This window comes from Sarcophilus harrisii, chromosome 6 (assembly GCF_902635505.1).
Source record: "Sarcophilus harrisii chromosome 6, mSarHar1.11, whole genome shotgun sequence".
Lineage (NCBI taxonomy): Eukaryota > Metazoa > Chordata > Mammalia > Dasyuromorphia > Dasyuridae > Sarcophilus > Sarcophilus harrisii.
Genome location: NC_045431.1, coordinates 195,588,113 through 195,660,201, shown reverse-complemented (window position 1 = coordinate 195,660,201; position 72,089 = coordinate 195,588,113). Strand labels below are relative to the sequence as shown.

Below are 72,089 nucleotides of genomic sequence, written 5' to 3'. Positions count from 1 at the left end.
AGAAGACAGAGGACTGGAGGCTGGAGGACAGATTCTAAGATAAAAGACCCTTGTGGTGGTTGGCCTGTCCTCCTTCACTTCTCCACTGAGACCAAGGCCCATCTGAAGGTCCTCCAAAAAGCTAGCCTGGACCCAGGTGAAGGAGACAGACTGTGAAGGAGATAATAAAGACTTTGGACTTTATCCCTGACTATTCTTGCGGTGTTTATTCTACTGAAACCAAGGCCCATTCAGAGGACCTTCAGAGAGCTAACCGGAACATTATACTTTCCTATATCAGAATTTACTTAGCTATTCTGTAATTGAAGGATTCAATAGTCAAACAGGAAGAGGTCACAGCAGGTTGAGCAAAAATCTTCCATTGCTTTACCTTGAAACAGCAGCATTTCCATGGGAAATTTTTCATAGTCCTTCAGGCTATCAATGTCTGGTTTAATAATAGCTCTTGGCAGAAATTCTAAGTTTTAGGATCAAAATATAATGAGAAGATTCACAATTGAAATTCTCTATTTCTCCTCTCTGGTGATTTTAGAACACAAAAATCTTCTTGGAAACCAGGACTTTCTTTTTACTAAATTAGTATCAGGTGAATAACATCTTCAGCTGTGGGAAGTGGTTTTGTGTGAGGGGAGGGAACATATAGCAAACTCTTTCTTCCAAAGGGATTAACAATGGTGGTGAACTTCTCAGATTGGCTAAGATGACAGGAAAAGATAATGATAAATGTTGGAGGGGCTATGGGAAACCTGGAATGCTAATGCATTGTTAGTGAAGTTATGAATTGAACCATTCTGGAGAGCAATTTGAAACTATGCCCAAAAGGCCATCAAACTGTGCATAGTCTTTGATCTAGCAGTATCTCAAAGAGATTATTTTAAAAGAAGTAAAAAGACCCACATGTGCAAAAAGTTTGTAACAGCCCTTTTTGTGGTGGCAAAGAACTGGAAACTGAGTGGGTGGTCATCAGCTGTGGAATAGCTGAATAAATTATGGGATATAAATATAATGGAATATTATTGGAATATGAGAAATAATGAGCAGGGCTGATTTCAGAAAAGTCTGGAAAGACATATAAACTGATGCTAAGTGGAGTAGAACCAAGAGAACATTGTATACAGCAACAAGACTATGACGTTAACTGTGATGGACTTGGCTCTTTTCAATAATGTGACTATTCAAGGCAATTTCAATTAACTTATGATGGGAAGAATCATTTGTATCCAGAAAGAGAACTATGGAGACTGAATGTGGGTCAAGGCATAAGTATTTTCATCTTTTGTTGGTGGTTGGTGGTTTGCTTGTTTTTTTTTTTTTAATCCTGTTTTTTCTTTCACCTTTTGATCTGATTTTTCTTGTTCAGCATAATGAATATGGAAATATGTTTAGAAGAACTGCACATGTTTAGCCTATATTTGGTTTGCTTGCTATCTTAGAGAGGGAGGGAGGAGGAAAGTTGGGGAAAAAATTTGGAACACAAGGTTTTACAAAAGTGGATGTTGCAAACTATCTGTGCATGTATTTGGAACAATAAAAAGCTATTAAATAATTTTAAAATAGTGATGAAAATTCTGGAGAGCAATTTGGAACTATGCTCAAAATGCTATAAAACTGTGCATATGCTTTGATACAGCAATACCATTTCTAGTTCTGTATTCCAAAGAGCATAAAAAGGCAAAAAGACACACATGTACAAAAATATTTGTAGCAGCTCTTTTTGTGATGACAAAGAATTGGAGATTGAGGGGATGCCCATCCACTGGGAAATGGATGAACAAATTGTGGTATATAATTGTAATGGAATATTATTGGGCTATAAAAAATAAGGAACAGGAGGAGTCCAGCATGGCATCGATAACATTTTGCAATGATCAACTTTTGTAAAGGTTTTCTGGAGGCAAGCTTAGTTTCAGTTAAAATAAATAATTACTCCAAAATCGCAGCCAGCTGGTAAAAATGCAAACGTTTATTTTTCCTTCCAAAATAGCCCGGTTAGTTGAGGCCTAACTCTCTGCTTGAGCTCTTGCAGCTTTGTCCTTGGCTTTTGCCTCTGCTTTCTTCAGTCTCCAGCCAGCACAAAGGTAGAAGATACGATGAATCTCTCTTGCCTCGAAGATAGGGCTTGTAGGCTTTCTTCCAGAGTCTCCTCTGGCCCTGAGAGCTTCTTGCTTATATGTTGTGCACTGAGTACACACCCATCCTTATATCACTGGGAAACCATTATTTGTTGTAGGATTAAATCAATGCTAAACTAAATTTAACCATTGTTTCTATCAGTTCCACTTAGTACCTTGTTTCAAGTTCTGGCCCAAAATATCTCTTTCTAAGATCAAATCAACTCCAATGGCTTAACACTTTGTAAAGATTCCAACAAACTTTGATAGACTTAGTTCTCCTTAGCAACACTCTGGTCTAAGATATTTACGCAAGACTCATGATGGAAAATGCTATCTAAATCCAGAGAAAGAACAATGGGGCCTGAACATAGATTGAGGCATACTGTTTTCACTTTTTTATGGTTTCCCCTTTTTGTTCTGATTCTTTTTTCACAATATGATTAATGTGAATGTAATCTGAATGTACATGTATAACCTATATCAGATTGTTTGAGATCTTAGAAAGGAGCCAGAGAAAGGAGAAAAAAATTGGAACTCAAAGTCATATAAAAGTAAAGGTTGAAACTGTATCTTCAAATTTCATTGAAAAAAATAAAGTACCATCAAGTAGGAAAAAAATGGTGGTTCCTTGGCAGAACAGCTTTGGCAGTTCTGCCAAGGAACAGCATTTTCACATTTTGGATATAATCTCTGCATATATTTAAGAAAGGTTCCCATGATGTGATTAAAGAATCCTCTTCATTACTACACACTTTTCCATATTTTCAGTGCAAATCATACAGTATGGGCTTTTGATATAATGGCTAAAAAATTTGGAGGTAACAAATATATTCACATCTGCTTTCTTCATAGGCACCCTGCCATAATGCATAGGAGTAACGGATGAAAATAAGATAGTAATATAACAGGTGGCCAGTGAATGTGTCCTGAATACATTAATAAACATATCTAAGGCTTAACTCTGTATTTTTATTTTAATCTCCTTCTCTTCTTTCTAATAGGCATACTTTCCAAGACAGATGTCTGGCAATAACTGCACTACTGTAACTGAATTCATTATTTTGGGATTAACAGATGATCCAACCCTTCGTGTAGTCCTCTTTGTGATATTTCTGGGTGTCTATGCTGTCACCTTAATCAGTAACCTTAGCATAATCATATTGATCAGAAATAGCTCCCAACTTCACACTCCAATGTACCTTTTCCTCAGCCACTTGGCATTTGTGGATATAGGATATTCCTCATCTGTCACACCTATTATGCTCAAGAGCTTTGTTGAAGACAGAACCATAATTCCTCTTGGAGGCTGTGTGGCCCAATTGTGCTTTGGAGTCATTTATGGGACAGCTGAGTGCTTCCTGCTGGCTGTGATGGCCTATGATCGGTATGTGGCCATCTGTAACCCCCTACTCTACTCCACCAACATGTCCCCTAAGGTTTGCACTCTGTTACTCATAGCATCCTATATGGGTGGTTCTGTGAATTCTTGGATTTTCATTGGTTGCTTATTGAATCGGTCCTTCTGTCAATCCAATAAGATCAATCACTTTTTTTGTGATTATGCACCACTTTTGAAACTTTCTAACTACCAAGATGATCTTGCTGAAATTCTTCCTGCTGCCTCTGCTGGGTCAATAATTTTGATCACAGTGCTAATTATCACAGTCTCTTATGTATACATCCTTTTCTCTGTCCTGAAGATAAAATCCACTGAGGGAAGATCCAAAACTTTCTCAACTTGTACTTCCCACCTCACAGCAGTTATTCTCTTCTATGGCACCATTACATTCATTTATGTGATGCCTAAGTCCAGCTACTCAACAGATCAGAATAAAGTGGTGTCTGTTTTCTACATTGTATTGATCCCCATGTTGAACCCTTTGATCTACAGTCTAAGGAATAATGAAGTGAAAGGGGCTCTGAAAAAAGTGATGAATAGGAACCATTGCTTTTCATGAACTCAATACAACTGTTTATCAAATACATACTATGTCCTAGGCAATATAATATGTTTTGGGTATGCAAGGGGAAAATGAAACATTCCCTTATTTTAAGGGTCTAATATTCTTTGGATGTAATAGTTAGGATTAAGTGATTACAATAATCAAGCTTTAGAAAAGATATATTTTCATTTTGATGAGTTAAATTTGTAAATTTAAATGTTGGTTGCAAAGACCTGAAAATACATGTAATCTTCTATAAACATGGATTTGCCACCTCCAAAAAGAGTGTGTAAAGAGGGATCTTATTGTTCTTCTTTGGGTCCATGATTATTTTTTTGGAATCTTGCAACACTTATTTTCTATTGAATGGAGGGTTATTGTTTCACTTTACATTGCTATGTCATTGTGTGAGGTGTATTCTTGGCTCTACTATCATTATTTTGTAAGATCAAATCATTTTTTTGCTTTGTTCTTATATTAATTATATTTATCATTTCTTATAGCACAATCATATTCTATCGTGTTCATGTGCCATAATTTGTTTAGCCATTCCCAGTCACTTGCTGTCTGCTTTGTTTCTAGTTCCTTCTTACCACAAAAATGGTGCTATTAATATTTAGGTGTATGTGGGGACTTTCCTTTTATCAATGACCCACTTTATGGCATAGTACACCTGAAAAATATATTCTTTTTCCTATGGGCTAGCTCTTCATAAGGGATGAAGAGGGAGAAATGCTAGAAGAAAGCATGAAAAAAAATTTTAAAGAGTCATTTAAAAAAAATCACTGAGACACTTCTTAACTAGGAGAAATAATATTATTGAATAGAATTTATTGGAATCATTTGAATGTTAAGTTCAGACTTTTCTTTGTAAGCACATATGTTGCATGCTAAAAGTACAACAATTTTTTTCTCTTTATAACTTGTGGGAAAAGCTTGAATGGGCTATGTTCTTACCACCAACTGAAATCATAACAAGTAAAAGCTTCTTCCCAGATCATACTTAAAAGAGAGAACTTAGTCAAATTCATAAGATTGGAGAGTCATTTCCCAATTGACAAATGGTCCAAGGATGTGAGCAGACAGTTTTCAGAAGAAGAAATCAAAACTATTTATGATAAATATAATATGAAAAAACCCCTCTAAATCCCTATTGATTGAGAAATGCAAATTATGCCCCTTTGAGTTACCACTTCACAGTTATCAGATAGAATATTCTGAAAGAAAAGAAAAATGACAAATGTTGGAGTGAATGCAGGAAATTTGAAACACTAATGTATTATTGGGAGACTTAATCCAAAGAGCAATTTGGAACTAGGCCCTTTAAGGACATATAAAATTGTCTATACTCAGCATTATCATTACTAGGTCTGTACCCTCAAACCCCAAAGCCATAAAGGAAAAGGAAAAGGACATATAAGTACAAAAATATTTATATCAGGTTTTTTGTGCTGTCAAAGAATTGGAAATTGAGGGAATGCCTATTAATTAGGGAATGACTAAATAAGATGTGGTATTGAATTGTGATGGAATACTAGTGTGTTCTAAGAAATGAAGAACAGGGTGATTACAGAAAATACTTGGAAGGCTTACATGAACTGATTTAAAGTAAGTGAGCAGAACCAGGAGAACATACAGAGTAATGTAATATGTAATGTAATAATGAACAACAGTGAATGACTTTGCTATCCTAAACTATACAATGAGGTAGCTAGGTCAAGCAGTGGATAGAGCATTGGGTCTGAAGTCAGGAGGACCTGAGTTCAAATTCAGTCTCAGATACTTATGCTGTCTTTTTCCTAGCTATGTGACTCTGTAAAAGTCACTTAACCCCAAGTGCCTTGGTAAAACAAAACAAAACAAAACAAAAATACAATGATCCAAGACAATTCTGAAGAACTTATGATGAAAACTGCTGTCCACCTCCAGAAAAAGAACTGTTGGAGTCTGAATGCAAATCAAAGCCCACTTTTTTACTTTCTTTATCATCCTTTTTTTTTTTTTTTTTTTTGGTCTTCACTTTCTTCTGAAACATGGCTAATATGAAAATGTTTTGCATAACTGCAAATGCATTATTTATATCAAATTGCTTGCCTTCTCAATCAGGGAAGAGGAAAAGAAGGAAGAGAAAAAGGGGAATTCAAATTTTAAAAAGTTAAAGATTTTACATGAAATTGAGGAAAATTTCTTACCAAAAAATGATAAAATAGTATAATATTCAAAATAACTCAATAAGACCATCTAAATTAAAATTAAGTTGTTTCAGTATAAAGGTAAGCCTAGGTGAGAAGAATGAAAAATGTATTAGGAAATATGACTCAAGAGTAAGAAATGAAAGATTCCCAAATTTTGAAATATTATTGAAATATTTTCTATAATGAAAGGATGCTACATCTGGCATAACACCTTTGAATCTAATCAACTTCCTGAATGACTTTTTAAGCTTCACATGTTGTTGGTCCTTGCTTCTCTAAGAATGCCATGACATCAGGGAGGTGATACAATGACGTGCAAGTGAATTGGATTTAAGTGAGGGAGGGCTGGGCAAGGGCACCTGTTACATTTTCTCCTCCAGCACCATCTGGGTTCAGTGGCAAGATACAAATCAAGATGACTGAACATGACCCTGGATGAAATGGCAGATCTTGACCTTTCTAAGCTTCAAGTCTTTAGCAGATCTCAGTTTGACTGAGGCCACACCCATTCAGTGATTAAGGCTAAGTAGCAATGGAGGCAAAGAATCTCCTCTTTTACCTAGTCAAAAAAAATTTTTTTTAATTAACCAATAAATAAATCTGGGAGGGGAAGACCCTTAGGGTTTCTGGCCAAAGAAGAAATGACTGTTATTTACATTCAATCTGACCCAAATAATGATCAATTGGGTCTTAGCCTAGGACCAATTTCTAGTCAATTGGAGCCTCCTTCTGGATTTCCTTCTTAACTTGACTCTTCTTCCAAAATAAATCATTCCAAATAAAATTTTATTTAATATATGAAAGCAAAATACAATATAACACTGAGGTATAAAGTAATTGATTACCCAAGCTCTAACTGGTCCTAAAGAGTTCTGTGATGGGATGTGTGGGATGGATGCTAGACCCCCTTACCCAAATTGACTACTCAGAGGAATTTTCAAATACATAGAAGAAGCATTTCTTTGATCCTTGCAAAGAGAAGTCCAAACATACCAGCCAGGCAGATACAGAGGCTTTCAGCTCCCATCTCGCAGCTTGACCTAGCAAGCCAGAATTAGTGAATTTGGTTAAATAGCAAAAGACTTGAGTTCATTCATTGCATGTGCTGAAAAGGAAGTAACCATTGACCAATAGTCAGGAATGCTGTCTACTGCCTGTGGGTCATGTAACTTCCTGAAGCTTAGATCTAGGGTCTGACCTTTTCTGCCCTACAGACCCCTGAGAATAGGGATCATGTGACTTCCTGAAACTTAGAGCTAGGGTCTGACCCACTCCATCTCATAGACTTTTTGAAGAAATCTTTACCTGGTCCCGTTCAAATAGGTTAATACACCTGAAAATTTTTGCAAGGAAATCCTTTCTAGATGGTCTGTTTCAAAGGCAGAGGGCACAAGACTAAATCATCTTATCAAGCTCCAGTACTTTTCCCTTTCATGACCAGGGAGTAAATGAACTTTATCTCCTTATTTGGGGCCCTCAATTGACTCACAACATATATCAACTATCCTATGGCAAATCTGTCTCATATATCATAAATGTTCTTATAGTCCAGTGATATTTTATTAGAAGCCTTGAAAAGATTGTCAATACTGCCTTCACACATGAATGATTGACCTCACCATGCATACTACATTTGCTCCAAGATCTGTGATTTCTACTAAACTGACTTTCATAGTTGCTCTTTCACCTTCAGTTTTGTATATGTGTAATCAGTATGAATTATGGCCTGATCACAATTAATCTGGTGAGATGATGAGGAACAATTTTTTTCACCCAGTGAATACTGCTATAACCACAGTTGTGACATAGTAATCCCAGATTTTCAAAAAAAATTCTTATTTGATATTTGTTGAATTGAAGTTATACAAAAATGTTTCCATAAAAATCATGTTGTGAAAGAAAACATAGATCTTCTACCCCCATAAAAAAAAACCTTCATGAAAAATAAAGTTTAAAAAAGAGAGAGTATGATTCAATCTATATTCAGATACAACAGTATTTTTTCATCATAAATCCTTCAGAGTAGTCCTGGATTATTGTACTGCTGAGAATAGCAAAGTCATTTGCAACTGGTAATCCCAGGACATTGCTATTACTTTGTACACAGTACATTTCACTTTGCTTGAATTCATCTGGGTTTTTTCCCACAAGAACATTCTGCTCATCACTTCCCATAGAACAATATTCCATGACAATCATATATCACAATTTATTCAGCCACTTCCCAATTGATGGGCATGCCCTTATTTTCTAATTCTTTGCTTTAGAAGAGAGCTGTTGCAAACTTTTTTGTACATATAGGTCACTTCCCCCCCCTCCTCCCTTTAAAAAAATATCTTGGTATTCATGCCAAATAGTGATATTATTAGGTCAAAGGATTTGGCCTGAATTTATAGCCCTTTGGGCATAGATCATATCTTTTGATCTTTTATCAGTTGGAACATGGCTCTTATTTTACTAAATTTTACTAATTTGCTCTCTATGTTTAAGAAATAAGGCCTTATCAGAGAACCTTGCTTCAAAATGCTTCTTACAATTACTATTGCTAACTGCATTTTCCCCTATTAATTCTGTTTTCTCTCTTCTTTCTCCCAGTCCATTCTCAAAAGTGATTTGCTACTAACCTCTCCCTCCCCTTATATGTCCTCTCTTTTATCATCCTTTCCACTTCCTGTATCCCATTTCTCTCCTATTATCCTGTAGGGTAAGATAGATTACTATAGCCATATTGAGTGTGTATGTCATTTTCTCTTTAAGCCAATTCTGATGAGAGTAAAATTCACTCATTTACCCTCTCCTCTTCTTCCCCTCCATTGTAAAAACTTTTTCTTCCCTCTTTTTTATGGCAAATAATTAAAACCATTCCACTTCTCTCCCTTTTTCCCAATCCATTTCTCTCTCCCCCTATATTTCACAAGATATTATCCTTTCATATTTAACTCACTGGTGCCTTATTTATATATTCCTTCAAACTGCCATAATGAGAAAGATCTAATAAGTTACAAGTTATAATCCTCCCATATAGGAATGTAAACAGATAAACTTTTTAAAGTCCCTTATGATATCACTTTCCTGATCATCTCCTTATGCTTCCCCAGAGTCCTGTATCTGAAAATCAAATTTTCCATCTCTGGTCTTTTCATCACAAATGTTTGAAAATCCTTTATTTCATTGAATTTTACCTTTTCCTTTGAAAGATTATACTCAGTTTTTCCAGAGTAGATGATTCTAGGTGGTAATCCTAGCTCTTTTGCTCTGTGAAATATCATCTTCCATTCCCCTATTGTAGAAGTTGCTAAATCTTATGATTTCCTGCCTGCAGTTCCATTTATACTTGAATTATTTCTTTCTGGATGCTTGCAGTATTTTCCCTTTGATCTTGGAGTTGGATATCTGGCTATAATATTCCTGAGAGTTTTCCTTTTGGGATATCTGATCAGTAGGTGTTTTTCAATTTCTATGTTACCCTTTAAAGCTAGAATATTATAACATGTCTACTTGATAATTTCTTGAGAGATGATGTCTAAGTTCTTTTTTTTTTAATCATGATTTTCAGGTAGACCAATAATTTTTAAATTCTCGTTGGCTCTATTCTCCAGGTCAGTTGTTTTTCCAATGAGATATTTCAGTTTTTTTTTTATTTTTTCCTTATTTTTGGTTTTGCTTTATTGTATCTTGATTTCTCATAAAGTCATTAGCTTCCATGCTCAGTTCTAATTTTTATGGGATTATTTTCTTCAGTGAGCTCAATTAGCCAGTTTTGCTTTTTAAAGCACTCTTCTCCTCATTAGCTTTTTGTATTTTCTTTTGTGCCACTCACAATTCTCTTCCTAATTTTTCTTCTCTCTCTCTTACTTGATTTTCAAAATCCTCTTTGAGCTCTTTCATGGCCTGAGCCTAGTTCTTATTTTTCTTAGAAACTTTGGTTGAAGTAGTTTTTACTTTATTATTATCTTCTGAGTATGTTTTGAACTTTCTTGTCACCATAATAACTTTCTACAGTCAAAAACATTTTTTGTTGTCTATTTTCCTAGACTATTTTAACTTTTAGAAAATAAGACTCTGTTTCTAGAGGGTACACTGTCCCAAGCTTCAGGGATTTTGTGCAGCTGTTTTCAGAGATCCTTCTAGAGACTTAACCACAAGCACTCTTTCGTGCCCTAGAATTGTCAGGAGTGTCCCAGCCCCACTGTAGCTGTAAGATCTAGGGTGCTAAAGGAACAGAAGCCTGATCTGCTGATGTAGGAGCCAGGGCTAGGGCAGGGGCTGTGCCTTCACAGGGATTGCATGCCCAGTTCCCACTCTGCTGTCACAGACCCTCTCTGGTGACCTTCCAAGTCTTCCCTGGTGTCCCTGCTGAGAGGTCTAGAAGCCTCTAACACTGCCAATTCAGAGGTCCTGTCTTGCTAACCCTAGGGCTGGAGCTGGGGATGGGTTTAGGGTTGCTCTGGTGCAGCCTGTGGTGGGACTGCATGCTGGGCTCCAGCCTGTTGCCATAGACCTTTTCTGGTGAACTTCCAAGTCCTCTTTGGTGTTTCTGGGCTGAAAAGTCTGGAAGCCTCAGCACTGCTGCTGATTCAGAGGTCCTGCTTAGTTGACATGGGCTGCACCAGGGCTGGGTCTGGACTGGGGCCTGGGTAGGGCCAGGAGCTGTGCTCTGTGGCCTGCACTGGGTCTGCATGCTGGACTCTCATCTTGTTGCCATGGACCTTTTCTGTTGAGCTGTTACCTTCAACTGGAAAATGTTCTACTCCATCTTTTTAGGTGTAATGATATTCTAAAATTTGTTTAGTCATTATTTAAAGGAATTTGGAGCAATTTGGGGGTGACTTTGGGCAAGTTCCTGCCTTTACTCTGCCATCTTGGCTCCACCTCCTCCCAGAACAATTTTTGAGAGCTTTACTATGTCATTTTTCACTTTATAAAAATCTTGGATAAACATAAACAAAGAAAAATAAATGAAGGCCTTTGAGAATTTAGAGAACTTCTCACACAACTCATCTGCATGTTTGTAATTTTCTCAATCCCAGAAGATTTCAAATGGCATTTTAATTATGTAGACAACATTTGGCATTAAGGTGCTCAAGGGCTTATATCCCAAATGCTACTCAACTCAATATAAACATGATGCTACCACGAAAAGGTAATTCCTTGGAGCCTAAAGTTATCGTCTTCTTGCATCAATAGGTACCATTGCTGTTCTTGGTTTCACTGTAAAAAAAATTTAATTATAATTTTTAATTTCTAGCTCATTTCAAAGGGGTCTATCTATTCTCTTGCTATAGCTGACTGATTTCAATTTTACATGAGCCTTTAAATCATCTCTATCTATCTGTTTCTCTTTTTTTCTCTCTCTGTCTGTCTCTGTCTCTCTGTTTTTTCTCTCTTCCCTTTCTCTCTCCCCATTATCTCTCTGTTTCTTTGTTTCCTCTCATATTCATTCCTTATTTAGATTTTCATGTTTATGGTCTCTTATAGTGCCATATAAAGGCATGAGCTATATGCATGAAGCATTATTGCTGCATATTAGTAAGTAAATTCTGATCTACTACAGGTTATATCATATATCCTGAAATCTCACTACAAACCCTACATACCTAAAGAACATGGTTAGGTAAGAAACAGGTAAAGATATATGTGTATACATAGGTCCATTTGTTTCATGATACTCTTTTCGAATGGGGTAGGGGGGTGGGATTTCACTGATATATTTGTTGGTAGGTGTGATTGAAAGAGAATTGGACATATAACAAAGATAACTAGGACTTGTTATGAGTGTGATTTCAAATAAGTGGCTGTAACTCTTTGATCCTTAGTTATTTCATCTGCAAAATAAGAATAACAATATTTTCTTCTAAGAATTGTACAGAGAAAGTAATTAATGAAATTTATTTTGCAACTTTGCAACTTTGAGTTATTAGTATTCCTGTTTTCTGATTATTATGATTATGTTGCCAAAATAAATGAGACTTCAGGTTTTCAAAAGTGAACTCATTCAATTTATATTTTGATTTGTCCACTATGCAGATGACCCTGTCCTAGGTTAGTTACAAAGAAAAAATGAATAATAGTTCATAAACTCAGGGAGTTTACATTCTATTGGAAATGAAGGAAATATTTATTCATATAAGTAAATACAAGAAAAGTTCAGGAAGATCAAAGTTTTAGAAACTAGGATTTCTATAAGTGGTGATCCAATAGCTAAGGCACAAAGGAAGCTTGAGATTCTAAGAAGCAGAAATGAATTAGGGTATTGCCTAAGCAAAGATGTAGACACAGAGGAAGAATTCTGGGTCTAAGAAATAGGCAGAAGGCTACTTAAACTGAAATCTGGAATACTTGCCAAAGGAATCTAAATATTAAGCTGAAAAATTGTATTTTGTCCCCAAGACAAAAAGAACTTTTTCAAGACTTGAGTGCAAGTAATATGGTCAGTGCTTTAGAAAGACAATTTTGGTGGAATTTTAGAGGAATTTAAAGGAAAGAGATATTGGACTCTAATTTAGAGATTTGCAATAATCTAAATGAGAAGAGAAGGTAGAAAACTACCTGAATCAGAAAGGTAGTTGTGTAAGTAGACACAAAAGGAGATGTGATATATGCTATTGATGTAAAAGTGGCAAGATTTGGCAATTGATTGGATAGAAAAGAGAAAATGGAGAGAAGAATATTGATTAATTTCAGGATTGTAAATCAGGTATCTAAGAATAAGGTGTGATAATATAGAGATAAATGGTTTCAGATTGAAAGTTGGGATTAAGATAACTTCTATTTTGAAGTTGCTAATTTGGAAATTCCTTTGAGACATCCAGATACAAATGTCCAACTATTGGTGAGATATGGATTAGAGTTCAGCTATGAATCAATAGACTTGGGATTCATCTGAATAAAAATATTAATGACACTAGAAGCTAATGAGCTCATTATAAAAGCACAGAAAAAGAGGAGAGAGCATAAGAGAAAGTTGAGGGAACATGTAGGATCAGAAGGCTTGCAAAGGTGTCATGGGGCAACTAGGTGGATAGATTTGGGCTCCTGGAGTCAAAAAGATTCATCTTCCAGAGTTCAAATCTGACCTTAGACACTAGGTATATGATCCTGGGAAGTCACTTAACCCCATTCGCTTCTTTATCTGTAAAATAAACTGAAGAAAGAAATGGCAAAAAAAAAAAAACCCTCCAGTATCTATCTTTCTAAGAAAACTCAAATGGAGTCATGAGCTCAACACCATTAAAACAAGAGTTAAATACCGCTTAAACTATATGACCTACACCAAAAACAACAGGGATCATACTGCTAAGGAAGCTGAGAAGGAAAAGTCAGATAGATAGAAGGAATGCTAGTAGGAGGAGAATTAGTGTCATGACAACGCACGATGAGCAATTTTTTATGAAGAGTAAGTGACCAACTGTGCTGTAAAGAGACCAAGAACAATCAATCAACAACTATTTATTAAGCACCTACTATTTTTAGCTGCATTGCTAGGTACTAATGATACAGATACAAAGACTGAAACAACTCCTACCTTTTATGAATGTAAATGAAGATTACAAAAACATTATGATTTAGAAATCATTGGTATCTTTTCAGAGAATAGTTCTAGTGGAGTGATGGGGTCAGAAATCAGATTAAAATGCTTCAAGAAGTACATAGAAGGAGAGGAAGTAGATTCAACAGAGATAGATTCTCCCCAGCCCTGTCTTGTCCTGAGATCTGATAAGGAAAGAAAAGAGATATAGTCTGATAACTTGAAAGAATGTCAGAGTCAAATAAAAGGTTTTAAAGGATTGTACAGATCTGAGCATATTTATAGAAGAAGAGAAGAAACCTATAGATAAAATGATTAAAGATTATAGGATGGTATTTTAATGGGAGAAACTTAAGGCTGAAATAGGGATTGATGAAACAAGTAAAGGAATTGACCTTGGAGAAAAGAACTATCACTTTTTCAGAGATTTTAGCAAAGACCAAAGTGGATAATATTGAGAAATATTGAATGGTAGAAGCAAGGAAAGAATACACAGGGACAGTCTTTCTTTTGTCATAAAAGTAGATTGCAAAGTCTTCTTAAAAGAGAAATATGAAAGAGAATGTGCTAAAAAAATTGCCATATCACATTACCAATTTTTACTTAATAAGGGCACTCATTTTTCTTGGGGTCAAAAAGAGTTTATCCATAGAGCCATAAATATGTATAGTCAGATTCTTCTATGAGCTAAACAGTATTTCAAATATTTTATATCATTTTTTCCTGGACTGAAAAGAGAAGAAAATTAGTTTAGAGTTGGGAATAAAAAGAACATTTCAGGAAAAAGTAATGTTTAAGACAACTTAACAAGCATTAATAAATATAAACATTTCAAGACAATTTGGTCTTTAAAAACAAAGTAAAATTTATATACACAGACATACTTATGTAAATATAAATTACTGTCCTTTTTCTTGGGCATTATGAAAACATTTTGCTCTGGTTCCTTTCATCTACTCATGTCTATCACTATCCAGTTAGTTGCTTCTCTCACCACTCATATCTTGTAAGAGACATGTATAGTCAAGGAAACCAAATCAACAGATCCATCATGTCTAAGCATCCATGCCTCATTTTGTACCTCTAATCTATCACTTTTCTGCCAAGAAGTGGTAGATAATATTTCTTCATCAGTCTTATGATGGCATGATTTTTCACTCTTTTATTCCAAGTTCTGAGATCTTTCAAAGTGCTTTCCCTTCTCATGGTTATTGTGGTCATGATATAAATTGTTATTCTACTTATTTTCATTCTGCATTAGTCACTAAAAATGTTTTCACATAACTCCAAAAAAATGTTATTCATCACTTCTTATGGCACATAAAATTTCCTCTACTTTCCTACACCATAATTTGACTCAAGCTGTTCTGCAATTGAAGAATACAATAAATAAACAGGATATGGTTACAGCAGGTCGAGCAAGTGTTTTCCATCATTTTACTTCTAAACAGTAGCATTTCCATGCAAAATTTTTCATCGTCCTTCAGGGCTAGCAATGTCTAGCTTAATGATAGCTCTTTGCAGAAATGTCAAGTTCTAAGAGCGAAGTACAGTGAGAAAACTCAGAATTGAGATTCTCCCTTCTTCCTCTCTTGTGATTTTAGAACATAAGGGCAATTTTGGAAATGAGGACTTTACTTGTAATAAATTAGCATGAGGCAGATAACATCTTCAAATGTGAAATGTGGTCCTGTTAGAGATGAAGAAACATAGTACAGACTCATTTCTTTGGAGGGGATTGTCAATGGTGATTAGTTAATAGACCAGCATTTACACATTTGGATATAGTTTCTACATATGGTTAAGAAAGTTTCTAATGATATGATTAAACAATCCCTTCATTCATCTTTTTCAAGTTCTTATAATGGCAAAATTGGCAGATCATCCAGGGAAAAATTTGGAAGCAACAAATATATTCATATCTGCTTCTTTATGGGCACCCTGCCATGATTCATAAGAGCAAAGAATGAGAGTAAGATAGCAGAATGGGCACATAAGAGGTGGCCAGTGAATGTTTCCTAATTACATTAATAAATATACCTAAATCTTAAACCTATGTTTTATTTTAATCTCCTTTTCTTCTACCTAATAGGCACTCTTTCCAAGACAGATGTCTGGCAATAACTGCACTGCTGTAACTGAATTCATTATTTTGGGATTAACTGATGATCCAACTCTTCGTGTCATCCTCTTTGTGATATTTCTGGGTGTCTATGCTGTCACATTAGTCGGTAACCTTAGCATAATCATATTGATCAGAAATAGCTCCCAACTTCACACTCCAATGTATCTTTTCCTCAGCCATTTGGCTTTTATAGACACTGCATATTCCTCAACTGTCACACCTGTTATGCTCAAGAACTTCCTTGTGGACAAAATAACAATTCCTTTGGAAGGCTGTGTGGCCCAGATGTTCTGTGGAGGCACCTTTGGGATGGCTGAGTGCTTTCTGCTTGCTGTAATGGCCTATGATCGGTATATGGCCATTTGTAGACCCCTACTCTACTTCACCAATATGTCTACTAGGGTCTGTACTCTGTTACTCATCACATCCTATCTAGGTGGCTGTGTAAATACTTGTATTGTTACTGGTTGCTTATTAATTAGGTCTTTCTGTGGACCCAACAAGATCAATCACTTTTTCTGTGATTATTCACCACTTGTGAAACTTTCCTACTCTCAAGATAATATTGTGGAAATTCTTCCAGCTGCAGTTACTGGGTTAGTGATTGTGGTCACCGTGTTAATTATCATAATCTCTTATGTATACATCCTATTCTCTGTCCTGAAGATAAATTCCTCTGAGGGGAGATCCAAAGCTTTCTCAACTTGTACCTCCCATCTCACAGCAGTCACTCTGTTTTATGGTACCATTACATTCATTTATGTGCTACCCAAGTCTAGCTACACAACAGATGAAAATAAAGTGGTATCTGTTTTCTATATTGTAATGATCCCAATGTTGAACCCTTTGATCTACAGTCTAAGGAACAATGAAGTAAAGGGAGCCCTGAAAAAACTCATGAATAGGAAATACCTTTTTTTCATGAATTCAACTCAATAAATATCATTCAATATATACAATGTTTTAGGAACTGTAACAGGTTTGAGGATACAAGGACAAAAATGAAACGGTCTTTTAAAATAATGTTTACGTATATGTGGTGTGTGTTAACATATATATTAGTATATGTTATCATATATGTGTTAGAATTAAGTGATACAAATTAATCAGCTTTTGAAAAGGTTTATTTTTAGCTTGATGGGTCAAATCTGTGAATTAAAAGGTTAATTTCAAAAGTCTGAAGATACCTGTGATGTTCCAGAAACATGAATCTCCCACCTCTGCAAAGAATTATGGAGATATGTCTTTTCATTGTTCTTTAGATCTGTAATTACTTATTTTAAATATTAGCTATTGATTCAATGGGATTATTTCCATTTCCCTTTTTATAATCACTGGATGTATTATGTTCTTGGTTCTGTTATCGTCACTGTAACAAATCACTTAAGTCTTTTTTATTTTCTGTATTAATAGTATTTGTTACTTGTTACAGCAGAATAATATTCTATTATCTTCATATGCTACAATTGGTTTAGCCTTTCCTCAAGCACTGGATATCTGCTTTGTTACCAGTTTTTTTCTACAACAAGTGATTGTTATAAATATTTTGGTGCATGCAAGGATTTTCCTTTTATTAATGACTCCCTTTGAGGCACAGTACACATGGAAAATATATCTTTTTTTCCTATGGGACAGCTCTTCATGAGGGGTGAAAAGGCAGAGATACTAAAAGAAATTTAAGTCATAAAAAACAAATGATATCAATAAAAAATTATTTCAAAAAATAAAAATCTGCACAACATGACCCTTGCCTACTTTTTCAGTTCTACACTTTAATCCCATCCCTGCCGTATCCTATTTAGCTACATTGACTATTTGTCTTTCCCCACCCATGACACCCCATTCTCTATGTCCTTCCTTTGGCTATTTCAGAGTCTGAGATGTACTCCCTCACCTTTTCCATTTAATTTCCCAGGCTTTCCTCAAGAAAATTCAATACTCACTTTCTGCAAGAAGCACCTTCCTGTGTAAGATGATTTTTCATCTACTCTGTCTATAATTTGTATGCACCTGACATTATATTTTTTCCAATACAATGTGAGTTCCTGGAAGATAGGAACTGTTTTTTGCTTTTCTTTGAATTCCAAGTTACAATTCAGAGCCAGGCATATATATAGTAATCACTTAAAACTTGTTGACTGACCACCAACTTGGCTATCCTCCTCTAAATGCTCTCCAGATTTTCAATGTTTTACTAAAATTATGAGGCCAGGCCTGAACATGGCATTCCATATTAGCTTCCTAATTCTGGATCCTAAGCTTCTCAATTTAGACTAAATTTTTATTAGTTCAGCTGGTTGACATGACACATTATGAAATATGATTATCTTTCCCATTGTTTCATAATCTTTATTTTTCCCCAAATGCTAATTTAACATTTAATGTTGACTATAATTGTACATTGTCTATTCTGTACTATATTTCTACCTTTTCTGCTCTTTACTCAATAAGACATAATTTAGGAAATAATTACTATTTTTGTACAATCTGATCATAATTCCTTAAGAGAATAATTTGAAATCTGTTAGTATTAGTTCTTCTATCACTTTTTTCTTCATAATTTCTCTATATTTTATTGTACAGTTAATATAGGCTCTTGGAGTACTTACTCAATTTACACAAACACTAATCAGCCAGAGTACACAGAGCAAAGCTCTGCTCTCATGGTTCTGGGTATAACCCTAAGAGATTATGTTAATTTTTTCCTAATGCTTTGGTCTTGAACCCCTCTCCCCATTTCAGTGTTTTTTCCTAATATTACTCTCTAGTAACAATTACTACTTCCCCAAATTCATTATAGTGCTTACTTTTCTAATATTATTTAACCATTCTTCATCAATTAACTTTACAAAGAGATGTGTACTAAGAAGATAAAGGTAACTAAAAATTAGAAACAAATAACAGTAGATCATTAGCCTATTCTTTCTTTATAAATTCAGTCCCAGGGAAAGTGGCTCAAACATAAACCAATTGCCATAAAGCATTGGCTCTACCAACTTCACTTCTAAATGTAGCATAGTCAACCATAATCTTTTCCTTGCTTGTAAGAACTGGCATCTTCACTGTGAAATCCAGGATTCTGGTCTCTTCTGAGTGCTCTTATGGCTTGGAATTGATTGCCCAAAGACTCCGGTATCCAAACTTCTAGCATCTTGGTCTTCTGACCTTTTGAAATCATATAGTCCCATCTTTATCTAACTGTCCTTTCACTTATAAATAGGTCATAATAGCTGTAGAAAGGCAGAATGAGGCTGATGAATAGCACAGCTCTGCTTCACATAAATCCAATTTATGTATAAGTCAAGACACTTTCCTGAATTCATTGGTCTTGTTTGAGAATGAACAGTGCAGGAAATCCAACTCCAAGTCCTCATTTTAGCATCATGAGATTCCTGGGTGCTTAAAGGATGAGCCATTGAAACACAAGCTTTCCAGAGTTCTCTTATGTCATAAGGTGTTGAAAAATATTGTTGACAAAAGACTATATCTTTATTTTGAGAACCTGCCTAGCTAAGTACAAAGAAGTTGTATAAAGAAGATTGACCACTTGGGATAAATACTGGCTATCACAAATAAAGGATTAAGATTCTTAATTTATTCCTATTTCACCTTCACCTTTTCCAGGTGGACATTGCGTCCTTTCCAGCTATATATCATGAACTCAGACTTTCTCTTTAGTCTTTATCCCGTGGCTCCACTATCGATGGAGAGGGGGATAGCTTTCTGAGCATGGGTAAAACAGGAAAGACAAAGTGCCTTACTGTGGAAATTTTGCAAAGGGCAGAAACTTTGTAGGAATATATTTAAGGCTCAGTATTATTGACTTAGTCCTACAATAAGGTGTTAACTCAGTGGAACTGGTAAGACAATGGTTATCTAGTTTTACATGTACTTAGTACTTAATATAGTTCTACAAGATTGACACCTAGGATGATGTACTTGTAATGGAGTATAAAAGAGCCAACAAGGACAGGGAGAAAGAGATTCCATCTCCCACCATCATGGTGACTCTCCTGCCTTCCTGCACTTTGGGAGAGACTGGTTCAGACCGGGAGACTAAAGGAGATAATAAAGAATTTGGATTTTACTCCTGACTATTCTTGTGGTGATTACTCTGCTAAAACCAAGGCTGGAGGGGTAGCCATCCTTATCTCGGATCAAGCAAAAGCAAAAATTAATCTAATTAAAAGTGATAAGGAAGGAAACTATATCTTGCTAAAGGGTAGCATAATCAATGAAGCAATATCAATACTAAACATATATGCATCAAGTGATAGAGCATCTAACTTCCTAAAGGAGAAGTTAAGAGAATTGCAAGAAGAACTAGACAGCAAAACTATAATAGTGGGAGTTCTCAACCTTGCACTCTCAGAATTAGATAAATCAAACCACAAAACAAATAAGAAAGAAGTTAAAGAGTTAAATAGAATATTAGAAAAGTTAGGCATAATAGATCTTTAGAGAAAACTGAATGGAGACAGAAAGGAGTACACTTTCATGGTTCATGGAAACTATACAAAAATTAACCATATATTAGGACACAAAGACTTCAAAATTAAATGCAGAAAGGCAGAAATAGTAAATGCATACTTTTCAGATCATGATGCAATAAAAACTACATTCAACAAAAAGCTAGGGGTAAATAGAGCAAAAAGTAATTGGAAACTAAATAATCTCATCCTAAAGAATGAATGGGTGAAACAGCAAATCATAGACACAATTTTCACCCAAGAGAATAACAACAATAAGACAATATATCAAAATTTGTGCAGCCAAAGTGGTAATAAGGGGAAATTTTATATCTTTAGAGGCTTACTTGAATAAAATAGAGAAAGAGAAGATCAATGAATTTGGCTTGCAACTTAAAAAGCTAGAAAAAGAGCAAATTAAAACCCTCCAATCAAATGCTAAACTTGCAATTCTAAAATTAAAAGGAGAAATTGATAAAATTGAAAGTAAAAAACTATTGAATTAGTAAAGGTTTTATGAAAAAAAACAACAAAATAAATAAACCTTTGGTAAATCTGATTAGAAAAAGGAAAGAGGAAAATCAAATTGTTAGTCTTAAAAATGAAAAGGGAGAACTTTCCATTAATGAATAGGAAATTAGAGCAATAATTAGGAGTTACTTTGCCCAACTTTATGCCAATAAATTTTATAATCTAAGGGAAATAGATGACTGCTTTCAAAAATATAGGCTTCCCAGATTAACAGAGAAGGAAGTAAATTGCCTAAATAGTCCAGTTTCAGAAAAAAGAAATAGACAAGCTATTAATCAACTCCCTAAGGAAAAACCCCCAAGACCAGATGGATTTACATATGAATTCTACCAAACATTTAAAGAACAATTAATTCTAATGTTATATAAACTATTTGAAAAAATAGGGAATGCAGGACTCCTATCAAATTCCTTTTATGATACAGACATGGTACTGATGCCTAAACCAAGTAGGTTGAAAACAGAGAAAGAAAATTATAGACCAATCTCCCTAATGAATATTGATGCTAAAATCTTAAATAAAATATTAGCAAAAAGATTACAGAAAATCATCCCCAGGATAACACACGATAATCAAGTAGGATTTATACCAGGAATGCAGGGCTGGTTTAATATTAGGAAAATTATTAGCATAATTGACTATATCAATAACCACATTAACAAAAACCATATGATCATCTCAATAGATACAGAAAAAGCATTTGATAAACTTCAACATCATTCCTGTTAAAAACACTTGAGAGTATAGGAATAAATGGGCTTTTCCTTAAAATAGTCAGTAGCATCTCTTTAAAACCATCAGTAAGCATCATATAATGGGGATAAATTGGAACCATTCCCAATAAGATCAGGAGTGAAACAAGGTTGCCCACTATCACCATTACTATTCAATATTGTATTAGAAATGCTAACTTCGGGAAGAAGAGTTGAGAAAGAGATTAAAGGAATTAGAGTAGGTAATGAGGAAACCAAATAATCACTCTTTGCAAATGATATGATGATATACTTATAGAACCCCAGAGATTCTATTAAAAAGCTATTAGAAATAATCCACAACTTTAGCAAAGTTGCAGGATACAAAATAAATCCACATAAATGATCATCATTCTTATACATCACTAACAAAATCCAATAGTTAGAGGTACAAAGAGAAATTCCATTTAAAGTACCTGCCAATAGTATAAAATATTTGGAAATCTATCTGCCACGGGAAAGTCAGGAATTATATAAGCAAAACACAAATAAAGTCAGATCTAACCAATTGGAAAAATATTAAGTGCTCTTGGCTAGATTGAGTGAATATAATAAGGATGACAATATTAACTAAATGAATCTATTTATTTAGTGCTATACCAATCAGACTCCCAAAGAACTATTTTAATGACCTAAAACCAAGGCTGGTCCTGAGACCTTCAGAAAGCTAACCAGAACATTACAAAACTTGGTGATTCTTTCAGCAGACAGAAATTGTTGTTGGAATCATTTTTTGCCTAAGGGCAACAATTAGATTCACACTTTTACCCCATTTTGGGAAATTATAGAATAAAAATCTTTGCCTTCCTTAAATAATGTGGATCTCTAGTTAATCTCATAGTTCTGTGCCATAGTCTGATCCTAGAATTTTCCAATAATAAATTTTATCTATCATATTTTCTGGATGACTGCTACTGCCCCCCTCTCTTGAATCCCATTCCCAAGAATAACCAGAAATTGTTGTAATGCTTTTAGAAATTGACACATTAATGACACATTGCAATGCTAACTGAAGAAAAATGTAAACAAATTGGATAAAACAAGAAAAGTTTTGAGTTAACACAAGCATTTCCACTGAGGGAAAGAGAGGTGAAGAACTAGTGAATCAATACCATTTGAACTGAGTGTAAGGATAACAATTCTCAGATAGAATTCTCAGTCTTGATACCCCTGCCAAAGTGGTTGAAGTTTTAGTTGCTGTTTAAATGATACCCCTTCCATCTTAACTGTTCTGTTCCCTCTTGAAATTTTCGTGCATTGTAGCCAAGCTCACCCTCTCATCTTTGCTCAACTTGCTTCTCACAAATTTTTTTCCAGATGAAGGGAAAGATTAAGAGAGTGAACTATGTGGAGGCCCATGAGTAGAGTAGTGAGTTTGCATCCAGGTTTTGAGGAAGGACCTTTAAGATATTGTCCAGCAATCTCCAAGTCTCAGACTCATCCAGTTGCTGTGCCATATTAGGATGTAAACTTGGTAGGAAAGAATGTTATGTAGAAACTAATAAATCTGAAGCCATTCTCCACAGAGACTAGAATAGTATAGAGGAGAATATGCTACTCATATAAGGATTGGGCAGTGGGGAATATTAGTACTTCTATGTTTGCTATATCTTCTGAGTAAATATCTCTGTGTAAAATCTCATTAATGTTATTTGGACAAATGGAACTAGGGCCGTAATTCACTGTCAGCTAACTAGAGAAACACATTGAAGTAGGCATAAGTCCATAGAATTAAATAAAAACATGCCTATTAACCACTCAGTAGTATGTTGGAAAACTGAGGGGAATATTTAGCTGGCACAACAATAGTTGTGATGCCATGTATAAATATTAACTTAGTTATTATCAATCTAAATGTAATGGCATACTTGTTCAGTGATCAACAAATCATGTCATGGATCTCTGTTATAAATCAAACCAGAATACATGAGGAAGTTATAGTTAAAAGGAAGAGGATTCTGAAAGATTTTGTTTGTTTGTTTTGGAGAGATAAAAAGTTGGTGGAGCTAATATTACATTATGCCCAAAGGCAACAAGAAATACTTCATGAGACATTTTTTTCCATTTTATATTTCAGAATTTATTAAAATAATTCACAAAATTTCATCATAAAAAATTGTAAAACATCTTTCCCAAAGAATGAGAGTAGAAAAATATTACATATAACTCAATAAGACCATTTCATTTAAAATTAGATTATTTCATTGAGAATAGGTAAGAAGAGTGAAAAATATTTTGGGAAATATGGTTCAAGAAAAAACAATGAAAGAGCACAAAGGCTGGTGATATAATTGTCTGATTCATAGAACACTTTCATATAACACTAAAAGGCTACACTTGGAGTAGTGCCTTTGGATGTTATATCTCAACAAGCCACTAGATGGAAACAAGCTTCAGATGCATTGCATCACTCAACTGACCATGTATAAAAGTCCCTGCATAGCTCCAGCCCTGAGAATTCACCTTATTTTTCTGGAGATGTGCAGATTATATTCCCATATCTTAGATCTTCCTGATCTTTATATTTTTGTAGTATCTTCTTAGGTTCTTGTATATAGTTTGGAATAGTCCAATAATTCCTAGCTTGTCTGGCTCAAGCCCCAACCCATTGGATCCTCCATATGCACTTCCTTTTTAATTTGACCCTTCCACAAAAACAAAAACAAAAACAATCCAAGTAAAATTCTATTTACTATTTTGAGAGCAGACTAAGAATATGGTGCTGAGTTTAATCTAGTGGATTGCAGAAACTCCAACTTGTCCTGTGTTACTTTATGACATAATAGATTAATACACCTAAGAATGTCCTTTCTGTTTCAAAGACAGAGCAGACAAGATCAAATCATTTTCCCATACTCCAGAATCTCTTGGTCCCTTTCATGACCAGGGAATGAATGAATTTATATCATGATCCCCAGTTGACTCATAGTATCTGTCAATTATCTGTAGAAAATCTCTATGTCATATATCATAAATGCTCTTATATGCTAGGGAAATTTTATCAGGTATTTTAGAAAGATTGTCAATATTGCCTTCACATATGAATGACTGTCCTCACAAGGTGAATACTACCTCTTTTCTAGGATCTGCAATTTCTACTAAACTGAATTTCATAAATGGTCTTTTGAAGTTTTGTATCTAGGTAATCATTATGGGTTATGGAATGATCAAAATAAATCTTGTGAGGTGATGAGGGCAAATTTTCATACTTGGTGAATGTACCACAATTACAATTTCCTCATGTTGATCCCAGAACAATTTTTAAAGATTCCATGGCAGACCATATTGCTATGCAATCTTGCTTTTCACTTTTTAAAAGTCTTGTATAAACATAAACAAAGAAAAAAATTAATGAAAGCCCTTGAGATTTTGAGAACTTTGTAGACATGTCTTCTGTGTATTTGTAATTTACTCAATCTCAGTGGGTTATAATTGGCATTCTAATGATATAGATTACATTTAGTATTAGAGTACTCAAAGGCTCATAACCAAAATGTTACTAAACACAACGTAAATATGATGCTGCCATGCAAAAATTATTCCTTGGAGTCTAAAGTTATCACTTTTTGTTGTTCTTGATTTTGCTATAAAAATATTAAGATCTGATTTTTTATTTGTAATTCATTCAGAAAGATTGTCTATTTCTCTTGCTATGTCAGACTTTATACTGCTTTCAGTTTTATATGGGACTTTAATGCTCCCCCCCTCTCATTACAGCATGGTAGTAAGTAAATTCTTATTGACCACAGGTCATATTACATATCTTGAAACCTCACTTGAAATAATATGTACCTGATAGAACATAGTAAAGGAGTATACCTTATGTAAGGATCTCAGGTACATTTATTTCATATTTTATTTTTCTCCCACTTTTCAGATTGAGGGTTAATGAAGGAAGTTTTTTACTGATATATGTGTTGTTTAACGTGGTGAAAAGAGAATTGGAGTCAAAGCCAGGAGACTTGGGTTTGAATTTGAGTCATACTGGCTCTGTCTGTGATTTGGGGTAAGTAATTGTGATTCTCAGGTGTCTCCATGTTAAATGAGAATAATAATATTTTCCTTTAAGTTGTGGGAGGAAAATAATTTTTGAAATTTAAATTGTAATATTGCGTTATTAGAATTCCTATTATCAGATGGTTACCTATATAAAAGAGACTTGAGATTTTCAAAAATACATTGTTGTCTTCCATTCAACTAATATCTTTCTGTTCCAACTATGAACAGAGATCTATCTTTATTACTGGGATTCAAAGGGGAAAAAAACAGTTCTTAATCTCAGAGAGCATTACATTAAACATTCCATTAAAGAGAAAGGGATAAAACATTTACACAAATAAGTAAATAAAAGATTGAAGAGGAGAGAGTTTTGGAAACTAGACTTCATGTAAGTGGTGACCCACAGGTTGAGAAACAAAGGAAGTTTTACGTTCGGAGCAGAAATGAAGTAGTTTATTTTGGAATTGGAGGACAACCTTTTCAGAGAGACAAAGATGGGAGTTGAATTCTGAGTCTCAAGAACAGAAAATAGACCACTTGGTCTGCAATGTAGAGTATTTGCATGAGAGTAAAGTAAGATAAATCCAGAGGGAAATTGGATTCAAATTGTGCGTGATTCTAAATATCAAGGTGAGAAATTTAGGTACAAAAATCCAACTATTGGTATTGTATGGATTGAAGTTTAGGGCCAGATAGATAGATTTGATTGTCATGTTAAGTGGAGATGTTAATGATATTTGTATAGATGAATGAACTCATTGAGAAAATATAGAAAAAAGAGGATAAATTCTGGGCAGATGTAGGGGCACATGTATAATTAGGAGGCAGCACAGAGATCAAAATCTGCCCAATGAGGCTGAGAAGGAAAGGTTGAACATGTAAGAGAAATACTTGTGCCAGAAGAACCAGTGTCATGAAAATTCATAAAAGAAAATAACCATGAAGAGTAGATGGTCCACCTTGTCATGGATAGAGGCCAAGAATCAGCTAATCAGCAAGTATTTATTAGGTGCTTTCCTTGGCTCTAATAATGCAAATAGAGCATCTAGATGATATGGTGGCTAGAGTGCCCTGCCTGGAGTCAGGAAGACTCATTTCCTTAAGTTCAAATTTGTTCTCTGATACTTACTGAATGTGATGCTGGGCAAGTTACTTACCACTGTTTGCCTTGGTTGCTCAGATGTAAAAATGAGTTGGAGAAGGAAATGACAAACCATTTCATTATCTTTGTCTAGAAAACCCCCAAAGGAGTCCACTAAGAATTAGACCTGATTAAAAATGACTAAATGACAAAAAAGAAGCAAATACAAAATTTGAGATAATTCCTACTTTCTAGAAATTTAAATAAAGGTACAAGTATAGGGATTAATAAATTAAGAAGTTATTCACAACTTTCTAGAGAATGGTTCCAGTGCAGTAATGGAGTCAGAAACCAGATTAAGATTAGGTTAACAAGTGAGTAGAGGAAGTAGCTTTAACAAAGGTAGTTCCCCTCCCCCCTCCCCAACTGATTGGGAAAGGTGAGATATAATATATGATAACTTTAAAGGATGCCAGGACCAAATGAAAGTTTTTAAAGCTCATTTTTAGGAAAAAAAGGAAGAAGCACATAGATTTTTTAAAACATTTAAAAACATTGAAAAATTTTAAAGGGTTTTCAATGAGAAAGTTTAGGGTTGTAATTGATAGGGCTAATAGGGATAGGGTTAATGGAACAAGTAGAGAGATTAGCTATGGAGAAAAGAATTATCTCTTTTCCAGAGATTTTTGCCAAAACCATAGGGAGTAATTTTGAGGAGTTTTAAATTAAAAAAAAAAAAAAAAAAAAAAAAAAAGGAAAGGAAAGGGAGATCATAGAGATAACCTTTCTTTTGTCAGAAAAGTAGGATCCAAAGTCCTCTTATGAAAGAGAAAGGTAAGTTAAAAAGGTATTGAAAAATTAATTCAACACTCTTAAAAAACTCTTAAAACATCCTTCCCCCCTCCCCCAAGTCTTCACAAAGAAAGAACTGAACCACAAACCCATAAAAAGATGTTATGGTCATTTCTTCCTGAGCCGAACGGTATCTCAGCATTTTATATTCTTATTACTGGACTTAAAAGAAAAGAAAAAGGAGTTTAGAATAATAAAAACATTTTCAGAAAAATTAATATTTAAGATAATTAGTTTATAACTTAAAAGCATCATCAAATGCAAACATTTCAAGATTATTTGGTACTTGGCACTTGAAATATAATGTCTACACATATAAAGTTGTATTTCTCTGTAGTCTTTTGTGCATTTTGAAAATGTTATGTTGTTGCTCTTTTCCTTTCCCCATGTCCCCACCCCAATGAACTACTTTCCCACACTCACAGTGGAAGTTCTCCCTTGTGAAAGATATATATGTAGGTAAGGCAAATGAACAGATCAACCATGTCTGAGAATCCATATCTCATTCTGTAACTCTCTGACAAGAAGTGGTAATTAATGTTTCCACATCATTCTTTTGAAGATATGATGCATCACTATTGTGATCCAAGTTCTGAGGTCTTTCAAAGTTATTTTCCTTCTCATGATCATTGTGGGCATACAGATATAAGTTCATTCTGCATCAATTAATAAGTATTTCCGTATTACTCTAAAGCTCATATTCATTATTTCTTAAGGAACAATAATTTTTTTCTCTAAATCCCTATACCACAATTTGCTCAGGTATTCTGCAGTTGAAGGAAGCAATGTATAAAACAGGATATGATTCCAGCAGCATGAGCAAATGCTTTTCTTGTTTTACCTAAAACCAGCAGTTTCCCATAGTCCTTCAGGCTAGCAATATCTCACTTAATAGTAGCCCTTCATAAAAATCTAGTCAATTAGTATGAGGTGACCAACACTTTCAAATGTGAAAAAATATTTTGTAAGAGGCAAGGGGCCACAAAAAAGACAATTTCTTTGGAAGCGATTAACAGTCTTATTTACTTGGCAGAAAAACATTTAAACATTAGGGTAGAGTCCCGGAATATATTTAAGAAAAGTTCCCACGGTGAGAATTCAGCTTTTTACTTTATATTTTATAGGCTTTTTCACCCCCTCAAGACAGCAAAAATTAGAAAATCCTATTCTTAGTTCATGGCAAAAATTTTGAATAAAACAAATTCAATCTACTCTATTTTGCTTATGGGCATTCTACCATGGTATAGAGGATCAAAGTATTGAAATAAGACAGTAAAATTAACACATAGGAGGGAACCAGTGAGTATTTTCTGAATATATCAATAAATATATCCAAAGCTTAATCCTGTATTCTATTTTAGTTTCCTTTTCTTGTGTCTAATAGGCACTTTTTTCCAAGACAGATGTCTGGCAATAACTGCACTGCTGTGACTGAATTCATTATTTTGGGGTTAACTGATGATCCAACCCTTTGTGTCATCCTTTTTGTAATGTTTCTGGGTGTCTATGCTGTCACATTAATTGGTAATCTTAGCATAATCATATTGATCAGAAAGAGCTCCCAACTTCACACTCCAATGTATCTTTTTCTCAGCCACTTGGCTTTTGTGGATATTGGATATTCTTCATCTGTCACTCCTGTTATGCTCATCAACTTCCTTGCAGATAAGACTTTGATACCTCTGGGAAGCTGTGTGGCCCAAATGTGTTCTACAGCCACCTTTGGAACCACTGAGTGTTTCCTGCTGGCTGTGATGGCCTATGATCGATATGTGGCCATTTGCAACCCCCTACTCTACTCCACCCACATGTCTACTAAGATCTGTACTCTGTTACTCATCATATCCTATATGGGTGGTTCTGTGAATGCTTGGATTTTCACTTTTTTCGTACTTAATCGGTCTTTCTGTGGAACCAATATGATCAATCATTTTTTTTGTGATTATGCACCACTTTTAAAACTTTCTAACTATCAAGATGATCTTGCTGACATTCTTCCTTCTGCCTCTGCTGGGTCAGTAATTATGATCACAGTATTAATTATTGTGATTTCTTACATGTATATCCTTTTGTCTGTCCTGAAGATAAGCTCCACTGAAGGAAGATCCAAAGCTTTCTCAACTTGCACTTCCCACCTCACAGCAGTCACTCTGTTCTATGGGACCAGTACATTCGTTTATGTGCTGCCTAAGTCCAGCTACTCATCAGATGAGAATAAAGTGGTATCTGTTTTTTACACAGTAATGATCCCCATGTTGAACCCCCTGATCTACAGTCTAAGGAACAATGAAGTAAAAGGGGCTCTAAGAAAACTAATGAGTAGGAAACATCTTTTTTTCATAAATTCAACTCAATACAACAAATAAGTATATATTATATCTCAGATGTTATGTTCAGTTTCAGGAATGCAAGTATGAAAATAAAACATTCCTTTACTTGAAGGATCTAATATTGAACTGATATAGCATTTATGATTAAGTGATACCAATCAATGAGTTTAGGAAAGGCAAATATTTTAATCCTTTTGGACTCAGTTTCCGCATTTGTAAAATAAGATATAAAATGGCAAGCCATTCCAACATCTTTGGCAAGAAAATCCCAAATGGGGTCAGAAAGAGTTGTGTACAACTGAAGTAACTCAGTAACAACAACACAAATATTTTCATTTTGATGAGGTAAATTTGTGAATTTGATTACAAAAGTATGAAAATACCTGTAATATTGCAAAAAAATATAGACTTCCCACCTTTTCTGTAAGGAGTGGGTAGAGGTGACCTCTCATACTTCTTTGGATCTGTGATTGTTTTTGGACTCTTATGAGATTCATTTACTATTGATTTTGGGGTAGTGGTGGTTGTAATTTCCATTTATATTGTTATATTCATTGTGTGGCCAGTTAAGTGGTGTAGTAGATAAAATGCCTGGCCTGAAGTCAGGAAGATTCATCTATCTGCATTCAAATATGACTTCAGATAATTACTAGCTGTGTGATCCTGAATAAGTCATTTAATCCCATTCGATTCATTTTCATCATCTGTAAAATGAGCTGGAGAAGTAAATGGCAGACCACTCCAGTATCTTTGCCAAGAAAATCCCAAATGGGATAATAAGAAGTTGGACATGACTAGGTAACAACAAAATTCATTCTATTGTGGTAATCAATACTTTGTATCAGATTATGTAAATCTTTTGTATTTCTGTATTAATGTACTATTCTATTATGTTTATGTGCCACAATATGTTTATTCATTTCTCAATCATTGAGCCTATGCTTTGTTTCCAATTCTTTGTTATAACAAAAAAAAGATACTTTAAATATTTTGGTGTATGTGGGGACTTTCCTTTTATTAATGACCACTTTAGTGGCACAATACAGCTTAAGGAAATAGATTCTTTTTTCTTTGGGATAATTCTTTGAAAGGAATGAAGAAGAAGAGATAAACTAGAATAAATTAAACTACATCAAAAGAAAAGATATCAATAAAGAATCATTTTAAAAAATGAAAATCTTCACAAGCTGGCCTCTTTCCTCCTTTCCTGTCTTATACTTTCCTGCCATCCATGCATTGTTTAATCTAGCTACACTGAAAAAGTTGCCTTTCCCCATACATAATACTTCATCTTCTATGTCTTTATACTGGTTGTCTCATGTGCCTCCATCACTGCCACTTAGTTTCTGAGGCTTTTTTCAAGAGACAGCTCAAATCCATGTTATGCAAGAAGTGTTTCTTCTTGTTAATAGTAGCTTCTTAGCTCTAAGATTATTGTTTATCTACTCTGTCTATAATTTATACGTACTTGGTTATTTACATGGCATCTTTACCAATACAATGTGAGCTCCAAGGAGGCAATGACTAATTTTTGCTTTCCCTTGTATTCCAAGTTGTAACACAGAGTATGGCACATAGAAGCCTTTAAAACCCTTCTTGATTAAGGACCAACTTAGATATCATTATCTAAATGCTCTCCAGATTTTTGATATTTTCCTAAAATGAAGTCAGGACTGATCATGGTATGTTCTAAAATTGGTCTTATTAAGGCATAAACCAGTGAAATTATTATCTTTTTTCATTTTAAGAAAATCTGTTTTTCCTAATTACAGATAAAAAAATTAAACTTGCATTTTAAAAATTTTGATTTCTAAATTCTCTTCCTCCCTTCCTTTCCAATCTATTTGCTGAGAATGCAAGTAATTTGATATAAATTATACATTTGCAGTCTTGCAAAACATATTTCTATATTAGTCATGTTGTGAAAGAAAACACAGATTCACTCTCTTCTCCTGTCCCCCCAAAAGAAAAATAAAGTGAGAAAAAGAGTATGCTTTGATCTTCACTCAGACTTCATCAATTCTTTCTCTGGAGGTGTTTAGCATGCTTCATTATAGATCCTTCGGAATTTTCTTAGATTATTGTATTACTGAGAACAATTAGTCATTTACAGTTGATCATTGTACAATATTGCTGTTATTATGTACAATCTTCTTTATTCATTTCTCTCATTCCCCTTCTCAGTCCACTTTGCATCAGTACATATAAATTTTTTTAGGTTTTTCTAAGACCATCCTGCTCCTTATTTCTCAGAACACAATACTATTCCATCACAATCTATACCACAAGTTGTGGAGAAATCCCCCAATTAATAGGCATCCTCTCAATTTTCAATTCTTTGTCACCATAAAAAAATTCCTATAAATATTTTATACATATAGATCCTTTTCTTTTTTCTTTGATCTCTTTGGGGATATAGATGAAATAGTTGTATTATTGTGTCAAATATTTGCCCAGTTTGATAGCCATTGACATAGTTCCAAATTGCTCTGGCTCAGTTCACAATTTCACCAACAGTGCATTAGTGTTTAAAATTTTCCCACCACACTCTAACAGTTGTCATTTTTTTATCATGTAAATCAGTCTGATCCATTGTGATTTTCATATAACCATAGATAGCTTTGATTCTTCTTCTGAAACCTGTTCAAATCTTTTTCTAGATTTGTGAATTGGGGAATAAATTATATTCTTATGAGTTTGACTCAGAGAAATGAAGCCTTTATCACAGAAAATTGCTGTAAAAAAATTTCCCCCCAATGTTTTGCTGTCTTTCTAATCTTGACTGCATTGGTTTTCTTTATGCTAATCCTTTTTATTTTAATATAATCAAATTATCCATTTTACATTCCATGATGCTCTCTATCTTGTCTGGTCATAAATTCTTCCCTTATCCATTGACCTGACAAGTTCTTGCTTCCCTAATTTGCTTATGATATCATTTATTACATCTAAATCATGTACTAATTTTGACCTTTGGAATGAGATGTTGGTTTGTGACTAGTTTCTGCCAAGTTGCTTTCCAGTTTTCTCAGCTTATTTTGTCAAAGAGTGAGTTTTTGTTCCAAAAGCTAGGATATCTGGGTTTCTCAAACACCAGGTCATTAAACATTGTATACCTAATCTATAACATTGATTCACAACATGATTTCTTAATAAGTCCCAGATTTTAATAAAGTCTGAGATCTGTTACAGCTAGGTGATCTTCCTTCATTTCCCCCCATTGGTTCCCTTAATTTTCTTGACCTTTTGTTCTTCCAGATGAATTTTATTATTTTTATAGCTCTACAAAATAGTTTCTTAGTAGTTTGGTATGGCACTGACTAAGCAAATTAATGTAAGTAGGTTGTCATTTTCTTATATTGACTCAATGTGCCTATGAACAATTTATCTTTTCCCACTAGTTTAGATTTGAGTTGATATATGTGAAAAGGTGTTTTGTAATTGTGTTCATATAGTTTCTGGGTTTATCTTGGCAAGCAGAATCCTAAGTATGTTATTGACAATACTACTTTCATATATAGATGACTATTCTCACTGTGAATAATACCTCTGTTTCAGGATCTGCACTCTCTTAAGCTGAGTTTCATACATGGTCTTTCAACCTCAATTGTGTATTTGTGTGATCAGTATGAGTTATGGCCTGATGAAAATGAATCTGATGAAATGATGAGGATGAATTTTCATACCTAATCAGCATTGCCACAACCGTAATTGCCACATATTGATCCCAGAAAAATTTTTGAGAGCTTCCATGACAGATCATTTGGGGTTGACTGTGTTGCTATCCCATCTTGTTTTTCACTTCTTAGAAATTCTGAATAAACGAACACCAAATAAATAAATAAATAAATGAAGACCCCTGAGAATTTACAGAAGTTCTCACAGAACTCATCTGTGTTTTTGTAATTTTCCCCTTTCCCAAAGGATCTGAAATAGCATTTCAATGACATAGGTTACATTTCCAGTTACAATGTCCAAGGTGTTATAACTCAAATGCTGCTAAACTCAACATAAATACAGTGTGGATATGCAAAGATAGTTCCTTAGAGTCTAAAATTGTCATCTTCTTGCGTCAGTAGGTACCACTGTTGCTCTTAGTTTTGTTATAAAATTATGTAGATGTAATTTCTATTTGTAGCTCATTTCAGAGGAACAGTTTACTCCTCTTGCCATGCTAAACTTTATATTGATTTCTTTTTTACATGAAGCTTTAATGTACCTCTCTTTCTCTGTCTCTGTCTCTGTCTCTCTCTTTCTTCCTATCCTCCCTTCTCCTGTTTAAATGAATAAGATTTATTTCTAATCTGGGTTTTCATGTTTCTGATTCTTTCTAGTGCCATGTAAAGTCAAAAATCTGAAGGAGAGTTATAAGCATAGAGCATTATTACAGCAAATTAGTAAGCAAAATTTTAATCTACCACAGGTCATATTATTTATCCTGAAGCTTTGCAAAAACAGTAAATACTTGATTACTTAGGTTTCAGGTATTACATTTCCCTACTTCTCAAATAGAGACTTTGATTGAAATAGAGGGTTTTTGCTTATATATTTGTTGCTTGATGTGGTGGGAAGAATTTGGCTTGAAGTCAGAAGAGCTGGATTTGAACACCACATGTGAGTCTTAATGGCTATGAATGTTTTATCAGCAAGTGACTGAACTTCTGTGATCCTCAGTTACCTTAGGTATAAAACAAGAACATTATTTGTCTCTAAAAATTGTGGGATGAAAGTTATTTATGACATGTAAGTTGTCATATTTAATTATTAATATTATTATTATATGATTATTATGTAACTAATATAATGAGACTTGAAATTTTCAAAAGGGAGTTGTTGCCTTTCATTCAACTTATATTTTTATGTGCTCACTATGCATAGGCAATATCTGAGGCAATGGGGGAGAGAGAAAAAAATGCACAACAGTCTTTGATCTCAGAAAGCTGACATTCTATTGGAAAGGAAGGGATAAAATATTTGCACAAATAAATAAACAGAAGATAAGTTGAGGAGGAACAGAGATTTAGAAACTAGGCTTCTTGTAAGGAGTGTAAGTGAGCCACAAAGAAAGCTTGAGATTCAGAGAAACAGATTAGAGGAAGGGCAGTTTGAGCATGGAGGATGAGCTGTGCAAAGGGACATAAGAGGGGTAGACTTCTGAGTCTAGGAAACAGACAATACACCAATTAGGCTGAAATTTGGAGTACATGCCTGAGAATTAAAGGAAATAAATCTGAAGAGGGAATCTGGATTCAGATTGCACGGGATTCTAAATATCAAAACTAAAGAATTCTTATTTCATCCTCAAGGCAATAATGAATGTGTTCAAGGCTTAATTAAGTAGAAAACATGTTCAACCCTGTGCTATAGGAAAATCATTTCCATAGCTTTTTTGCAAGACAATTAGAGGAAGGTGAGATTGAACTTCTAATTAAGAGGCCTTTGCAATAATCCAAATGAGAGGAGATGCAAACTTGAATTAAAGAGGTGGCTGTGTGGGAGGACATAAGAAGAACTGTGACATCAAGTGTTGAGGTAGAAGTGGAAAGAATTGGCAATTGACTAGATGGGAAAGGGAAGATGAAGAGAAGAGTAAAGATTAATTCCAATATTGCAAACCAGATGCTGGAAATCATGAGGATGCCTGTCAATTGGGAAGTAGCTGAACCATGTTGTGATATGTAATTGTCATGAAATATAAGTGTATTATAAGAAATGATGAGTTCAATGATCTTAGGAAAACATGAGGAGATGTGCATGAAATAATGAAGAGTAAAATGAGCAGAACCAAGAAAACATTGTTTTTAAAAGAACTTTGAGTAAATGTCATTTTGACTGGCATATATACCCAAATTAACTACAAATGATATGTGAAGGAAAATACTTTCTGCACCCAGAGAAAGAACTGGTGAATAGAAGTATGTATAGAATAGTTTTACATATTATATAATTTTGTCTAATAATAGCCATCTGGGTGGAAAGAAAAAAAAGAGAAGGACCCTCTGCTTTTCAGAGATTGTGGCAAAGATAAAAGGGGAATAATATTGAGGAATTTTGAACTGTAAAATAATAAAGAAGAGGGAAGTTACATAAACAGCCTCTCATTTGTCAGAAAAGTGGAATTCAAATTTGTCTTTTGAGAGGGAAGAGGTAAGTAGGAGATGTTGAAAACTTGACTCACCACTCTAAAAATGTTTATTTAAAGCATTATTTCTTTTTCTAGTCACAAAGAAAGAGTTTGACCATAGGCACATAAATGAGTGTCGTTTTCTATTTCTTCTTGGAGCTGACCAGTAATTCAATATTTTATATCCTTTCTTATTGGAATTGGCAAGAAGAAAGGATGAAATGAAAATGAGTTTAGAGTTGAAGATAATAAAAATATCCCAGCCAAAAAAAAAGTTAAGATAATTTCTTTTGTTTGAAACTTACCAAACATAAAAAATACAAACATTTCAAGATCATTTACTCTTTTAAAGAAATAAAACATACATACAAGTAAAGTTGTGCTTCCCTTCATCTTTTTTTGCATTTTGAAAATGTCTTCTTGTAGCCCTTTCCCTTCTTCCTGGTAATTCACTACCACTTACCTACCCCTCACAGTAATAGCCCTTCCTTGTGAGAGATAGACATAGTCAAGGAACACAAGTCAACAGATTCTCCATGACTGAGGATGCATGTCTCATTCTGTACCTCTAGTCTATCAACTCTTTCCCAAGAAGTGATAGTTATTTCCTCAACAATCTTTTGTCATTATTTTTGTCTTAGTTCTGAAGTCTTTCAAACTTGTTTTTCTTTTCATTATTGTTGTGGTTATAATATAAATTCTTCTTCTAGTCCTATGAGTTCACTCAATATCAGTTAATAGAAAAGTTTCTATACTTCTCCAAAGCAATCATATTCATCATTTCTCATTGTACCAAAAAATTGCAGTTACCACAGTTTGTTCAGCCATTTTGCAATTGAAAGAAGCAATATATAAAACAGAATGTGGTTACAGCAGGATGAGCAGGTGCTTTCCATTTTTTAACCTTAAACAGCAGAAGTTCTCATGGGAAACTTTCTATACTTCTTCTTAGTAATATCTCGCTTAATATTAGCCCTTTTCAGTAATACCAGTTTCCAGGAGATAAATATAATGAGACAGAATCCATTTGTCATTCCTTCTCTTTTGTAATTTTAGAGCAGAAGGGTCATCTTGGAAAACTGGACATTTCTGATAGTCAATTAGCATGAGGTAAATAATATTTTCAATTGTGAAAAGTGGTCCTTTGCGAGGCCAGGCATCAAAAATCAGATTCTGTTTCTTTCAAAGGGATTAACAATGGTAGTTATTTTGCAGAACAGCACTAAAACATTTGGATACAATCTCTGCATATTTACACATTTGGATATAATCTATTCATATATTTAGAAAAGGTTCTTATCCTCTTCGCTCCTGCAAGCTTTTAAAAATTCACACTGGCAAAATTGTCAAATCACATATTACTGGTTGGTCCAGTTGTCTACTTGGAAAAATGGGGGAGAGGCAGCTAGGTGGCACAGTGCATAGAGCACTAACCCTGAAGTCAGGAGGACACAAGTTCAAATCTAGCTTGAGGCATTTAACACTTCCTAGCTGTGTGACCCTGGGCAAGTCTCTTAACCCAACTGCCTGGGGGAAAGAAGAAAAAATGGGGGGAATCAGATTTCTTTTCTTCTGTTTTACTTATGAGATTTCTATGATGCATACTAACAAAGCATGGGAATCATAGAGTAGGAGGGTCATATAGAATATGGTCAGTAAATGTTTCTCAAATACATCAATAGATATATCCAAAGCTTAGACCTATATTCTATTTTAATCTCCTTCTCTTCTGTTAATAGGCACTCTTTCCCAGACAGATGTCTAGCAATAACTGCACTGCTGTGACTGAATTCACTATTTTGGGCTTAACAGAGGATTCAACCCTTTGTGTCATTCTCTTTGTAATATTTTTTAGTGTCTATACTGTCACCTTAGTCAGTAACCTTAGCATAATCATATTGATCAGAAATAGCTCCCAACTTCACACTCCAATGTACCTTTTCCTCAGCAATTTGGCTTTTATAGATACTGCATATTCCTCCTCTGTCACACCTGTTATGCTCAAGAACTTCCTCGTGGACAAAATCACAATCCCTTTTCAAGGGTGTGTGGCCCAAATGTGTTGCGGAGCCACCTTTGGGACAGCTGAGTGCTTCCTGCTGGCTGTGATGGCCTATGATCGGTATGTGGCCATTTGTAACCCCCTACTCTATTCCACAAACATGTCTACTAGGGTTTGCTTTCTTTTACTCATCACATCTTACCTGGGAAGTTGTATAAATTCTTCAATCGCTGTTGGTTGCTTATTGATTCGGTCCTTCTGTGGACCCAATAAGATCAATCATTTTTTCTGTGACTATTCCCCACTTTTGAAGCTTTCCTACACCCAAAGTAATTTCACAGAAATTCTTCCTGCTGCTTCTTCTGGGTTAGTTGTTGTGATCACAGTGTCCATTATTGTAATCTCTTATGTCTACGTCCTCTTTTCTGTCTTGAAGATAAGCTCCAGTGAAGGGAGATCCAAAGCTTTCTCAACTTGCACCTCTCACCTCACAGCAGTCACTCTGTTCTATGGAACCGCTACATTCATTTATATAATGCCTAACTCCAGCTACACAACTGATGAGAACAAAGTAGTTTCTGTTTTCTACATTGTAATCATCCCTATGTTGAACCCCCTGATCTATAGTTTAAGGAACAATGAAATAAAAGGGGCCCTGAAAAAGCTAATGAGTAGGAAACTTATTTTTTCATGAATTTAACTCAAAAGAACAAGTGTTTGTTAAGCATATATTATGTTTCAGGCACTGTGTTCGGTTTAGGGGATCCAGTGACAAAAATGAGTCTCAGCCTGTAAAAATCTAATAGTCTAGTGATATAATGGTTATGATCAAATAATACAAATAAATGGGCTTTAGAAAGAGTGTGTTTTCATTTACTACATTAAATTTGTGAATTTAAATATTTAGAAAAAGTGCACATGTTTAACCTATATGGGATTGCTTGCTGCTTAGGGAGAAGAAAGAAGGAGAGATGGAGAAAAATTTGGAACATCAGGTTTTCCAAAGGTCAGTGTTGAAAATTATCTGTGCAGGGGTTTTGAAAAATAAAATACTATTAAAAATAAATGTTGATTTCAAAGTTCTGAAAATATAGACAATGTTATACAAACATAGACCTCCAACCTCTGCAAAGGAATAGGGAGAGATGTCTTCTCATTATTCTTCTTTGGTCCCATGACTGTTTTGAAAAATCTTGTAGCATTCATTTTCTATTAATTTATGAGGATTGTTCTTTTCATTATCTTGGTGTAGTCATTTTATGTATTGCTCTCTTGGCTCTGCTATCATCATTCTGTATCAGATTATGTAAATGTTTTCTGTTTCTATATTAAACATTTTTCCTTTTCTTTATTATTCTTGATTTTGGGGGGGTTTACATTTTCTTTTGCAACATGGATTATATGGAAATATTTTGAATGACAAATGCACAATCTATATTGGATTGATTGCTTTTTCACTGAAGGGAGAGGGTAAGGAGGAAGGGGAAAATATGGAGCTTAAAATTTTTTTAGATGTTAGAAATATTTGTTTTTGAACATAGTAATAAAATATTTATACAAATATAGTCAGATTTAAATATTAAGAGAAATGTTAATTGTTCATGGGCAGAGGAATATAACAAGACAATTTTAACTTAACTAATTTACATACTAAATGCCATCTCAATAAATTACAAAAAAAAATGTTAATTAGAAAAAATAACAAAATTAATTTGAATAACAGAAGGCCAAGAATACCAAAGAAATTAATAAAAAATATAAATGAATATGATTTAACAGGATGAGATGTTAAATTATATTATGTCAGCAATTATCAAAACTTTCTGGTACTGGTTAAGAAATAGAAAAGTGAGTGAATGGAATACACATACAATAAACAGAAACAAATAATTATAATAACTTTGTGATTGAAAATGTAAAGATTTAAGCTTTTGGGAAAAGAATTTGCTATTTGGTCCAAATGAATGGGAAAAGTGTAAAGCAGTCTGACAAAAATTAGGTATAATTCAATATATGACACAATTTACCAAGGTAAAATTAAAAAGGATACATGATATATATAAAGATAGATACTAAAAGAAAATTAGGAGAACATGGAACTTATTATCTATTAGACTTGTGAATAGGAGAAAACTTAATGAATAAGGAAGAGATAGTATTGTGAGATGTAAAATGAATAATTTCATTTACTTTAAATTTAAAAGTTAAAAAAAAAAAAAACAAAGTTGGCAAGATTAAAAGGAAAGCAGAAAATTGAGAAAACATTTTTATAGATAGATAAAAGTCTTATACTCCAAAAATGTAAAGAACTTTATCAAACATATAAGAATATGAGTTATTTCCAAATTGATAAATGGTAAAATGACATAAATAAGCTATTTATCAATGAAAAAACCAAAACTATATGGTTACATGAAAACAATTCTCTAAATCATTACTTATGGAGAAATGCAATTTTAAAAAATCTTGAGATGCCATCTTATACATTCCAGATTGCTTGAAATGATAAAAGTGGAAAATTACAAATACTAGAACTAATGTGGACAAATTTGGACAGAATACAATGTTAATGGAACAATGAACTGACACAAATATTTTGAAGCAATCTGGAATTAGGCCCCCCAAATTATAAAACTGTGTGTACTCTTTGACTCAGAAATACCACTATTAAGTCTAGTTCTCAAAGTAATCAGGAGAAAAAAGAAAAGAACCTATGTGTTCTAAAATATTTATAGTATCTTTCTTCATAGTGGCAAAGAACTAGACATTGAGGAGATGCCCATCAATTAGGGAACTGATAAACAAGTTGCAATATGTGATGATGATAGAATATTACTGTGTTATAAGAAATGAGGAGCTGATTAACATTGGAAAAACATGGAAAGATGTATGTAAAATAATGAGTGAAATGAGCAAAATTAAGAAAACATATATAATAACAGCAATATTATTTGAAGAGCAAGCATGAACTAATTCTGAGCATTAAAAATACCCAAATCAACTACAAAGGTCTTATAAAAGAAGATGATATCCACCTTTAGAGAAAGAACTGATTAAATAGATGTATACACAATATAGTTTTACACAAACACATACACGCATCAAATGGTGGCCTTCTCTAGGGTGAGGTGGGAAGAAAGAAAGACAGTTTAGAACTTAAAATTTAACATAAAAATTAAATTAAATTTGAAAATGTTTTTACATGAAATTAAGAAAAATTAAAATAAAGCATAAATGTATCTTTTACAAATAATGAAGCATAGAAAAATATTACAAATAACTTGGAAAGGCCATCTAATTTAAAGATAGTCTATTTTACTGTAAAAGTGAGCATAGGTGAGAAGAGTGGAAAATATGTTGACAAATCGGGTGCAAGAGTAAGAAAAAAAAGAGTTCAAAGACCCATGATATCATTGCTCAGTTTAAAGAACATAGTCCTTTTGAATAGTATATCTAAGCAAGTCATGAGGTAATAATCTAAATTTTAGATGCACTAAATCACTCAAATGAAAATGTGTAAAAGACTCTAAAAAGATATATTACTGAGAATTTACCTTACTTTCTCTAAAAATGTGCCGACTGTATTCCCATATTCTAGATTTTCCCAAACTTCATATTACCCAAGTGTCTTCCTGGTTCCCTGTCACTGGGTTTGTATATTTATATGTCATAATTTGCCTGGCTCAAGAATGGGTTCTACCCATTGGATACTCTAAACTTTTCCCTCCATGATTTGATGCTTTCTCCACAAAAGTCATTCAAATGAAATTCTATTTAAAATACTAAAAGCAAAATACAAAAATACAATTATAAATATAACAATTATTTGTTGTACCATGTTCTGTGACATGATAAGGCTAATAAACCTACAGATCTTTGTAAGGAAGTCTTTTTCAAGTTTCTCTGTTTCAAAAACAGAAGGGACAAGACTAAATCATGTTATCATGCTATACAACCTTATGTTCCTTTTCATGACCAGGAAGTCTATGATCCTTATTTTCTGATCCTCAACTGACTCAACATATGTCAACTGTCCTTTGGAAAAATCTCCTTGTCATATGTCATAAGTGTTCTTATATTTCAGGGAAATGTTATTAGCAGCCTTGAAAAGACCATTAACATTACTTTTACAAATGGATAATTGCCCTCACTGTGAATACTACCTCTATTCTAGAACGTGCACTTTTTACTAGTTTGATAAGTTGTTTTTAATCAGTGTGGATTAAAGCCTGGCCAAATGAATCTGGTAAGGTGATGAGGACCAATTTTCAAACCCATTCAACGTTATCACAACTACAATTGCCACATGGTGATCTCCAAAGAATTGTTGAGAACTTCTATGGTAGATCATACAAATTTGGCTATGTTGCTATCCAATTTGTTTTTCAGTTTTTAAAATGCTGGATGAATATAGATAAAGAAAAATAAATGAAGACCCCAGAGAGTTTAGAAAACTTCTCAGACAATTTATTTCTGTATTGGCAATTTTCCCTATCCCAGTGGATTTCGCATTTTAATGTGAAATATTAATGATAATTACATTTGCTATTGATGTGCTCAAGAGGTTATATCCCAAATGCTACAAAATTCCACATAAATACAGTGCTGCCAAACAAAGATAATTCCTTGGAGTGTAAAATTATCAGCATCTTGCATCAATAGGTATCTTCTGTTCTTCATTTCATTATAAAAATACATGGATGAATTTTTTCATTTTGAATTTTATTCATAGAGAGTTATTTATTTCTCTTGTTATATTATGGAAATCTTTTTTTAGGGGAAGCCAATTAGGGCTAAATCACTTATCCAGGGAAGTGTTAATTATCTAAGGTCACATTTGAACTCAGGACCTCCTTCTCCATTTGTCTTTCATTCCTGATTAGAGCCTTCATATTTACACTTCCTTATAGTGCCATATAAAGGCAAATATTTGGAAGCGTATTAAATGCATGGAGCATTTCTACACTATTTTAATAAGTTGTGGCCTATCACAGATCATGTATCCCTACAAGAGTGAGTACTGGATAGAACATAATTGGGTAAGAAAATCTTGAGTAAAGCTCTTTGTGCATACATAGGTGCATTTATTTCATTTCGTACATATACGTGTGTGCGTGTATGCTTCTCAACTAGAGACTTTGACAAAGGGAATTTCACTGACAAATTTATTGCCTGATAATAATGGAAAATAATTAGACTTGAAGTCAGGATAGCTCAGTTTGATTTTTATATTTCAGTCTTACTGGCTATGACTGACTGGGTAAGTGACTGACCAACTGTAATCCTCAGTTATCTCAGGTATACAATGAGATAATAATATTTCCTCCAAAAAAAGTGTGGGAGGAAAGAAGTCTATGAAAATTAAATTGTGGTGTTAAGTTATTCTAATTTTTGTGGTTATATTACAAATATAAATGAAACTTACGATTTTCACAAGTTGTCTTCCATTCAACTAATATTTTGACATATAGACAGAGTACTGTCCTAGGAATGAGAAATAGAAAAAATAATATGCAAAATCTTCCTTAATCTCAGGGAGCTCATATTCAACTGGAGAAGAAAGCATATAATACTTAAACAAATAAGAAAAGACAAGGTAAGTTGAAGAACTACAGAGTTGAAGAAACTTGGCTTCCTCTAAGTAGTGAGCAAAATTAGCTGAGCAACAAATGATAATTGACGTTCTAAGAAGCAGATTTGAGAAAGGGCATTTTGAGCATGGCTCCAGTAAAGTGACAGAGATGGGGATAGAGTTCTGATTCTCAGTTGGAATAAAAAGTACATATCTAGAGGATATGGATACAGATTATTTAGGATTCTAAATATCAAACTGAAAAAAGTTTAATTTTGTGCTCAAAGCAATAAGGAATTTGATCAAGGCTTCAGGATTCAAATGACATGGTCAGTCATATGCTTTAAGATCATTTTTATAGGTTTTCATTTAATAAAGAGGATTTTTACAATAGTTTGAGTGATACAAAATGCAAAGCTTAGTTAAGAAGATTGCTGTGTGACTGGAAATGAGAGGGAAAGTAACAAATTACACATGTAGAAGCAGTAGGATTTGGCAGTTGATTGCATGGGAAAGAGAAGGCAGAGAAAAGAGTGCAGATTAATTCTAGGATGGCAAAGCAGAGTACCTAAGGGATGATGGTCCCTGAACAGAAATAAGAAATTAGGGAAATAAGTGGTTTTAGACCGAGGATTAGGAATAAGAGAAGGTAGTAGACTCTAAGGAGCTGATTGAGAAGATAGAGAAAAAGAAAGAACCTAAGACAGATCCAGAAGAAACATGTATAGTTAGGAGACTGCACCAGGGTCATAATCTGGCAAATCAGGCTGATAAAGAAAGGTTAGATTAGAAGGAATACTATTACCAGGAGAACCAGTGTCAGGAAAACTCATGAGGAGAAATTATCCATAAAGAGTAGGTGGTCTACCATGCCTCATGCTGCAAAGAGGTCAAGAATCAATCAACTGACAAGTCTTTAATAAACATCTACTATTATTCAAACATTTTTCTAGATGCTAATGCTAACACAAAGTCTGAAACAATTGTTCATTGTAATGAATTTAAATGAAGATTCCAAAAATACTATAATTTAGAAATTTAAAATTACTGATAATTTTGTGGAGAATATTTTGATTGGAATAAAATATAAGGTATTGAAAAATTCACTCAGTACTCCACAAATTTTTGTTTAGTTAAGACATTCTTTTTCTTGTGGTCACAAAGAGTTGGACCATAGAACCATAAGTGAGCACTTATACTCAGATTCTTCTTGGGTTCTCACCTGAAAAGCATCTCAATATTGTATATACTTTCTTGCTGTATTTAGAAAAAAAAAGAAAAATGAGATTAAAATTGAAAGCAGTAAGAACATTCCAGGAAAAATAACATTTAAAATAATTATATTCTTTGGAGCTAACCAAGAACCAACAAATATCAACATTTCAAGATAGCTTGGTCTTTAAAAGAAATATCTCAGATATATAGGTACACCCACATAATCATACATACACATAATAAAGTTGTATTCCCCTTTTTCTCTTATGCATTTTGAAAATCTTTTGTTGCTTTTCCTTCCCCTCACTCATGTTTCTCTCTATTCACTTAGCTGGCTGGCCCAATTCATAGCGGCACCTTATATATGATCTTTATATGGTCAAATAAGATACATCAATGGCTTAGCCAAGTCTGAGAATGCAGTGTCTTATTCTATACTTCTAGATCATTACCTCTCTTTCAAGAAGTGGAGGTCATATTTCCTCATCAGCCTTTTGAAGACATGATTTCTCATTATTTTCATCCAAATTGTGAGGTCTTTCAAAATGGTTTCCCTCTCATGGTTTTTGTACTTGTTACATAAATTGTTCTTTTAATTCTATTGAGTTTACTCTGTATCAGTTAATAAAAATGTTTCCATATTTTCCCAAAAAAATCATAATTATTACTTCTTACAACAAAATAGTCACTTCTTTACTATTTCAGTTTGTTCAACTAATCTCCAATAGAAAGAAGCAACATGTAAATGAGATATGGTTACAAGAGATTGAACAAATGATTTATCTTTTTATGCCTAGCAACATTGGAAACTTCTCATAGTCCTTCAGGCTAGCAATATCTAGCATAATGATAGCCCTTTTCAGTAATGCAAAGTTCTAAGAGGAAAATAAAATAAGACAGAATTCAGATTTCTATATTCCTCCTCATTTGATTTTAAAGCACAAGGGTCTTCTCAGGGAAACAAGAGCTTTCCTAATAGTCAATTAAAATGAGGTGGATAACAGCTTCAGTTGTGGAAGGTAGTCTTTAAGAAGTCAGGGATCACAAAACACTGTCCTTTTCTTTGGAAGGAATTAACAGTGGTTGCTAGTTGGGAGAACAGCATATTTGGATGTAATCTCTGCATATTTTAAGAAGAGTTTCTGTGGCTGAAATTCAACTATTCTCTTCATTCTTAGATTTTTTTTCACATTGTCAAGATGACAAAATTGAAAAATAATACAGTATTGTTAGTTCACAGAGAAGAATTTGAAGGCAACAAATTTATTAATCTCTGCCACATGCCATGGTACATAGGAGTAAAGTAATGGAGTTAGATTGTATCCTGGGCATGTAGGAAGTAACCAGTGAATGTTTCCTGAATGCGTCAATAACATATTCAAATCTTAGTCCTGTATTCTATTTTAATCTCCTTCTCTTCTAATAGGCACTCTTTCCAAGACAGATGTCGGCCAATAACTGCACTGCTGTGACTGAATTCATTCTTTTGGGGTTAACAGATGATCCAACCCTTCGTATCATTCTCTTTTTGATATTCCTGGGTGTCTATACAGTCACATTAGTTGGTAACCTTACCTTAATTATATTGATCAGAATTAACTCCCAACTTCACACTCCAATGTACCTTTTCCTCAGTCACTTGGCTTTTGTGGATATTGAAATTTCCTCATCTATCACACCTCTCATGCTCATGAATTACCTCAAGGACATAACCTTAATCACTCTGCCAGGGTGTATGATCCAATTGTGCTGGGGAGCCACCTTTGGGACAGCTGAGTGCTTCCTACTGGCTGTGATGGCCTATGATCGGTATATGGCTATCTGTAATCCCCTACTCTACTCCATTAATATGACTTCTAAGGTCTGTACTCTATTACTCATCACATCCTATGTGGGTGGTTCTGTGAATGCTTGGTTCTTTATTGGTTGTTTATTGAATCGGTCCTTCTGTGGAGACAATAAAATCAATCACTTTTTTTGTGATTATTCACCACTTTTGAAACTTTCCTTCTCTGAAGATAATCTTGCTGAAATTCTTCCTCCTACCTCTGCTGCATTAGTACTTATGATCACAGTATTCATTATCATGATTTCTTATGTGTACATCCTCTTTTCTGTCTTGAAGATAAACTCTACTGAGGGGAGATCCAAAGCTTTCTCAACTTGTACTTCTCATCTCACAGCAGTCATTCTATATTATGGAACCCTTACTTTAATTTATGCGATGCCTAAGTCTAGCTATTCATCAGATGAAAATAAAGTGATTTCTGTTTTCTACAGTGTATTGATCCCCATGTTGAACCCCCTAATCTACAGTTTAAGGAACAATGAAGTAAAAGGAGCCCTAAGGACAATGATGAGTAGGAAAGATTTTTTTTCATGAATTCAGCTGAATACAGGTATTTTTACCATTTTAAACATTCTTTTATTTTACAATTTTGAGCTTCAAAGTCTCTTGTGTCTCTCACTCTCAAAACCACTAAGTAGGCAAGCAATATGATATCAATTATACAGTTGAAATCATGCAAAACATATTTCCATGTTAGTTATATTTTTAAAAAAGCAAGAAAAATAAAATTCAAGAATTATACTTTAATGTGCACGGAGTCATCAGTTTCTACTTTTACTCCACGAATCCTTTGAAACTGTCTTAGATCGTTGTTCTGATCAGAATAGCCCCATCTTTGGCAGTGAGTCATTAATACAACATTTATTGCTACTGTGCACAATGATCTGTCAGTTCACTTTACTTCACTTTACTTTAATATAAATATACAGTTCTCAAATTTTTCTGAAGCTACCCCCTTATTTCCCAAAGCACAATAGTGCTCCATCGCAATCATATGCCACAATTTGGTCAATCATCTCCCAATTGATGAACATCCTCTTTATTACCAATTCTTTGGTACCATGAAAAGAGTTCTATAAATATTTTTGTACATATAGGCCCTTATTCTTTTCCCTTTCATCTCTTTTGAATACAGATTAGTACTAATATAACTGAGTCAAAGGATATGCAGTTTTATAGCCCTGTGAACATAGTTCCAAATTACTCTTCAGAATTCCACCAGCAGTTCATTAGTATACCTATTTTTCCATCAGCCCCTCTCACATTTATTAATTCTGATAGGTGTGAGGTCATTTCTCAGAGTTGTTTTAATTAGCATTTTTCTAATCAAAAGTGATTTAGAGCATTTCTTCACATGTCTAAAGACAGCTTTGATTTCTTCTTCTGAAAACTGCTCTATGACCATTTGTCAATCAAGGAATGGCTCTTTTTTTTTTTAATATAAACTTAACTCACTATACTCAGTATATATTTGAGAAATGAGGTCATTATTAAAGAAACTTGATGTAAAAGTTTTTGATCTTACATTTCTATGTACCCTTTTTAGTACAATGTAGTTTCCCTAATAATCTTTTAATTGTCTATTTTTCTTTTTGCTTTGTCTGTGATCTCGATTACTATCCTTTTTTTTTTTTACATCAGCTGTAGCATATTAGATTATACTCCAGTCCTTTATTTTAACTCAGTATGAATCTTTCTATTTCAACTCTCTTGTGTAAAATATATATATAGGTGTGTGTGTGTGTATATATATATATTGGATTCCAGTTTTTAATTCATTCTGCTATCCAAATGGCTGAGTTCATCTCATTTGCATCCACAGTTTAATAGTATAATTCCTTTTATTTTATTTTTTCTGTTTGTTCTTACTCTACCTCTTCAAAACTTCATTTTGCTTCTAAACATTATTCTAAAAAACAAAACCTGCCTTTTAAAGAGTTTCTTTCTTCAGGAGTTTTATATATTTTTTCCTATTTTACCAATTCTAGTTTAAAAAGACTTCTTACCTGTAGTGGATTTTTGAATCTCTCACCATGTGGCAAATTCATTTTTTTTAAGATGTTATTTTCTTCAGCATTTTTTGTGGTTCTTTTATCAAACTGTAAATTATCTTTTCATAATTTTCTTGAATCACTCATATTTTTCCAATTTTTCCTCTATAAGTTTATATATATATATATATATATATATTTAACTCTTCTAAGTATTCCTGTTGAATTTGAATACAGTTAGCAGTTTTCTATGAGACTTTATAGCTGTTTTGACATTATTGACTCCTAATATTGTCTTTTTATCATCCCTGACACTTCAGTAGTCTTTTATGGTCAAATTATTTTGTTGTTGTTCTTGTTTGCTTATTTTCTCAGTCTATTTCTTCACTTAGAATTCTATGATAATGTCGTCCTCTGCTCATCTGGGGAATGGGAGGCATTGTCTAAACCTGGAGGATTTTTTGTCCTGCTCTTTTCAGAGCAAGTTTTGGAAGTCTGTGTTTTTGGTACTTCCAAAGTAATGTGAACCTGAAAAAGGTGTGGTCACTGCTCTCCTGGTTGGTGCCCCCATTCCAGGAAGAGTCCCTGATCCTCTGCAACTGTGAATACATAAAAACTGTGTCCAAGATTCCTGCCTTGTGAACCACAACGAGGACTTCTCTCCATCCTGGAACAGCTCAGAACTGCATAGGGACAAAATAGTTTCCAGTTAATGCCAAACATGACCAGTTGTCCTGGTGGGAACACAATATGTAACTTTATTTTACCTCTTGTAGACCGTTTTTTCTCTTCTTGTGAGAGGATGATAGTGATTCAAGGACACTGAGAGACAGTTCTTGTTCTCTAGCCTCTCTTCTCTTCCCTCTGCTGCCAATTTATTTTCCCAGTCCACTAGCAACACCTGTGTCAGTAAAGGCTGCTTTGCCACCCCCTTCAGATGTTCACAGCTGTGGAGGCTCTCGGAGAATTGACCTGCCCCTTACAATGCACTTACCAACTCTCTTTACTGTCTATGGCCAGAAGCGGCTGCTGTTGCCACTGTGGCAAGAATAGGCTCCAGACAGGCCTCTACCATGGTGTACCAGAACATTATTACTTATGCCTGTTTTTGGTTGGTTAACACCTCTCTCTGAGGTGCTATTTTTCAAGTTGTTTGGAATGCTGGGATAGTTCGGCTTGACCACTGCCCCTTTGGTTGGCCAATACAGGTATTTATTAAGTACATACTATGTCAGGCACTGTGTTAGCCTTGGGGATACAGTGACAGAAATTAAATAGTCCCCGTGTGTAAGAATCTAATAGTCTATTGATATAAAGGTTATGATGAAGTGATACTAATAAATGGTTTTAGAAAAAGCACATTTTCATTTACTGTATTAAATATGTGAATTTTTATGTTAATTGAAAAAGTCTTGAAAACACAAGTAATGTTCCATAAACATGGACCATCCTACCTCTGCAAACGAGTAGGGAAATGTGCCTTCTCATTACTCTTTTTTGGAGCCATAATTGTTTTTAAAAATCTTGTAGCATTCATTTTCTCCTAATTTATATATGTGCTGTTCTTTCCATTACTTTGTGTAGTCATTTTATATATTGATTTCTTGATTTTCTTATTATCATTCTTTATCAGATTATGTTAAAGCTTTTTGTGTTTCTGTATTAATGTAGTATTCTATTGTGTTCATGTGCCACAATTTGTTTAGCCATTCCTCAATCACTGGCTTTATTTTTTGTTGCTAATTCTTTTCTACCACAAAAGTGGTGTTTTGGGCTTATGTGGAGACTTTTTAAAAATCAAGAACCACCTTATTGGCAAAATATACCTAAAGAAATTTATTCTTTTTTCTTTGGGATACCTCTTTGCGAGAAGTGAGGAAGGAAAGATGCTAGAACAAATTTAAATTATGTTAAAATAAAAGACATCAAAAAAGAATAGTTTTTTAAAAAATAAAAATCTTCACAACCTGGTCTCTTTTCTCCTTTCCAGTTTTATGCATTCCTCCCATCCATACATTGTATAAACTAGCTACATTGAAAAATTTATCTTTCTCCAAACATGACTCTTGTTCTTCTGTGTCTTTACATTGGTTGTCACATATGTCTGAAATGCTTTATGCCCCCCTACCACTGCCACTTAGTTTCCAAGGATTTTTTTAGGATTCAGCTTAAATCCCATGTTCTGCAAGAAGTGTTTCCTCTCTAGGTAAGAGTAGCTTCCTCTCTGTGGTTATTGTTAATCTACTCTGTCTATAATTTGTATGCATCTGGTTATTTACATGGTGTTTCTCCCAATAGAATGTGAGTTCCTAGAAGGCAGGAAATGTTTTTTGTTTTTCATTATATTCCAAGTTAAAGCATAGAACCTGGCATATAGTAAATCTTTATAATTCTTGTTGATGGATAAACAACTTCAATTTCATTCTCTAGATATTTTCCAGATTTTTAAGATTTTTTACATTTTCCATGTCAGATCATATTGTCTTGACTATGTTATTATCCAAACTTGTTTTTCACTTAAAAAAAAAACCAGGTAAAAGCAAACAAAAGTAAATAAAGAGCCCTGAGAATTTAGAAAATTTCTTACAGTACTTATCTTTGGGTTGGTAATTTTCTCCTTTCCCAGTGGATTTTGAATAGCATTTCAATGACATTTAGAATTAAGATATTTAAAGAGTTGTAACTCAAATGCTGCTAAACTTAACATAAAAACAGAGTTACTATGCAAGACAGTTTCCTGGAAGTCCAAAATCATCTTCTGGCATCAATAACTATTGATGTTATTATTTTTTTTATTATAACTTTTTATTGACAGAGCCCATGCCTGGGTAATTTTTTTTACAACATTATCTCTTGTATTCACTCTATTGATGTTATTCTTAATTTTGTTATGAAAATATTTAGACATAATTTTTGATGTGTAGTTTATTTCAGAGACTGTTTATTCCTCTCACCATGCTAGACTTTGTACTAATTTCTATTTTACATGAAGCCTAAATACATCTCTATGTCTGTCTCTCTTTATCTGTCTGTCTGTCTCTCCTCCCTCCCCCATTTAAATGACTAAGATTCATTCCTGATCTGGGTTTTCATGTTTCTGGTCCCTTCTAGTGCCATATAAAGTCAAAAGTCTGGAAGTAAGTTATATGCATAAAGCAATATTACAATGTTAGTAAGTAAAATTTTAATCTGTCACAGATTATATTATACATCCTGAAACCTTGCTACAAACAGTAAATACCATATAGATCATGCTTGGATAAGGTAAATTAGATAAAGGTCTTTATGTATACATTTTAGGTATTACATTTCCTCATTTCTCAAATAGAGGCTTTGGATAGAGGATTTTCATTCAAACATTTGTTGCTTGATGATGTTGGAGAAGGAATTAGACTTGAAGTCAGGAGAACTGGGTTTGAATATCACCTCTGAATCTTACTGTCAATGACTAATTGTGTGCATAAGTGATTGAACTTCTATTATCCTCATTTATCCCAGTTGTAAAAATAAGAATGACACTATTTTCATCTAAAAATTGTGGGAAGAAAGTTATCTATGAATTTAAATGGTCATATTGAATTATTAATATTATTGTTATCTATTATTACCAACATAAGACTTGAGATTTACAAAATATAATTTTTGCCTTCCTTTCAACTAATATTTTGATATATCCACTGTGCATAGGCTATGTCTGAGTATCAATGGGTAGAGAAAGAAAAAAAATTATAAGAGTTTTTTATCTCAGAGAGTTTACCTTCTATTGAAGAGTAAGGAATAAAATATTTATACAAATAAATAAGCAGAAGGTAAGTTGAGGTAGGACAAAGATTTAGAAATTATGCTTCCTGGAAGTAGTACCCACTAGCTGAGGCACAAAGAAGGCTTAAGATTCTGAAAAGCATAATAGAGAAAGAGCATTTTCAGCATGGATATGCTCTGTGCAGAGGAACAAAGATGGGATAGACTTCTAAGTCTAGGAAATAGAGAATAGACTAATTAGGCTAAAATTTGGAGTACATGCCTGAGAGTTAAGAGAAATTATTCTGAAGAGGGAATCTGGATTCAGATTGTACAGAATTCTAAATGTCAAGCTAAAAAATTCTTATTTAATCTGCAAGGCAATAATGAATGTGTTCAAAGCTTAATTAAGTACAAAACATGTTCAACTGTGTGCTATAAGAAAATCATTCCTATAACTTTTTGCAGGATAGTTAGAGGAAGGTGAGACTGAACTACTTAAGAGGTCTTTGCAATAATCCAAGTGAGAAGAGATGCAGACAAGTTAAAATGGTGGCTGTGTGAGAGACAGAAGAGGAGATGTGCTTGAGGTAGTAGTGGCAAGAATTAGCAATTGCCTGGATGGGAAAGAGAAAAGGGAGAGAAGAGTAGAGATTAATTTCAGGATTGCAGACCATGGTACCTAAAGGATGATCAGGCACTTCATGGAAATAAGAAATTATAGAGATAAATGGTCTTAAGATTGAATGTTAGGGATAAGATGAATTCTCTGTTAGACTTATTGAGCTCAAAACACCTCTGAGAGATTGAGATGCAGATATCCAACTGTTACTGATATGTGGATTTGAGTTGAGTTCAATATATAGATGTGAGATTCTTTTGATTGGAGATATTAATGGCAACGGAAGCTAATAAGTTTGTTGAGAAGGTATAGAAAAAGGTTAAAGGGCTTAGGGTAGCTGGTAGGGCACATTTACAATTAGAAAGCTGCATCTGGATCATGATCTTCCAAAGGAGGCTGAGAAGAAAATGTCAGAAACATAGTAGGATTGCTAACACCAGGGCAGGTAGTACCATGAAAAAACCTGAAGAGAATATATCCAAGAAAAGTGGATGGTTTGCTGTACCACACACTGTAAAGAGGCCAAGAATCAATTAATCAACAACCATTAATTATCACCTACTATATTTGCTAGTGATATAAATAAAAATGCTGAAACAATTCCTATCTTCTATGTATTTAAATGGAGATTACAAGATATCATTCTTTAAAAATTAAGAAATTATTGAAAACTTTGTAGAGAATAGTTTGAGTGGGGTAATGGGATGAGAAATCAGATTAGAATGGGTTAAATTAGTTGGGATAATAGGCAAAGAAGAGATCTGTCCAAATTCCTTTTATGAACAAATATACAGATGCCTACCAAGAAAGAGTAAAAATAGAGAAAGAAAATGATTGATTCAAAAATCAAATAAAATACTAGATAAAGAATTACAATGATGTCTTAAAAGGTTATGCATTATGACCAAATGACATTTATACCAGGAATGGAAGGGTAGGTTAACATTAGGAAAACTATTAACATAATTGATTATAGTTTTTAATAACTGTAATAGTTTTTTAATTATGATTATATTAAATAGATGCAGAAAAAGGTTTTGATAAAGAAAACACTCACCTACTTATTCAAAAGCCATCAAAAAAATTTTTTTTCAATTTAAAAAATAAAATTCATTTAAAGAGCAAAGGGTCAAAAATATCAAAGGGATTAATAAACAAAAATAAGGCTTCCCTTAAAAATAAGGTTTACCTGTATGAGATCTTATAGTATGTTATGTCAGTAATTATCAAAACTTTCTAGAACTGATTAAGTAGGAAAATGGATAAGTGGAATGGAGTAGACACACAATAAATAATTTTTAAAAAGATTATAGTAACTGTGTTTGAAAAAATTAAAGATTTAAGCTTTTGATATAAGAATTCACTAGTTGGTCAAAACTGTTGCGAAAACTGGGAATATAAAGACAGGTGTTACAAGAAAAATAAGAGAACGTGGAACTTATTACGTCTTATGGATAGGAGAAGAATTGATGAGAATAAAAGAGAGAAAGTATTATGAGATGTAAAATGGATAATTACGCTTATGTTATACAGAATTTTTTTTTTAATTTTGATTTGTTACAAATAAAATCAATGTCAGCATGATTGGAAGGAAAGTAGAGAATTGAGAAAACATTTTAATAGACAGATAAAGGTCTCTAACTCCAAATACTTGAAGAACTTTATCAAATGTATAGGAATATGAACTATTCCTAATAGATAAAAGGTCAAAAGATATGAAAAAGTAATTTTATAAAGAAATCAGAACTTTACAGTCATATGAAAAAAATTTCTAAATCATTATTGATTAGAGAAATGAGGTATCATCCTATACCTATCAGATTGCTAAAATAATACAAGTGGGAAATTGCAAGTATTAAAGGGAATGTGAAAAAAATTGGACATGAATACAATTAATGTTGATGGAACTGTGAAATGATCCAAACATTTTGGGGAGCAATATGGAATTATACCCCCCAATTATAAAAATGTGTATACTCTTTAAGCAATACCCCATTGGGTCTATTTCTCAAAGGAAAAAGGAAAAGAATCTTTATGTTCTAAAATATTTATAACAGCTCTTTTTGTGGTGGCAAAGAATTGGAAATTGAAGGAATGCCCATCAGTTGGGGCATGGCTAAACAAATTGTCATATATGATTGTGATAGAATACTATTGTGGTGTGGGAAGTGAGAGGCTGATTAATTTTAGAAAAACATGAAAAGATTTCCATGAATAATGAAGAGTGAAATGAACAGAACTAAGAGAATGTTGTATACACAATAACAGCAGTATTATTTGAAGAATAAGTGTGAATAAGTACTCAATTAGAAAGGACTTATAAAAGAAGATGATTTCCATCTCTAGAGAAATAAATTAATGATTAAATAGAAGTATACATACTATGGATTTACATACATATCAAATGATGGTCTTCTCTAGGGTGAGGTGGGAAGAAAGGGAGGTAACTATTTAGTACTTAAAATTTAACATAAATTAAATTGGGAAAAGTTTACTTGCATGAAATTAATAAGAATAAAATAAAACACAAATGTAAAGTAACATTTTGATCCCCAAACACTTGATCCCAACATATTGATCCCAAAACAATCATTGAGAGCTGCCATGGCAAATCATATTAGTTTGGCTATGTTGCTTTTTAATCTTGTTTTTCAGTACTTAAAAATCTTAGATAAACATAGACAAAGAAAAAATAAAAGAAGACCCTTGAGAATTTGGAAAACTTCTCAATTTATCTGTTAGTAATTTTCGTTATCCCAGTAGATTTCAAATGACATTTTAATGATGTAGGTTACATTTGCTATTAAAATACTCAAGGGGTTATATCCCAAATGCTAGAAAACCCAACATATAAAGCATGGTGCCATACAAAGATAATTCCTTGCAGTCTACAGTTATCATCTTCTTGCATCACTAGGTACCACTGTTGTTCTTGTTTTCCGTATAAAAATACTTAGATCTAATTTTAAATTTGTAGTCCGATTCAGGGAGGCTTGTCTCTTCCTCTTGCTATGGCAGACTTTATATTAACTTTATTTTCCTTTGTCTGTCTGTCTCTCTTTTCTCTCTTTCTCTCTCCCCCTCCTTTCCTTACTCTCTATTTGTTTTTCATTTCCAATAAAAATCTTTATATTTATGTTATAGTCAAATATTTAGAATGAACAATATTTACAGAGCATTATTACACTATATTAGCAAGTAAATTCTGATCTATCACAGGTTATTTCATATATCTTGAAATCATTCCCTGAAAATAGTAAGTACCTGATAGAACATTATTGAGTAAGGATACCTTAGATAAAGTGCTCTGTGTATACATAGGAGCATTTGTCTCATATTATTCCCCCACACCCACACACACTTCTCAAATAGAGGCCTGGCAGGAAGAATTTCACTGATATGTTTATTGGTTAATAATAGTGGAAAGTCAGAAGTACTGAGTTTGAATCTCAGATCTGAGTCTTACTGGCTATGACTGTGACCATGGATAAGAGATTAAAACTCTATGATACAGTTACTTCATCTGTAAAATGAGGTAATAATATTTTCCTTTAACAATTATGGGAGAAAAGTAATCTCCAAAAATTAAATTGTGGGACTGGGTTATTCTAATTATTATAACTATGAGCATAAAAGATAAGTCTATGTAAAGCCCTGAATTGAAATAAGAAATTAGGGAGATAAGTGGTTTTAGATTGCTCTCTGGTAGATTTGTTGAATTTGAAATGCCTCTGGGACATCCAGGTTGTTGTCCTTTGTTTACAAAGGACCTTTTTGTTTACAAAAAAGACCAAAATGACATCACTATGTTAGAATCAAGTTACAGTGTGTCTGACTGTGGCTGATCAGACAAATATGAGTTCAGAATGCTCTGCTTCAGGTTGAACACAAATAGTCCACATGGACATCCAGGGGTTTCTCCAGTTTTGTGTGTTTCATGTTTCCTTTAGGCTAATTCAGTTTTCCTTTGCTCATAGTGCACAGCACGTTCTCTGATGAAGACACACCATGCAGAGTGGTCCTGTGCCAGTGTTTCCTATATCATACAGATATCTTGAGAGTGTCCTTATATCACTTTTTCTAACCACCTTGTGAGTGCTTGCCCTGTGTGAGTTCTTCATAAAATAATTTTAAAAAATTAATTTAATGGCAGTGGAATTTAATGCACTCATTAAGAATGTATGGGAAAAGAGGAAAGCACCTGAGATAGATGTACAGGGAACAAGTGTGGTTAGAAGACTGGACCAGGATCATAATCTGGCAAATCAGGCTGATGAAGAAAGGTTATATAGGTATAGGGAGAATACTATTACCAGGAGAGCCAGTGTCAGGAAAACTCATGAGGAAAAAATATTCATGAAAAGTAGATGATCCATCTTGTCACATGCTGTAAAGAGCTCAATAGTCAATCAGATGACAAGTATTAAAAAAGCACCTCCTATTATTCAATCATTTTGCTAGGTGCTAATGCTAACACAAATACAAAGTCTGAAACTATCTCATTTTAAAGCATTTTAATGAGGATTACAAAAATACTTTGATTTAGAAATTAAGAAATTATTGATAATTCCATAGAGAATAGTTTGAATGCAATGATGGGGTTAGAAACCAGATTAGATTGTGTTAAGAAATGAGTAGGAGGAAGAGAAGTGGACTCCACAAGGGTAGATTTTTTTTTCTTCCTGAGAACTAATTGGGAAATGTCAGATATAGCATGATAAATTGAAAGGATACCAGGGTTAAATGAAATGTTTTAAAGGATTAGACAGATCTCAGTTTATTTGTAGAAAAAAGGGGAAAAGTCTATAGGTAAAAAGATTAAAGACTGAAAGGAGATTTTCAATGGAGAAAGTTTAGAGTTGAAATAGGAGAGATGGGATCAGTGGAACAGTTAAAGAGATTGGGCCTGGGGAAAAGGACTATCTCTTTTTCAGATTGTTGTAATGACAATAGGAGTCATTGAGGTATTTTGAAATGTAGAAAATGGGGGAAAAGAGATTCTAGATGTTGAGGTATGGAACCAAATGGTGAGGGATAGTCTTTCTTTGCTCAGAAAAGTAGGTTGTGGAGTCTTACCTTAAGGAAGGAAGAATACAGTAGTAGTGTTGAAAATTTCATTCACTATTCCACGAAATTTTGGTTTTGTTTAGGAATCCTTTTTTTCTTGCGGTCACCAAAGAAAGTGTTAGAACATCGACTGATGCATAAATGAGTGTTTATAGGGTCAGATTCTGACCTGAATAGTATCTCAATATTTTATATACCTCATTGCTGAATTTACAAAAGAAGAAAAATGAGTTTAGAATTCAAAGTAATAAGAACATTCCAGGGAAAAAGCAATATTCAAGATAATTTTATTTGGAGCTTACCAAGCACCAACAAATGTCAACATTTCAGGATAGTTTGGTCTTTAGAAGAAATATTTATATATATAGACACACATATCTAGACATATAGACACACACACACACACACACACACACACATATTTCCCTTTTATTTTTGTGCATTTTGAAAGTGTTTTGTTGTTCTTCCTTCCTTCCACTCATGTCTCACTATCCACTTAGTTACCTATCCTGACTCAAAGTAGAAATTCTCTCTTGTACGATCTATGGATAGTTAAGTAATATAAATTAACAGATTGGCCATGTACGGAAATGTTTGTCTCATTCTGTACCTTTTCTGCTAAGAAGTGCTAAGTAATATTTCCTCATCAGCCTTTTGAAGACTTGATTTATGACCATTTTGGTCCAAATTCTGAGGACTTTCAAAGTGGTTTCTCCTCTCATTTGAGAGGTTATTACATAAATTGTTGTTCTAGTTTTACCGAGTTCACTCTGCATCTGTTAGTAGACATGTTCCCACACTATCCAAAGCAGTCATAGTCATCATTTTTTGTAGTACAATAAAATACCATCATTTTCCTATACCACTTTGCTCAGCTATAATGGAAAAAACCAACATGTAAAGAAGATGTGGTTAAAATAGGTTGCTTCATTGCCTCCCCTCCCACTCAGGAAACAGCAATGTTTCCCCTGGGAAATTTCCCATAGTTCTTCAGGCAAGCAATATCTAGCATAATGATAGCCCTTATGTCAAGTACTAAGAGCCAAATAAAATAAAAGGCTTAGAATCCAGATTTCTCCATTCCTCCTCTGTTGTGATTTTAAAGCACAAAGGTCTTCATGGAAACAAGGACTTTCCTCATAATCAACATGAGGTGAATAACATCATCAGTAATAGAGCGTAATCTTTTGAGTAGTCAGGGATCCCAAAGCAGACTCTGTTTCTTTGGATGGGATTAGCAATAGTAGTTATTTGGCAGAACAACAGTTACATATTTGGATATAATCCTTGCATATTTCAAGAAAGATTCCTATGGTTGGAAAACAGCTATCTTCAGTTCTTAAATGTTTTTTCATGTCATCAAAATGGCAAAATTAGAAAATTATACAATATAGTTGGTCCATGGAGAAAAAACTGGAAGCAACAAATTTATTCATCTCTATAACCTACTTGGTACATAGAAGAAAAGTATAGGGAGTAAGAATATATTATGGGCATGTAGGAAGTGGCCAGTGAATGTTTTCTGAATGCATCAATAGGCATATTCAAATCTTAATCCTGTATTCTATTTTAATCTCCTTCTCTTCTGTCTAATAGGCACTCTTTCCAAGACAGATGTCTGGCAATAACTGCACTGCTGTGACTGAATTAATTCTTTTGGGGTTAACAGATGATCCAACCCTTCGTGTCATCCTATTTGTGATATTCCTGGGTGTCTATGCAGTAAAATTAGTTGGTAACCTTACCTTAATCATGTTGATCAGAATTAGCTCCCAGCTTCACACTCCAATGTACCTTTTCCTCAGTCACTTGGCTTTTGTGGATATTGAAATTTCCTCATCTGTCACACCTCTCATGCTCACGAATTATCTCAAGGACATCACCTTAATCACTCTGCCAGGGTGTATGGCCCAAATATGTTGTACATTCTCCTTTGGGGCAGCTGAGAACTTCTTGCTGGCTGTGATGGTCTATGATCGGTATATGGCCATCTGTAACCCCCTACTCTACTCCATCAACATGTCTCCTAAAGTCTGTACTCTGTTACTCATCACATCCTATGTGGATGGTTCTGTGAATGCTTGAATCTTTACTGGTTGCTTATTGAATCGGTCCTTCTGTGGAGCCAATAAGATCAATCACTTTTTTTGTGATTATTCACCACTTTTGAAACTCTCCTACTCTGAAGATAATCTTACTGAAATTCTTCCTGTTGCCTCTGCTGCATTTGTACTTATGATCACAGTGTTCATTATCATGATTTCTTATGTATATATCTTCTTTTCTGTCTTGAAGATAAATTCTACTGAGGGGAGATCCAAAGCTTTCTCAACTTGTACCTCCCATCTCACAGCAGTCACTCTGTTCTATGGAACCCTTATTTTAATTTATGTGATGCCTAAGTCTAGCTATTCAGCAGATGAGAATAAGGTGATTTCTGTTTTCTATAGTGTATTGATCCCCATGTTGAACCCCCTAATCTACAATTTAAGGAACAATGAAGTAAAAGGGGCCTTAAGGAAACTGATTAGTAGGAAACATCTTTTTTCTTGAATTCAGCTAAATATAGGTATTTTTTGTCATTTATCTTAAACATTTTTTTTATTTTACAATTTTGAGCATTTTGTCCCTCACTCTCAAAACCACAGAAAAAGCAAGCAATATGAAATCAATTATACATTTAAAGTTATGTAAAACACATTTCCATATTAGCTATATTTCAAAAAAAAAGCAAAAAAAAATAAAATTTAAAAATTATATTTTAGCTTGCACTAAGAATTCATCAGTTTTCTCCTTTTTCACCATGAATCCTTTGAAATTGTATTAGATCATCGTTCTGTATACTGTCCGGTTAGATCTCTGGAGGGCCTCAGGAGTAGTCAGAGTCAGGATCAGTCAAAAGTGAAGGAGATAGGCAAGCTGTTACATGGTCATTAAATATGAATCCTGGACTCAGGAAACTGAAGTCTTCCTCCTCAGTGTACTGTGGCCAAGAGCATTGGACCCTCTCCCTCAGTCCTCCAATCCTTGCCTCTGATTATCTCATCACAACACATTCAGCAAGCATCATTCATGTTTATAGAACCATTATCACACATTGAGTAGGTAATTAGCCATAAGTGCTCTGCTGTCTTAGATTCAAATACCCCTTTCACAATTCCAGCCCTCTACAATTCTGATAAAAATAGCCCCATCTTTGGCAGTCAGTCATCATTATAACATTATTGCTACTGTGCACAATGATCTGCCAGTTCTTACTTCACTTTGCTTCAATATACATAGTTCTTCTCATGTTTTTTTGAAGCCATCCCCTTATCATTTCCCAAAGCACAATAGTACTCCATCACAATACTATGCCACAACTTGGTCAGTCGTTTCCCAATTGATCAGCATCCCTTTTATTACCAATTCTTTGGTACCATGAAAAGAGTTGTATAAATATTTTTGTACATATAGGTCATTATTCTTTTCCTTTCATCTCTTTTGAATACAGATTAGTGCTAGTATAACTGAATTAAAGGATACACACAGTTTTATAGCCCTGTGAACATAGTTGAAATTATTCTCCAGAATTCCATCAGCAGTTCATTCACCTATTTTTCCATCATCCCCTCCAACATTTATTATTTCTGATAGGTGAGAGGTGGTATCTCAGAGTTGTTTTAATTTTCATTTTTCTAATCAAAAGTAATTTAGAGCATTTTTCACATGTCTGAAGACAGCTTTGATTTCTTCTTCTGAAAACCGCCTATTTTTGCTCTATGACCATTTGTCAATCAAGAAATGGTTCTTATTTTTTTAGGATAAATTTGATTTGTCTATACATATTATATATTTGTGAAATGAGGCCTTTATTAAAGAAATTTAATATAAAAGTTTTTGATCTTACATTTCTATGTACCCTTTTTAGTATGATGTAGTTTCCCTAATAATATTTTAATTGTCTCTTTGCTATTCTTTTGTCTGTGATCCTGATTACTATGCTTGCCTTTTTTTGCTTCAGCTGTAACATATTAGATTATTCTCCAGCCCTTTATTTTAACTGTTATCTTTCTGTTTCAAGTGTTTCTGTTATAAATATACATATGTATGTATATATATATATATATATATATATATATTATTGGATTCTGGTTTTTAATCCATTCAGCTATCAAGATGGCTGAGCTCATCTCATTTATATTCACAGTATAATTCCATTTATCTCATTTTATTTTTTTTCATTCTCTTTCTCTCTTCTATTTCTTTCTGTGTGTCTGTCTCCCTCTCTCCCCCTTCAAAATTCTACTTTGCTTCTATGCAAATGACCAGTATCCTTTTGTTCTACCAATACAGGTATTTATTAAGTACATACTATGGCTCGGGCATTGTTTTGGGTTTGGAGGATACAGTGACAAAAATTAAATAGCCCCCGTGTGTAAGAATCTAATAGTCTACCAATAAAATGGTTATGATGAGTGATACAAATAAATGGGGCTTATAATAAGTACATTTTTATTTACTGTATTAAATTTGTGAATTTTTATATTAATTGGAAAAGCCTGAAAATACATGTAATGTTCCATAAACATGGAACTCCTATCTCTGCAAAGGTATAGGGAGATATGTTTTCTCATTATTCTTTTTTGGATTCATGATGGTTTTTTAAAATCTTGTAGCATTAATTTTCTCCTAACTTATGGGGGCTGGGTGGGGTGGGCACTATTCTTTCCATTACATTGTGTAATTATTTTATGTATTTATTTCTTGACTCTGCTATTATCACTCTGTATCAGATTATATTAATGTTTTCTATGTTTCTGCATTAATGTAGTATTCATGTTCATGTGCCACAATTTGTTAAGCTATCCCTCAATCACTGGCTTTATCTTTTGTTGACAGTTCTTTCCTAACACAAAAGTGGTGTTTTGGCCACATATGGGGACCTTTTTTTTTTTAAATTAAGAACGACCTTAGTGACATAATATTGTGACATAAAGAAATTTATTCTTTTTTCTTTGGTATACTATTTTGTGAGGAGTGAGGAAGGAAAGATACTAGAAAAAAATTGTCAGGTTAAAATAAAAGACATAAATAAAGAATAGTTTAAAAAAATAAAAATCTTCATACCCTGATTTCTTTTCTCCTTTCCAGTCTTATGTGTTCTTTCCATCTATACATTCATTGTATTACAAACTAGCTATAGTGAAAAATTCACCTTTCCCCCATACATACACTTCATCTTCTATGTCTTTTGAACTGGTTATCACATATACCTGAAATGTTTTGTGCATCTGCCATTGTCAGTTAATTTCTCAGACTTTTTTCTGAGACAGCTCAAATCCCATGTTTTGCAAGGTGTTTGCTCTCTAGCTAAGAGTAGCTTACTCTCTATGATTACTGTTTATCTACTCTGTCTATAATTTGTATGCATCTAGTTGTTTACATGGTGTTTCTCCCACTAGAATAAAAAAGGGGATTAAAGACAGGTTTTACTTGTTACATACCATGTATGGTAAGGAGACTGAATCAGGATCATAATCTAGCAAATCAGACTGATAAAAATTGGGTAGATAGGAGGAATATTATTACCAGGAGATCTAGTGACAGAAAAATTCACAAAGAGTAAAGCGTAGGTGGTACACCCATCCCATGCTGCAAAAAGGTCAAGAATCAATCACTTGACAAGTATTTAATAAACATCTACTATTTATTATTCAATCATTTTTCTAAGGGCTAATGCTAACAGAAAGTCTGAAACAATTGTCCATTGGGGGAATTTAAATGGAGATTACAAAAATACTATGATTTAGAAATTTAAAAATTACTGATAACTTTGTAGAGAATATTTTGATTGGAAAGATAATATTAGAAACCAGATTATACTATGTTAAGAAATCAGTTGGTGGAGAGAATGTGGACTCAACAAGGATGGATTTTTTTTCCTCCTGAGAGCTGATTGGGAAAGGTAAGATATAGTATGATAACTTGAAAGAATACTAGGGTTAAATGGAATGATTTAAAGAACTAGGCACATCTCAGCCTTCTGTAGAAAGAAGATAAAAAGAAGATAAAAAAGGGGTTTTTAAATGGAGAAAGTTTAGAAATAGGAGGGAGGAGTCGGTGAAACAGGTAGAATAATTGGTCCTAGGGAGAAAGACTATCTATTTTTCAGAGACTGTTGCAAAGACAATTGGGAATAATATTGAGGAATTTTGAACTATAAAAGAGGAAAGAAAAGAGGTCCCACTGAGACAGCATTTCTTTTCTCAAAGAAAGTAGAATGTAAAGTCCTATCTTCAGAAGAAAGAGTGAAATATAATAGGTATTGAAAAAATCACTCAATATTCCACAAACTTTTTTTTAATTAAGACATCCTTTTTTCGACATCCTTTTTTCTTGTAGTCACAAAGTCCAAGTTGGATCATAGAAACATAAACAAGCACTTATAGTCAGGTTATTCTTGGGTTCTGACCTGAAGAGCACCTCAATATTTCATGTATTTTCTTACTGAATTTTTAAAAAAAAGTTGAGATGAAAATTGAAAGCATTAAGAATATTCCAGGAAAAAAATTACATTTAAGATAATTTATATTATTTGGAGCTAACCAAGAATCAACAAATGTCAACATTTCAAGATAGCTTGGTCTTTAAAAGAAATATTTGAGATATAAAGATACACCCACATACTCATACATACACGTAATAAAATTGTTCTTCCCTTTTTCTCTTATGCATTTTGATTTTTTTTTTTTTTGCTTTTCCTTCCCCTCACTCATGTTTCTCACTACCCATATAGATGTCTGTCCTAATTCATACTAAAACCATATGTATGATCTTTGTATGGTCAAATAAGATACATCAACAGCTTGGCCAAGTCTGAGAATGCAGTGTTTCATTCTGTACTTCTAGTTTATCATGTCTCTTCCAAGAAGAGGCAGGTAATATTTCCTCATCAGCCTTTTGAAGACATGCTTTGTTATTATTTTATGAGATCTTTCAAAATGGTTTCCTTTTCATGGTTTTTGTAGTTGTTACATAAATTGTTCTTTTAGTTCTACTAAGTTTCCTCTGTATCAGCTAATAAAAATGTTTCCATATTTTCCAAAACAGTCATACTCATCACTTCTTACAACACAATAAATTGTCACTTCTTTATTATTTCAGTTTGTTCAGCTAATCTCCAATAGAAAGAAGCAGTATGTAAATGAGATATGGTTACAAGAGATTGAACAAACGCTATTAAGTTTTTATGCCTAGCAACAGTATATCTTTCCATGGGAAACTTTTCAGGCTAACAATATGTAGCATATCATAGTCCTTTTTAGTAATGCAAAGTTCCAAGAGCAAAATAAAATAAGACAAAATTCAGATTTCTCTATTACTCCTCATTTGTGATTTTAAAGCACAAGGGTCTTCTTGGAAACAAGGGCTTTTCTCATAGTCAATTAAAATAAGGTAGATAACATCTTCAGTTGTGGGAGGTAGTCTTTCGACAAGTCAGAGATCACAAAGCAGAATCCTTTTCTATGGAAGGAATTAACAGTGGTTGCTAGTTGGAAGAACAGCATATTTGGATATAATCTCTGCATATTTTAAGAAAGATTTCTGTGGTTGGAATTCAGCTATTCTCTTCATTCTTAGATTTTTTTATACTCTCAATATGACAAAATTGGAAAGTAATACAGTATTGTTAATCCATAGAAAAAAATTTGGAGGCAACAAATTCATTCACCTCTGTAACATGCCATAATGCATAGGAACAAAGTAATGGAGTAAGATTGTATCCTGGGCATGTAGGAAGTAACCAGTGAATGTTTCCTGAATGCATCAATAACATATTTAAATTTTAGTCCTATAATTCTATTTTAATCTCTTTCTCTTCTGTCTAATAGACACTCTTTCCAAGACAGATGTCTGGCAGTAACTGCACTGCTGTGACTGAATACATTCTTTTGGGGTTAACAGATGATCCAACCCTTCATGCCATCCTCTTTGCTATTCCTGGGTATCTATGCAGTTACATTAATTGGTAACTTTAGCTTAATCATATTGATCAGAATTGGCTCCCAACTTCACACTCCAATGTACCTTTTCCTCAGTCACTTGGATTTTGTGGATATTGAAATGTCCTCATCTGTCACACCTCAGGCAAATGAATTACCTCAACGACAAAAACTTAATTACTCTGACATGGTGTATGACTCAAATGTGTTGCGGAGCCACCTTTGAGATACCTGAGTGCTTCCTGCTGGCTGTGATCGCCCATTTGTAGCCTCCTACTTTAACTCCACAAACATGTCTACTAGGGTTTGCCTTTTTTTACTCATCACATCTTACTTGGGAAGTTGTGTGAATTCTTCTATCACTGTTGGTTCCTTATTGTCCTTCTGTGGACCTATTAAGATCAATCACTTTTTCTGTGACTATTCCTCATTTTTGAGAAATAAGCTTTCCTACTCCCAAAGTAATCTCACTGAAATTCTTCCTGCTGCTTCTTCTGGGTTGTGATCACAGTGTTAATTATTTTAACCTCTTACATATACATCCTCTTTTCTGTCCTAAAGATAAGTTCCAGTGAAGGGAGATCCAAAGTTTTCTCAACTTGCACCTCCTACCTCACAGCAGTCACTCTGTTCTATGGAACCACTACATTCATATATATGATGCCTAACTCCAGCTACACAGCAGATGAGAATATAGCAGTTTCTATTTTCAACTTTGTAATCATCCCTATGTTGAACCTCCAGATCTATAGTCTAAGGAATAATGAAGTAAAAGGGGCCCTGAAAAGGCCAATGAGTTGAAAGCCAATTTTTTTTTCCGTGAATTTAACACAAAAGAACAAGTGTTTCTTAAGCACATACTATGTCTGAGGCATTGTGTTAGCCTTAGGGGATCCAGTGACAAAAATGAAACTATCCCAACCTGTAAAAATGGTTATGATCAAATGGTACAAATAAATGGGCTTTAGAAAAAGTGTGTTTTCATTTACTACATTGAATTTGTGAATCTAAATGTTTAGAAAAATTGCACATGTTTAACCTATATTAGATTGCATGCTATTTTGGGGAGAGGGGAAGGAGAGATGGAGAAAAATTTGGAAATCAGGTTTTACAAAGATAAATGTTGAAAATTATCTTTGCAGGGGTTTTGAAAAGTAAAATATCATTTAAAATAAATGTTGGTTTCAAAGGTCTGAGAATACATGCAATGTGCAATAAATATGAACCTGCCATTTCAGCAAAGGAGTGGAGAGAGATATCTTCTCATTATTCTTCTTTGGGTCCATGATTGTTTTGAAAAATCTTGTAGCATTCATTTTCTATTAATTTATGAGGATTGTTCTTTGTGATACATTGGTAAAATCATTTTATGTATTGATTTCTCTGTCATCTGATTATGTAAATGTTTTCTATGCTTCTATATTAAACATTTTTCTTTTTCTTTATCATTCTTGATTTTTGGGGATTTATATTTATATATTTATACATTCTTTTGCAATATAAATAATGTGGAAATATTTTCCATGACAATCCATATCAAATTTATTGCTTTTTCACTGAAGGGAGAGGGTAAGAGGAAAGGGAGAAAATAACTTAATTTTTTTAAATGTTACAAATATTTGTTTCTGAACATGGTAATAAAAATTTTATATATAAAAATTTATAAATAAAATTAGAAATTTATTTTATAAATGATTGGAGAAATATTCATTGCTCATGGGCACAGCCAAATAAAATAATTTTAACTTAACTAATCTAAATATTAAATCCTATCTTAATAAATTATAAAAAAAATTGATTAAAAAATTATAAAATTTATTGGAATAATAGGTAAGGAATAACAAAGAAATTAATGAAAAAACCATAAATTAATGTCATTTAACAATATGAGATATTAAACTATATTATGTCAGTATTTATCAAAACTTTCTAGTGCTGGCTAAGAAATAGAAAACTGAATGGATAGAGTAAACATACAATAAATAGTAACAAATGATTATAGTAACTTTCTGAATGAAAATGTAAATATTTATTTTTTGGGAAAAGAATTTATTATTTCATCAAAATTGTTGAGAAAAATGTAAAGCAGTCTGACAAAAATTAGGTATAATTCAATATGAGACTATTTATCAAGGTAAGATTAAAGGGGATAAATGACCTAAATATAAAGATAGATATTATAAGAAAATTAGGAGAACATGGAACTTATTATCTGTTAGATTTCTGTATAGGAGAAAAATTGGTGAATAAGCAAGAAACAGTACAGTAAAACGTAAAAATGTGTAATTTATTTACTTTAAATTACAGTTTAAAAAAATAAAACCAAAGTAAGCAAGATTAGAAGGAAAGCATAAAATTGAGAAAATATTTTTATAAACAGATAAAGGTCTCATATTCCAAATATGTAAAGAACTTTATCAAATACATAGGAATATGAGTTATTGCCTAATGGTAAAATGATATACACAGGCCATTTTTCAGTGAAAAAATCAAAACTATATAACTATATGAAAACAATGCTCTAAATCATTATTTACTGGAGAAAAACAAATTTTTTTTTTATTTAATAGCCTTTAATTTACAGGATATATACATGGGTAACTTTACAGCATTAACAATTGCCAAACCTCTTGTTCCAATTTTTCACCTCACCCCCACCCCCTCCCCTAGATGGCAGGATGACCAGTAGATGTTAAATATATTAAAATATAAATTAGATACACAATAAGTATACATGACCAAAACGTTATTTTGCTGTACAAAAAGAATCAGACTCTGAAATATTGTACAATTAGCTTGTGAAGGAAATCAAAAATGCAGGTGTGCATAAATATAGGGATTGGGAATTCAATGTAATGGTTTTTAGTCATCTCCCAGAGTTCTTTTTCTGGGTATAGCTAGTTCAGTTCATTACTGCTCCATTAGAAATGATTTGGTTGATCTCGTTGCTGAGGATGGCCTGGTCCATCAGAACTGGTCATCATATAGTATTGTTGTTGAAGTATATAATGATCTCCTGGTCCTGCTCATTTCACTCAGCATCAGTTCGTGTAAGTCTCTCCAGGCCTTTCTGAAATCATCCTGTTGGTCATTTCTTACAGAACAGTAATATTCCATAATTTTCATATACCACAATTTATTCAGCCATTCTCCAACTGATGGACATCCATTCAGTTTCCAGTTTCTAGCCACTACAAAAAGGGCTGCCACAAACATTCGTGCACATACAGGTCCCTTTCCCTTCTTTATAATCTCTTTGGGATATAATCCCAGTAGTAACACTGCTGGATCAAAGGGTATGCACAGTTTGATAACTTTTTGAGCATAGTTCCAAACTACTCTCCAAAATGGTTGGATTCGTTAACAACTCCACCAACAATGAATCAATGTCCCAGTTTTCCCACATCCCCTCCAACAATCATATTATTTTTTCCTGTCATCTTAGCCAATCTGACAGGTGTGTAGTGGTATCTTAGAGTTGTCTTAATTTGCATTTCTCTGATTAATAATGACTTGGAGCATCTTTTCATATGACTAGAAATAGTTTCAATTTCTTCATCTGAGAATTGTCTGTTCATATCCTTTGACCATTTTTCAATTGGAGAATGGCTTGATTTTTTATAAATTAGAGTTAATTCTCTATATATTTTGGAAATGAGGCCTTTATCAGAACCTTTGACTGTAAAAATATTTTCCCAGTTTATTGCTTCCCTTCTAATCTTGTCTGCATTAGTTTTGTTTGTACAAAAACTTTTCAGTTTGGTATAATCGAAATTTTCTATTTTGTGATCAGTAATGATCTCTAGTTCTGCTTTGGTCATAAAAACCTTCCCCTTCCACAGGTCTGAGAAAAAACAATTTTTAAAAATCTTAAGATGCCATCTTATACCTCCCAGATTGCCTAAAATGACAAATGTGGAAAATCATAAGTATTGAAAGGGATGTAGAAAAATTTAGACATGAATACAATCAATGTTCGTGGAACTAGGAACTGACCCAAATATTTTGGGGAACAATCTGGAATTATGCTCCCAAATTATAAAACTTAGTGTATTCATTGACTCAGCGACACCACTATTAGGTCTATTTCCCAAGGTGATCAGAAAAAAGGAAAAGAATATGTATTCTAAAATATTTATAGTAACTCTCTTTGTAGTGGCAAAAAAACTGGAAATTTAGGAGATGCGTATCAATTAGTGAACTGATCAACAAGTTGTGATATATGATGATAGAATACTACTGTGTTGTAAGAAATAAGAAGCTGGTTAATATTGGAAAAACATGGAACAATGTGCACAAAATAAGGAGTTAAATAAGCAAAATTAAGAAAATGTTGTATACAGTAATAGCAATATTATTTGAAGATTAATCATGAATAACTTGTAGAGGGTCACAGAGAGTGGGGAAACTCTGGGTGAAGTATAAGACCCTTCAACCCAGAGGGAACCTGCTAACAATGTCTGATTCAGCTCCCCATCTCCTCTAAGGGCTCTTGGCCTTCCTAAGAAGACAGGGAGTGGTGACAACCTGTGGTGTGATTGAAGCAGAGTGATACCAAGTGGCAAATTATGTACAATACCAAGTTGTTTATATGGTCCCATGTGCACAGTATATACTTAGCGCATGCCCAGTGTTGTTTTGTTACATAAGGGTATGAGGGTATAAAAGGGGAAAAGACCTGGTAATAAATGGACTCCATTTTTTCATCATCCTCAGGAGTCTCGCCTCATCACTGCTCCATTAGCGTAGTATATTTTAATCACCCCGGTGTGGGACTCTAGAAAGCACAGTACATTTTGTCACCCCAACTTGGGGGCTCTAAAAAGCAGGATACAATCATAACTAATTTTGAGTATTATAAATACTTAAATCAACTAGAAAAGTCTTATAAAAGAAGATAATATCCACCTCTAGAGAAAGAACTGATTAAATAGATTTTTGCATAATATAGTTTTACTCAAACACATGCACACATCAAATGGTGGCCTGTATTATGAGTTGGGAAAAGAGGAAGAAAGACAGTTTAGAACTTAAAATTTAACATAAAAATTAAATTAAATTTGAAAAAGGTTTTACATGACATTAAGAAAAATATAAAACAAAATATAAATGTATCTTTTGCAAATAATGAGGCATAAAGAAATATTACAAATAACTTGCAAGACCATCTAAAGATAATTTATTTTGCTGTAAAAGTAAGCATAGGTGAGAGAATGAAAAATATGTTAAGAAATATAATTCAAGAGTAAGAAAATAAAGAGTTCAAAGGCCCATGATATTATTGCCTGGTTTAAATAACAGTCTCATATAACACTGGAATAGTTTCTTTAGACAGTATATCTAAGCAAGCCATGAGGTGGTGCTCTAAACTTTAGATGCATTATATCACTCAAATGAAAATGTATAAAAGACTTTAAAAAGATATATCCCTGAGAATTTACCTTACTTTCTCTAAAAAATATACAGATTGTATTCTCATATCCTAGACTTTCACAAACTGTACATTACCCAAGTGTCTTCCTGATTTCCTGTCACTGGATTTGTATATTTATATGTCATAATTTGCCTAGCTCAAGAATGGGCTTTACCCATTGGATACTCCATCTTTTCCCTCCATAATTTGACCCTTTCTCCAAAAAAATCACTCAAATGAAATTCTATTTAGCATACCAAAAGAAAATACAAATATAAATGTGAGAGGTAAAGCAGTTGATTACCCAAACTCCAATTTGTTGTACCGTGTTTTATGACATGATAGGCTAATATACCTGCAAGTCTTTATAAGGAAGTCCTTTCAAAGTTTCTGTTTCAAAAACAGAACGGACAATACTATATCATCTTATCATGCTACACAACCTTATGTCCTTTTCATGACCAAGAAATTCTATGATCTTTATCTTCTGACCCTAAACTGACTCATCATATGTCACCTGTCCTTTGGAAAAATCTTTTTGTCATATGTCATAAGTACTCTTATATTCTAGGGAAATTTTATCAGCAGC

General features: G+C 33.6%; 5 protein-coding genes and 1 pseudogene across 5 annotated transcripts; all 6 read left to right on the top strand.

Moving 5' to 3' along the window:
- The first annotated feature begins 3,121 nt into the window (after nt 1-3,121).
- On the top strand, nt 3,122-4,072 carry LOC100934287 (olfactory receptor 508-like). The gene has a single exon (XM_003773519.2). The coding sequence runs from the start codon at nt 3,134-3,136 to the stop codon at nt 4,070-4,072; it is 939 nt and encodes a 312-aa protein (XP_003773567.1). The 5' UTR covers nt 3,122-3,133.
- An 11,805-nt stretch (nt 4,073-15,877) lies between these two features.
- Nucleotides 15,878-16,844, top strand: LOC100918753 (olfactory receptor 508-like). Its single transcript, XM_031943553.1, has one exon. It carries the CDS (start codon nt 15,891-15,893, stop codon nt 16,842-16,844), a length of 954 nt encoding a protein of 317 aa, XP_031799413.1. The 5' UTR covers nt 15,878-15,890.
- A 12,133-nt stretch (nt 16,845-28,977) lies between these two features.
- Nucleotides 28,978-29,955, top strand: LOC100918493 (olfactory receptor 491-like). Its single transcript, XM_031943552.1, has one exon. It carries the CDS (start codon nt 28,993-28,995, stop codon nt 29,953-29,955), a length of 963 nt encoding a protein of 320 aa, XP_031799412.1. The 5' UTR covers nt 28,978-28,992.
- A 7,845-nt stretch (nt 29,956-37,800) lies between these two features.
- LOC100934026 (olfactory receptor 5P3-like) lies at nt 37,801-42,060 on the top strand. The gene is made up of 2 exons (XM_023506235.1): nt 37,801-38,716; nt 41,918-42,060. The coding sequence occupies exons 1-2, from the start codon at nt 37,801-37,803 to the stop codon at nt 42,058-42,060; spliced, it is 1,059 nt and encodes a 352-aa protein (XP_023362003.1).
- Nucleotides 42,061-46,276: 4,216 nt separating this feature from the next.
- LOC100933760 (olfactory receptor 480-like) lies at nt 46,277-47,215 on the top strand. Its single transcript, XM_003773517.1, has one exon. The coding sequence runs from the start codon at nt 46,277-46,279 to the stop codon at nt 47,213-47,215; it is 939 nt and encodes a 312-aa protein (XP_003773565.1).
- Nucleotides 47,216-59,710: 12,495 nt separating this feature from the next.
- Nucleotides 59,711-60,655, top strand: LOC100933508 (annotated as a pseudogene).
- Nucleotides 60,656-72,089: the final 11,434 nt, after the last annotated feature.

Coding starts and splice junctions, on each gene's coding strand:
- LOC100918493 (XM_031943552.1), top strand. CDS start 28,993: ATGTCTGGCAATAACTGCACTGCTGTGACTGAATTCATTATTTTGGGG.
- LOC100933760 (XM_003773517.1), top strand. CDS start 46,277: ATGTCGGCCAATAACTGCACTGCTGTGACTGAATTCATTCTTTTGGGG.
- LOC100918753 (XM_031943553.1), top strand. CDS start 15,891: ATGTCTGGCAATAACTGCACTGCTGTAACTGAATTCATTATTTTGGGA.
- LOC100934287 (XM_003773519.2), top strand. CDS start 3,134: ATGTCTGGCAATAACTGCACTACTGTAACTGAATTCATTATTTTGGGA.
- LOC100934026 (XM_023506235.1), top strand. CDS start 37,801: ATGTCTAGCAATAACTGCACTGCTGTGACTGAATTCACTATTTTGGGC. Junction 38,717..41,917: donor GGCCCTGAAAAAGCTAATGA/GTAGGAAACTTA, acceptor ATAAACCTACAG/ATCTTTGTAAGGAAGTCTTT.